Genomic DNA, 72,089 nt, shown 5'->3' with positions numbered 1-72,089 from the left:
AGTATTCTGTTCTTTACAGACTATGTCGATGACCTTATGAGCCTTCTGTTACATAAAGTCTTTGTGGACCCCAAGCCATATGCGGAAGAGCTGCATGCAATCCCCATTCCACCTCCTCTGTCATCACAGTATGAAAAACCTTCCAAAGAAGAGGTGATTGCCCAGCATGTGTCACGATTCAGTCGAGGGGTGGCCGGAACCCAACATACTGTCCCGCTGGATCAGGAAACTGTAGGCGGATCCGGTTAACAACACATGAGGGGATGACAACCCTCACACTACGTCCTAGGTAGCCCCAGCACCAGCTGACAAAGCTGCGATAGGCCAGATAACGGAAGCGCCTATGGCAGGAACACAAAACCTCAATATTGTGTATAAAACCAGTGGTATATTGGAAACCTGTATATGTGATGTGAAAATATGTTTGATAAAAATTGATATTTTGATTTAATTTTTGTCTTTGAATAACATGTCTTGTGTAAATATATATTTATATATATTTGTTTTTTATTTATATTATTTTACACAACATAATTTCATTAAATTTAATAAATACTTACTCCTCTTCATTTCTGCGTCTCACTGGTCCATAGTCGGCTCTAAATATCATTGATATTTTGCAAAGTATACGGATTTAAGCAGTTTGGTTCAAAACCTGGATGCTCAATCATATATTTAGGAGGGTCTGGAACCTCCATCATTCGTTTTACAACCTAAACAGTAATGTAAGACAATGAGAACATACTGTACAATTAACCTATGTTCATCTTTTAAATATGAAAAAAGGATTATACAGAACTATTAACACGTTATGCATAATTTTGGTACTAGCTTATTACACTACCTTCTGTATTTCTTTGCAGCGGATGTTTTCCTCTTCAGTTGGCATTTTTGCACAGTTATTACATGTACACCTAATAAAATATATATATTTTTTAAATAAAAAAGGTTCTTGAATACTTTTGTTAATAGACAAACACTTATTATTGTTATAAATTCAACATCAACTATTATAATTAGTACAATTAAATAACAGCGTATCTAAAAAAGTATTAGATCACAACAATAAAAAACATAACATTCTGAAACGTCATTTAACAGCCGTTCTTGAACAGGAAATGCTCGATCATCTTCATCAAAATTTTCTGGGTCCGATTCGGGCTCAAATTGGTATGGTTTTATTGACGCCATTGTTTCTAATACCCCCAAAGCACAGACTACTGGTAAAGGTAAGGGGCATGACGTTACCGAAAAACACACCCAGTGTGTTGTGATTCGCTAGTCGGTTAGCGAATCACAACACACTGGGGCAGCTAACCAATCTGAGCCCATTGCTATTTTTGTGGGACTGGCTTCATAGAACCCGGAAACCATCAGACCGTTTTACAAGGAGGGACAGAGCAGTGTAGAGTAAAGGTAAAATATATGAAAAATAATGCATTTTTTTAAAAAACGAAGCATGAGCATATGTTACAGTGCACCCCACAAACACAATCAAGCCTTCGAAAAACCGTGTTTTACCACCCCTTTAAGCTAAACCAGAATATAGTATTACTCTGGTTCCCTCAACAAAAAGCTAATAGCCATTGCATATTATATTATTGTAAAAATAAGCTCTGAGACCAACAAAAGTTCATGACTCTTAAAAGTACTGTTCATCAGGCATGTCTAAAATGGACTATAAAATTAAAGTATAACCATATACTTTAATTTTATAGTCCATTTTAGACATGCGGTACTGTGACTAAGTAACTTTACAACTAACTTAAACAAGACTTAGTAGAATATTAGGTTATACATAAAGTATTAGCAAATACTGTTAGTTGATGGGTGATATGTACAGTAGTTGCAAAGTTATAGTTAGTAGAATGCCTAAAGTGGACTATCAAATTAAAGTGCAACCTCAGTAATCTTTACATTGTGAAGCATAAATATAATTACCAGAGGTAAAATTCTATTCTATGTTTATGTAAAGAGTGACAAGTTAGAAAGTTTCAGATCGAAAAGTGCAACAGTGTGAGCATACACACATAAGGTTGTAAAAGCAGACTAGTTAGTAGATGAGTTTACCTGTTAAGTGATGATGTTTAATGTCATTGAAAACTTCTGTGGTTTTATTTAACCACTTGTTAGGAACCACTACTTTAGAGACATACAAATCTTAAAAAAATCATCACAAGCTGGGTGTTACTGATGCATTTTAAGTTGTAGAACAAAATATGGGTAATCCACAGCCTATATTTCATGCATTTAAACAAACAAAAAAATTGGCTTTGAGAAAATGAAAATTGAAGTTCAAAAATGCAAACTCATTTCTAAGTTTTAGGGTTCATTTCTGCAGCATTGTATGAACAAGTTTCTTTACTTGTTTATAGGGTGTCAAAAACATATATGTATGTATATATGTTTAACAGTAGATGTAGTATATTAAATCTGATGTAGACAATGGGTAACACAACAAAGTGTTTTTCATAGTTCACCCAGTATAACATTTAGAAGGGGCAACTAAAATAGGAGATTTACAAAATACTGTGGCACTTCATCAAAAACTGAAAGCAGCAACGAGGGGTCTTTTGAAAGCACTATTGCTTTATTTTTCTAGCAGTCCCGGATGTGTACCTGAAGAATGTCGCATGGGCTTGACAACAGGGGGAACAGGCAATTGGCAGCGGTAAACTGTGAAGGAAATGGGATGAAATTCTAAGAACAAAGGATGCAAAAATGGAACTTCCTGAAAATAAGCTTCATATAAATGCTAACAGACTCATATCAGAACTCACAGTGGACTTACAATGTTCCTTTTTTCCCAAGGAATCCATTATTTATTATTACTCTAGTCAGTTTCTGGTTACCAATCGACATTATAGTGGTTCAACAACTGCAATGGATTTTAACTTCATGCCTTGCAACTTTTCACCTTACACCTTACACATTCCCTGGAAGCTCATATTACTGTAACACTCCATCGTTGAGGTGTAATGTCTCATGTGTACTACACTAGATACCACGTGACCCAATGGCAATTTTTATGTCCGTTGCTCATTAGCATTTCAAACATAGTCCCTCGTGCCAACCCCTGGCTTGTTAGCAACCCCAAAAGAGCTACAGAGTTTATTCATTAGCAAAATGTGGCTTCATTGCAATACTGTATACTGTATGCATGCATATACTGTATATACCTTCCAGTACACAGCTATATTTAAGTTATGTCTAACATATCTCTGGTATCATTCCTGAAATTGATTTTTACATAGGTACTTCTAAAATAGCAAGCAAGCATTTGTTGATAAAAGCCTCGCTGAGTGTCACATCTAATCAAGAGTCAAGAATCACTGGAAATAGCTGGGAATGGAGGGAAGGGTCAGTCGTAATGGTAAAAAGGCAAAGTACTGCATCTCTTTACTTTAAGCAAGGGGAGAAATGAAGAGAGAAGCTTTTATCATAGCATTTTCAGTTTCAAGGCAATCAGCTTCAGACGGCCTCTTGAGTGACCCCACGGTGAGCTCCTGTCAACTGAGTCAGCAGAGGGTGGCTGTCACAGAAAGATGGAGAGTTGAAGAGGACCTTCTCCTCAGCTGATGGGACTAAATGTTGCTTCAAATGTGAGGAAAAAAATAAAATAAAGAGAAGGGTGAATAGAATGCAAGAGTGAAATCAACCTATAGAGAAAGAGTTCAATGGTTTATAAGGTCAAAATTGACATAAAACATGACTCACAGTCCATTTTAATCCCACATTTCAAAATCAAACATAGAAAGAAAAAAAAGAAGAATAAAAAAGAGGAGATAACCCAGGTTCATCAAAATATATGACTCTGCCTCTGCAAAAATGACCTATACATATACTTCACAGCAGTTTTCAGCTAAAATTAACACTAGAAGTAGTAAAAGGTAAGTGTTGAGTTTGTAAGCATTCATACAAAGCTGATTTTTTATTCCATTTTTACATCCTTTGTTCTTACAATTTCAGCCCATTTTCTTCACAGTTTAGTGCTGCCATTCACCTTTTCCCGCTGTTGTCACTTGTATTAGACCAAGCATCAACGTTCTTTAGATCCACAGCCAGAGCTGTTTTAAAAATCAAGAAGAAATAAAAGTAATAGTGCTTTTTGAAAGACTGATTGTTACTTTTAATGAAGTGCCACAACATTTTAAAGGTAATATCTGAAACCTAGGCTCATTGTAAAATGTAACATGCTTCTACCTACATTTTTACAAAACTGCAAAAAAAAAAAAAAAACAAAAAAAAAAAAACTGTACATACAATTTGTAATTGGCAGTAAAATATCAACAACTTGAATTCCTTTTCACAAAAAAATATAATTAAAGGGGTTATTAATTATCGATGAATAAAGATAATTTTTTTACATGACTTCACAAAACACTATTATTGTGGTGCATGACTTCTGCCATCTGCATCATATAACCATCTACATACTGCAGTGATGGGAATAACGGCGTTATAAATAACGGCGTTACTAACGGCATTACTTTTTCCAGTAACGAGTAATCTAATTGATTACTCTTCTCATCTTAATAACGCCGTTACCGTTACTGCCAAAAAATGCGGCGCGTTACTATAACTGATGATGAAGCTGTTTTTTTTTTTTCATCAGACCAACTAGATTTCTGAGCGAGAGGCAAATACTTTTTTTTACTGTTCTTCCTTGGTTAGTGGGCAGAGCACGAGACAAGCGCATAAATGCTGACGATTGGCTGAGGTAGAGTAAAATTTCATTGTAAGCCAATCAGAGGTAGAGTTGGGCGGGTTTTCGAAAGTACGCATAGTAGTGATGGGAATTCGGCTCTTTTGACTCAGCTCACTGAAAAGAGCCGGCTCTTTGGCTCACAAACGGCTCTTTAAATGACTTTGACTATAATATTTCAATTTTTATTACATAATTATTTAATTTCTATAGGCTTAATTTGAAAAAATAGAGTTGGCTCTTCAGATATGCGAGCCAGCTCTCGAAGTTCAACTAAAAAAGCCGGCTCTTAGAGTCGGCTTATTGGCGAATCGCGAACGACTCATCAAAAGCTCATTCGCGAACGAGTCGATCCATCATCACTAACGCTCATTCGCGAACGACCCATCATCGGACAGGACAGGACACACAACGAACAACACAAGCCAGTCAGTCAACCAGAGACAGGTATGGCGACGAGCCCAAATAATCCAAAAGTAGCCTTCTCTAAATGGAAGTATATACATTACTTTTTCCTTCAAGAAATTAAAGAAACAATAAAAGGAAATATCAAAAGTTTCCAAAAATCTATCGTGTTATTTGCATTGATCCACTATATAAACATAATATCTACATACATGCCATTTGATTGGAGGCTAGTCTCACTTTGTCCCACAGCAACTTTTTTTTTTAGATGTGTGTACAATGTTTCATGTTTCTGTTAATAATGTATTGTATTAAGTGTCCATTTCATTATAATATTCAGATTTATCATAAATAATTGAACATGCACATGTATTTTAAGTTCCTTTAAAGAGGGGTAGAGGTGGGGTCACGTTTGAGCATTTAAAATGTAATTTTACTTGAAAGTAACGCAATAGTTACTTTCTTAAGTAACTAGTTACTTTAAAAATTTGTAACTGAGTTACTAATTTAGTTACTTTTTGGAAGAAGTAACTAGTAACTGTAACTAATTACTTTTTAAAAGTAACTTGCCCAACACTGACATACTGTATGTACAGCTTTTCTGATTTAGTAAACTTGCTTGTTAGCTCACCCGGTATGGCATTGCTTGTGATATGGAACATCCCTGTGAAATGTGAAAAGTGAAAACTCACAACAAGAACTAAAAATGCTGTAGATGGGAGTTAAAATGTCATGGTTGGTTGGTGGTTAAGGTTTAAGGTAGGTTTTAGTGTAGATGATACATTAATTTTAATTAATTACATTGTATATATAACAATTTTAAGCAACTACAACTTAAATTCCAATAACAACAAACTGACCAGTCACATATTTTACTAGAATATCTGCTTAAAGTCTATAGCATTTCCAGAAGTGTGTGTGTTCTCGAGTCCGACCATCTGAAGGACAAAGAGACAGTAAGGACATCTCTCTGCATATGGCATTTGAGTGCCACTGAGGAGGGGTCTAACACTGAACATGTCTGACTGGCCGACATTTACTAAAGAGATGACAGACGACAACAAGGACTAGAGTCATGAAGCATACACACATTAGGACAAAAGCAAGCCACTGCTGAATAAATAAGAGAAGTGCTTTTATTATTTTCAACAAGGTCAGAGTTTAGTCTGGCTTAAGACAATTTTCTGAGGTTTCAAAGTGCCCTGTGAGACAATTTGACTTTGCATATGATTGGAACCTTCCTTCTATAACAAAAAATATTATGGTAATATATAATTATCATAAATCAGCTTTAGTGTGCGTATGCTGTGTATATTACATATCTGAGTGAAATAATAATAATAATAATAATAATAATAATAATAATAATAATAATAATAATGTCTGGAATACAGCACAAGAGACCCTTATGTTATAAACACACAACGTTTTGATTGGTGCAGTTTTGGTGAACATAAAAGACATCTTTCAAAAACATATATATATATAAACACACACACACACACACTCACACACACACACCATAAAAATTTGGGTTTGGTAACACTTTTTTAAAAATGTTTTGCTAATAATTCTCTTATGCTCATAAATGTTGAAAATAGTTGTGCTGCTTATTATTTTGTTGAAATTATGTATTTATTTGAAAAAAAAAAAAAAAAAAAATTTGTAACATTACATTGATTCGATTAAATGCATTCCTGCTGAATAAAAGTATATATATATATATATATATATATATATATATATTTTTTTTTTTTTTTTTTTCTTTAAAAACTTTTAAGCTGCAAACTTGTCTGTATCTCTGGAGAGCGGGACTTTTTCACTTAACATGGTACAACTAAAACATAATTATCAGAAAGGGTGAAAAATGTTCCTCTCTGGTCTGTCATGTTTTATGTTGCTCTCACTGGCACGGACATTTAGTCCTTCTTGGAGTTAAGGGCTTATGAAAGTTGAAGACGGAAACTACCAAAGTTGCTTATGCCGTTAGAAGTATGACACAAGTTCTCCACTCAAATCTTTTTTTTTTTCTTCAGGAGCATCCCTGAACTCAACCACTATTTAAGCTCATTAAATGTCTGAGTCTGACAGAAATGTATTATCCCAAGAGTCCAATATTTCTAACCCAGAGATTTACAATTCACTTATCACATTTTCTTCACTGGGTCTGGAACTTTCTGCTATTTTCAAAGCAGCCCCGTGGAATTCAATAAAGTCTCCTACACTTCCAGGAAGGACTGTATACTGGACCTGCATACTGAACTATCACTCTTAACAGAGGATGTCAAGCTGCAGTAAAGCAGAATTTAACAACAGGCTCTATTAAAGATTTATTTAACATGTCCATAGTAAGAGATTCTGACACGTTCGCTTGGATATCAGCAATTTTTCAATAGATTCTCTCAGTTTTTCTCTCAGACTACATTAGATTCAGTAGAAACATTCAAGAGCTGTCTGATCTATACTGTATAGTCCATAACAAGAGACACTTTGTTTAACTCCAATTTGGCAAATATGAAATCTATACTGATCCTGCAGATTTGCTTTATTCAACATCAAGAAGATTGGGCCCTTTCTTTCGGAACATGCTGCACAACTTTCTGCACACACATTTATGTCTTGAATGACCTGAGGGTGAGTAAATGTTCAGCACATTTAAAATTTTGGGAAAAACATTCCTTTGTATTTGTATATGCTGTATTTTCCATGAACAAAACCATTAAATTGAATGCTAAAGGCTGGGGAGTTTGTATTTATTTATTTATTTATTTATTTATTTATTTATTTTATGTATAATCCTTTTAAACATTTACTGTATATATTAAAATGTGATATGCAAACAGTATGTGCCATATGTTCATCATGCACTCAAGCCACGTGTTTTATTTGTGGTTTACACCCACGTGGCCTTTTAAGAGATATGGTTTATGCACAAGATATCGACCACATTAATGATAAATGACTTGCTATAATACTGGATCATGTAGAAAGTGCGAAAAAGCCAAACAAACATCCTCCCTGCTGAGTCTAACCAGATTCAGAAAAGCTCCATTCATTGAATTATTTGTGTGTGCAAGAGACTATATGGAAGGCTTGTTGCCTCGTGCAATTGACCGATTCACTATTACAATATTCCAGCCTGAGTGATCTTACTTATGTATGATTTTAAGCTGAATATAGCCACATTCACTAAAGGAGATCCGTCAGAACTCTGCCTGTAATTATGAGTTTGACAGCGCTCTCAGTCCCTGACATACACAGACGTTTCAGATGGGCTTTAGTAGTCTGGTGGCACTAGAGGGCTGGTAATTGGAACAACACTGCTGTGTATTAGCAATCACAACACAGTGGGATAGACCAGCTAAAATCTCCCACTGCTTAAAGCCTTGCTCATCTGAGCAATGGGCCGCCAGTGACAGGAACACCACGCGGTGCAGTCATTATTTACTTTGACTACTTCTTTATTGAGGTTCCTCTCATAGGATGGACTCTGGAGAGACTACAAGAGACGTTCAAACAGATAACCACAAGAAAAAAAAAAACATTTGTCTAGTTACGTCCATAGATTCCAATATGTTTTTCTAAATGCATGCATTAGTTTCACTTGAAATAAGTTATGTACTGTATGTGTTTTCTCATTATATCTGGCTGTTTGTAATGTTTTGCGTCAACACATCTTAACTGCAGAGTACACAATCTCCTAGCAGCTTCTGTCAATTTGTGTTAATTTAATTTCAAACTTCTCAGAAAATTAATGGCAAATAGCTTGTGATGTTCCCTATTTGTATGTTACTTTGGATCAAAGCATCTGCTAAGTGAATAAATGTCAGTGTAAATATGAGTTGTTGTGTATGCAACTTATTTTAACCAACGATTAATTGAACTTCCTTTTTTCCTTTTTCTCACTTTTTATTTATAGAATAATGAGCTTTTTAAAATTAAAGTCATTTTGACACAATATTTGCCCATTAATCTTAGTCATATTTGTATTTATATGTGGACATATTTTAAAAAAAGTATTTTAAGTGCATATAAATTATTATTATTATTATTATTATTATTATTATTATTATTATTATTATTATTATTATTATTATTATTATTATTATTACAGAATTACATTTAGCATGGGTATTGTCACAGACAGTAACACAAAACACTTAAGACATCACTGACTCAAAACGTTATAGTTACTGAGATACAGCCCATCTGACATCTTACTAGTGTCACAACTAACCCAGTGTTCTCAATGATTTCATTCAAGTTCTTAAATATTAATATTTACATATACTAACAACGTTTTGTCATGTTTCAGACAATAATACTCACCAACACACAATGGAAACACACACACGCACACACACACACACACACAAGTTTGTTTTTGTGGAAAGTGGGGACATTTCATAGGTGTAATGGTTTTTATACTGTACAAACTGTATATTCTATGGCCTTACACCAACCTTACACCTAACCCTAACCCTCACTGGAAACTTTGTGCATTTTTACTTTCTCAAAAAAACTCATTCTGTCTGATTGATAAGCATTTTGAATAATGGGGACATGGGTTATGTCCTCATAAGTCACACTCTCCTTGTAATAGCTGTGTCATACCCATGTCATTATACAGAGTTGCTGATATGTCACAAGAGCATACACACACACACACACACACACCCAGTGGATCAAAGTCCACCCCCAACTGTTCTCTCCCAAACCATAAGAAGAAGAATCGGTGCTGATCTCCAAACAGAAGACATGCAAGAAGACACACTTATGGATGCTTACTGTCTGTTAAGAACGGGCCTCCAGAGATTCCCAGGAGAACTGAGGGCAGTGAGGGAGGGTCTGCCCAGATATCTGTCAGCCTCTCCAGGACAGCTATTGGCTGACTGGCAAAGAGTCTCTATGTGACTTTGATGGAAGCCCTGTGGTGTATGGCTTTGGCTCACGGAACGTTGCAGAAAGGCACAGCTTCTCATTATCCAAACACATTAAGGCATAGTTCACCTGCCCAATATCAGACTATTAGGCTTGGCATCCGGTACCAGGGTGACGGCAATGTGGCACAACCCTGAATCTGCCGACCTTATGCTGTTTTCCGACGCCTTCTTGAGCAGTCGGAGGATCACGATTGCTTGTTAAGAGAATGAAGTCTACCCATTTAGCAGGAAGCCTCCTGAGGGGGAGACATGAAATTCCCCATGGATACATTCTGAGGATCTCAGAATTCAAAGATATAAATAGAAAGTAGCAGAAAGCAAACATATGTAAACAGGCATCTGTGGCTGCGCTGGAGCAAAACAATGTGCATAAACCACTCCACAAATAAACAATCATTTTACATAAAGTTAACCCAGAATAATAAATAGCTGGTTTAAAAACATCAAATATCTGATCTAATCAAAGTCAATATTTTATCTCTATTGCCAAAGTTATTATGAGGGAAAACTTATCTGACAATCTTTTTTTTTTTTTTTTTTTTTTTTTTTTTTTTTTTTGTAATATAAAAAAAATAATATGGTGATTGTATGCTAATTTATAATTAATTATAACAAAATATAATAATTGCAATAATTATAAATTCAATTATCAATTTTAATTTTGATAATTATATGAAGTATATACAGTATATAAATTATATAATTATTACACATTTTGGTAGCAGTATTAAAAAGTGTTTTTTTTTTTTTTTTTTTTTTTTTTTTTTAAGGAGTAGTTCACTTCCAGTACAAAAGAATTACAGATAATGTACTCACCCCCTTGTCATCCAAGATGTTCATCTCTTTCTTATTCAGTCGTAAATAAAAAAAAAAAATCACAAAAAGTTGTGGCCTAGTGTTTAGAGAGTTTAACTTTTAACCCTAAGGTTGTGGGTTTGAGTATCGGGCTGGCAATACCACAACTGAGGTGCCCTTGTGCAAGGCACTGAACCCCCAACTGCTCCTCGGGCACTGCATCATAAATGATGCCCACTGCTCCGGGTGTGTGTGTGTTCACCGCTGTGTGTGTGCATTTTGGATGGGTTAAATGCAGAGCACGAATTCTGAGTATGGGTCACCATACTTGGCTATATATCACGTCAATAAAAAAAAAAAATAATAATAATAATAATAATAATAAAATAAAATAGTTACGTTTTAATTAATGTTTAACTTTTTCTTATGGAAACTGATGCAAGATTTCACTGTTCAATTTAGCCCTTGCAGGCGTCATACAAGATTAGTTTATTAGTAAGTAGAAAGCTCATGCTTACAGCGTGCATCTGCTAAAATATGAAATATTGAACAGCTCAAGCATGTTTTATTCTGCCTGAGGAATTGTTTGTATGTGCGCTTGATTTGTGTTGCTTCCTCCCTGCTCCGTGTTTATCTCTCCTCAGCACCGGACTGCTTTCTCACAGAATAAGGAAAGGATCTAATTAGACACACGGAAATGTATAAATGCTCCCCATGTGATGCCAGAATGTTGCTGACGGATTTGGGGCCAAATCTGGCTCTTGTACAAGCCTTCATTAAAACACAACAGCATCGCCTTCAGTTGTCGGTCTCGTTTCCCATAATGCCACAGGGTTACCATGGAGATGAGGTTGATTGCGCTCCCTGCTCATGTCAAGTGTGTCACCCTTTGAAATGATGTTTAAGGTGTTCCAAGTTGTTTTGCTAATTGCAACCACATGCTTTCTTCTCAAACCCCACCATCCAAAAACATTCTGAAAACCACATTAGACCAACATACTGCAAGTGATTCAAATGAAAGTAATAGGAAAGACTAAAGAAAACCAATTTAGCATTGCAAGCTTATGTAGGATAAAATGAATTAAGATTTTTTTTTTATTTTTATAATTAATTTGTGCACACAAAGGCTGCATTTATTTGACCAAACCTATGGTAAAAAAAATAGTAATATTGTGAAATATGTATACAATTTTAATATTTTATATTTAATATTTTTAAATAAATTAATGTAAATGCAAAGTTGAAGGTTTTGCATTTTTAAATATATTTTTTTTTAGTCTTTATATATACACATTTAACTTAAATAATAATAATAATAATAATAATAATAATAATAATAACTTTTTTTAATTTATTCTGAATTCAATAATTTAACTGTTTTTAAATATATATATTTTTTATTTTAATTTTAAAATGATGCAAAACTCAGTTTTCAGTCAGATTTAACTTACAATCTTGAGCCCTAAGCATAGTCATGTTGTTGGTTTTATTGGTTGACCAATAAAGTCTTGCTTGGATAGGCTAGTTAAGAAATCTGGTGGGACATCAATACAGTATTAATACCAAAACATATTATATAGTGACCAGCATGTGTAAAATGATCTGCAGACAGGAAGCGTTTAGTTTTCTGAATGGCTAAAAGCACTATTTTCTGCCATTTTCAGAGCCTAGGGCTGTCACCGAGACAGACGATTTCTCAGGACTCCAATTTCAATGATATCTTTTAGGTAGAAGGGACATTTCTGCTTGCTTTTATTCGTGCTATTCCAAAAATCCCTTACAGCACCTTTAGAGGTACAATGTAAGGAATGAACTACCGCAAGCAATTAACTGGGTGTCACAGTTCCCCGCCAAGAAATAGACTGTAAATGCCAGAGAAAGCTATGCACGGAGGGTTGCTGGTGGCTTTTCTGCCAGGTTAAACTCTGTGAAAAAGTAATGGACACCTCCTTTCACTTCAAGAAAACACAGCTATTGAGAGTGCTGAGACTCACAAATGAAAACCTAAGTGATGTCTTCAAACGAGCTTCAGCAAATGAGACGGTAACAGCTATAGTGGATTTATATAACATAATGGAGTCATTTGACATGCTTTAGATGGATATCATAATAATGGTAACAAATGTCTTCATTTTATGTCATTTCAAATATTATATTACTACAAAACTTTTGTATACTGCAAGTGCATTAAGCAGCAGAAAAAAAAAAGATCTTAGGTTTTCAGAATACAATTTTTCATGTAGCACAGAGTGAACTACTATACTGGTATCAATATATATATATATATATATATATATATATATATATTCTTGGAAATATACTTAATAGTAACACATATTTCACTTTTGTGCAGATAAAGCATGTTCTTATCTAGCCTGATATTGTTTGCTGGTCTTACCCGGTCTTAACTGGTCTACTATTCTGTTAGGTTGGTTTGTTGGGATTTCATGCACTTTTTAGGTCACCTAAACCAGCTAAATACAAGCTAGGTCAGGCTGCAAAACCAGTGTACATTATGTACGGTAAAACCAACTTAAACCAGCTGAGACCGGAAAGCCATCTGTTTTTAAGTGTTTGCTTTCCCCTCAGCAGGGTTTGAGTTTGAGGGTTAAAAAGCATCTGCTAAATGAATAAATGCAGAGCATGTGAATCATGCATGCACAATTCAGTTAAAACAGCTGCTAGGCTAAAATAACAACAAGAATTCAACTGCTAAGAGAAAAATCAAACAGAATCTGATATTGTGTGATTTTTGCCCTTTATAAACATCCAGCACACTGATACAGCTAGCAATGTATGTATTCATGAAATCAAAGATCTCCCCATGATTGAATCTGATTGGTCACAGGAGACCCCTCTGAGAAGCATGTAAATAAATGCCAGGTGTAAACAGAAATCTGGGTCCAGACCACCTGAGAATATACAAACATGCCACGTTTCTGCTAAATCAAAACTATGTTCATCTAAGGTCATCTGAATCTCAATCAGCAGATTACTTATTCACCGTCTGACTATACAAGCCCTTTAGACAGATAAAAACTATTTCCTGAAGAGCAAAAACGTTCACACTTCCCACACTGGCAATATTTTCTGAGAGAGACACATCTCACCCACTCAGATAATTCAACACTAAAAGCTAACATTTTTATTGCTTTTGTGTTAGGTCAAGATTTATGTTTTATTCTCATTAGCTAAGTAAAGAGAAAAAATATACTAATAACATCTCAGATGCAGTCATGGTATGATCACTTTAAAGCTATTTGACCATGACGAGTAAATGATTGTGGTTATGAAGTAGCAGTGCTCAATTAAAGCAATTTTCGAAAGCATGCGAATATAATGAGCTTTTTGTAATATCACGTTTATTATACTTCACAATATGCATCTCGACTTGTCAAAGATAACGCAATAACTGACAGAAATGCAGAATTCCAATGTGCTCCTAAAAATAAATTATGACTGCTCAATAATTCTGCTCTGCAGCTATAAAACGATATTAGCTTTAATTGGGTTCACAAAGAGCGCAAACCGCGGCCCATGCTTGATGGTCTAAGTGAAAACTACTGCAAGACAATTTGAGCCTAATTTAATTAAAATGCCCTTAAGTACCACTGGAAATGAGAAGAATTGGAGAAGTGAGTGATTTAGAAATATTACTTCAGTCGGCAAAGGGACTCAAGTCCACAAGAAAAGCTCCAACGCCCCCGGTCAAGTGAAATCATATAGCCTCAGTGTCATTCATCTCATTGTGAAACGCAGGGTAAGAAACATTTGATAGAATGAGATATTAAGAGATACAGCGGAACACGGGGCTAGTTGTCACACAGTCTATAACAGAAATACATCTTTTCTCTTGCAGTCAGGCACGTGCACAGGTAGGGCTCAACCTGTGCAGAGCACATGCCCTTTTTGCCCTTACACTCCGAAGTGCCCTTTTTTTTGGTGTTATTTTTTTTTTTTTTTTTTTATCAATGCTATTGGTCACCCTTTACGTCTGTCTGTCTGTTTTACAAATATTTAGCAAATGAAAGTTCTTAAAACGAGCTTGTGTAAATCTTATTCGATCCTCAAGCTGTCAGTAAGCTGATAACTCCGCCCCCTCTATATTCATTAAATCAACTGAAGTTCCACAGCAGCCGCACGGTAGACACCAGCTGAGCTGAACAAAGTTTTGCGAAGGGTAAATAAATATCTTGTTGTTTGAATAAGTACTACTAAACACTATGTCTATAAAGGCTCATATTTTATTTATTCTGACTGACTCACTGACTGAGACATGTGGGACGTCGCCTGAGAGAGAGGGCTAGCATTTGCCATCTAGTCATAGCCAACACTTAAATAGCCTGTGCATACAGTTGCATTTCATCTTTTATAAAATGCTATTTTGGCCAAATGCATTTTACCACAGGAAAAACTGAGCGCTCCGTCTATATAGCTACAAAAACTAGTTTGTAACCTGTAACGTTAGATGAAAATGTAATGTGATGCCGGCAGCGGCAGGCGCCGTCGCCGTTTTAATGACGGACAAAAAAAAAAAAAATCACATTTGCTGGCCAAAAACAATATATTGATAAGTAATACAACAACATATAATTTGTTTTTACCATCCGGAAATCATAACAGGTGCGCAGCCGCGCTGTTTCGTACTGGAACTTACACAAAGCGACGAGTGATCCTCGTCACCTACATAACTATATTTCTAAGAAATTTCTTCTATGATTTATGATTGCTGATACACTTAATTTATTAACATTTAGGCTAATCATGTGATGGTATACTCTCCGCTCGTCCTCACATGAATAAAATGTTGTAAAAAATGGTTTTACTACAGTAATGTAGTAAGTTAGTAACTAAAAAAAAAAATTACAGAAGATCACTGTTAAATCTTTATATTTTATCATGCAGAATGTAATTCATGATTCATTCCAAGGGTTCATTTAGTTGATCCAAAATACAGCAAAATCAGTAATATTGTGTAATATTTTTACAATTTTAAATAACTGTTTTCTATTTGAATATATTTTAAAATTTTATTTTATTTTTTGTGATCAAAGCTGAATTTTCAGCATCGTTACTCCAGTTCAGTACTCTTCAGTGTCACGTGATCCTTCAGAAATGCTTTTCACTGCAACTGTACTTTTCACACTATTTTTATTTATTTTTTTTTATTGCTGGCTTATTTTAGGGAAAGTGTAGTGAATAAGAGACCTTCAAGAGACCAACATCCCTGGTCCACCACAGTGTCAAATTTTTGCCAGGTACATGGCTCACAGAAGGTTGCTGTTGTAATTAGGGTTAAAGAAGCCCTTAAAACCCTGTTTATCTATATTATCTAATTATCTAATATTATTATTATGGTTGTTATTAATCGGGAATAAATCTAAAGCTTTTGAGACTATTATTTTGTGTTATTGAATTTGTCATGAAGATGTGACCATTTCTTCCTTTTATGCAGGCTTACTAAATAATCTTGATATAAAAAAGGGAGGGGGTGCCCTTTTTCAGTTTCAGTACATGCCCCTCAAAAGGTCTGTGCACGACCCTGCTTGCAGTACTTCATTATGTTGGTTTCAAACACCAAGTAACAAGTAATTAATTACACTAATTAAATACACATTTTTTAATGAATTAATTATTATTATTTTTTTTAAATAATACTTTTATTTAACAAGAATCCTCCCAAAAAATGACAGTAATATTTTTTTTTTTTTTTTACTTTATATTTTGTTAAAATAAATTAAATGCAGCCTTGGTGACTTCTTTCAAAGACATTTTATAAATTTTACAGACCATACATTTTTAAACTGGCATGCACAGTATTTGTTTTTTAATTTGTTCTTTTACCTTTTAAAGCTTCATAAAATTTCATCAAAAAGGCTATACAAACTAAACGGCTGCTAAATGCGTTTCTATTTAACAGCCATTGTGACAACTTACACAGTATCAACTCACATGACTGGGGCATGTAACCACAAATGTCAGTGTGTGTTAAATGAACTTGTTCTTTAAACTTGCCGTACAGCTGCCATCGGGGCATGTTTTCACAAAAGGTCAATGTGTCTTCAGTGAACCTTGCAATAGCAATGGCTAGCTTTAAGGTCTGTGCCTAGAAATTCTCTGTCAAAAAAAAAAACAAAAAAAAAAAACACCCTATGCGAATTATTCACTGAAGTGAGCACCGTGCACCCCCCAAAACAAAAAAAACAAAAACAAAACAAAACAAACAAACAATAAAAATAACAATAAAATAATATAATTATAAATATATAAAAAAAAATAATAATAATAATAATAAACAGGAATAAAGAGAGTAATAAATGCAACTGTACTGATAAAAAGTAACAAATGGCTTGTAGACAGAAAGTGCATGGCACAGACCTTAATAGTGCAGTGAAGTTAGAGTTTAAAAATAGAGTCCGAGACAGTGTATGTGCATGAGGGGGGGCTCTGCAGAATGATTAGCTCAGACAGCTTGAGTAGGAGTTGTTGAGCAGTGTGACAGCCTGCAGGAAGAAAACGGTTACTTAGTCCGCTTGTTTTGGCCTGAAAGGCCCTTAACCTTTTTTTTTTTTTTTTTCAGTGGGTAATGGACAGATCATGTGGCAGGTAACTGCGATCTTTCCCGATGCTTCAGGCCCTTCAGACACACAGCACAGTGCAAACGTCCTTGATAGCGAGAAATTGGCCCCCGTGAACTGAGTCATGGTCACCGTTCACTGCAGTGATTTTCTGTTTCAGAGCAAATGCTGTACACAAACAATTATATGATACAGCTTTAAGATTCGTACATTCACAATGATATATAGTTCACAGAAAAACTAAAATCCTGTCATTATTCACTCACTGTCATGTTCATTCATTCATTTGTTCATCCGTTCGTTCATTCATTGCTAATGTTAATGCACAATGATGTTCAGAGAATGACTTTGAATGGTTAATATGAAATCCCAAAATGCATAAAAATGTTTTAAAAAATAGTACATATTTTAAATATGACATATTATAATTTTACATTGAAATTGTATTATTATTATTATTATTATTATTATTATTATTAATTATAAAGTTTTATTTAGAGAGAGGAAGGGGTGGGGGTGAGGGTTCACTCCAAAAAATATGAATACCCTGAACATCCACAAAACACATAATGCTGTTTTGTAAATATTCAATATTTTAATATTAAATATTAATATAATTTTCTATTAAAATTGTATTATTATTAATTACTTATATAATGTTTTTATAAAATTGTATACATTGAAGCTTACCTGTTCACACACAGTTTTTTTTTTTGTATGAAAGAGAGCAGAATAGTAATATATATATATATATATATATATATATACAGATGAGTTAATTACCCAGTTCATATGCATTGTGGTTTGTATAGAAAATTGTACAGAATAAATATTCTTAAAAAAATAAATAAAAATAAACTAATGTCAGATTAGAATGACACAGATTAATAATTTTAGAGAAAAATATTTTTTACAAAACAAAACAAAAACAAACACTAATGTTATAGATCAAATAGGCCATGCTGTTCAAGCCATCTTCAATTTAGATAATACGATTAAATTTTTAATACGCTGTTAAAATGTAACCATTGCTTGAGTCTGGTGTCACAAAACCTCATCCCTCCGCCGGCAATGAAATACACATGGATGGTTTTATCATTTGTTCTTAATCTTGTTCTTCAAGGTTAAAGAGGCCACTTTGAATTAACCATGAGCTTTGATTTAATTTCAGAAGTGTAATATACATTTAATGGGAAGCCAGAATAGATATAAAATATGAATGTCATAGCAACCGTGTACATTTATAAGCATGGCGCACAAATCCAAAAAGGATAGGCATATGTGAATGGCCAAACCTATCAGAGCCAAAGGGACAGAAGGACGAGGTGAAGGTGGAGGAGTGAAGTCCCAAGGTGTATGTAGGTGGACGACTGACCAAAGCGTAGCAAGACGGATGAGGGAGCCCGGTGGAGCTGGTGGGATGACAGGCGAAGGTGGAGACGATGGAGCTAGGAGCCAAAGCGAAGCTGATAGATCGAAGGACCAAGGTGGAGTCCAGGACATGGAGGCGGAAACGGGATCCTTACGCCAAAGTAGAACTGGAGACTGGAAGTCCTGAGGCCGATCAGAACACCCAGATGGCATTGACTGAGGGTGAGCTGAGGGACTTATGGGACATAGGACTGAGGAACTGGCTGGTTTTAAAGGAGGTGGGAGAGGGAGGCTGGGTGGGAGCTCAGGAGAAACAGGAAGGCTGGATGGAACCAGCAGAAACCCAGAAGACGTAGGAGAAATAGATAAAACCAGCGGAGATTCAGGAGGCATTGGGGAGAATGGAAGGTCAGGGGAACTGGGAACAACCTTTCTAAACCAGTCTATTAAATCCAATTGAAAAATGTCCAAAAGTTCCTCATAGTAATAATGTCCAGAGACCAGCTGCTGCTCACCCTCAGTGGCAGGAGTGTGGGCGATGCTTCCCTCCAAGCTGTCAGTCTCCACGAGGACTCCCACGATGTCACATGGTGTCGTCAGGTCATGCACCTGATCAGTCGCATCGTTGAGCTTGGGCTCTGTCACTCCTGTTGGCACAGACACTTTGCTCGTGGCGTGCACGAGACTCTGCGGCTGCAGTGGGCTCTGGCGAGTGCTTCATTCCGGAAGAGGTAGGAAAACTAAAGAAAACTAAAGAAAAATGGCACTATATTTTACTCACTTGTGGGTCTGCTATTCTGTAACATGTGAGCTGGCTGAAAAGGAAGTGCACGACAAAGGAACAGAGTAAAAAAGGTATTAAATCAGGAATCCAGGAGTAAATCCAAGATTCAGCAACGAATACAAATAGACATTAATAGCGGACCAAGGAGCAGGGGAGACCACAAGGCTTAAGTACAGAAAAGTAATTAAGAAGAACTGAAACAGGTGTGGAGCTAATTAATCAAAAACTATGGAAACTAATAGACGCAGGAACTCAGGGAAATGTGGAAACAGAAACTGAACCAAAACAGACCATAACATTACCAAAACCAAATATATCTGGTGTACGCTGTACGCTTTGTAGTTCAAAGTTTCAAATTGAATTCCATGCGTTTATTTGATTTGATTTGATTTTATTTTGAAAAAAATGTCTTCTGTTTTCCCAAGAAAATTAAACAGCACATGGGTTTGGGATGACATGAGAGATTTTGAAATGAGATGCATTTATTTTTTGTACTATTCCATTAATAGCATATAATAATTATATAACATAAAAACAACAATAATAATGATAATAATAATAATACTAATATATATATATATATATATATATATATATATATATATATATATATATATATATATATATATATATATATATATATATTCATAACAATTAAAATTAAATTCTAGAAATTCATTGAAAACTATGAGCTAAGACGTCTTGTAGAGGGGCGGAGGAATGTCATGACCTTCATTCAGTTTCATGCTACTGCCATCCCAATCTGTTCGTTCATGTTGCTACGGAAACACAGATAAGGTAGTTTGACAAGGTCATACTCATGGTCTCATCCATTCATCATCATAAGCTCCAAATATAAATAATTCATGATTTTTGCTCTTGAGGAAATCTGTTCTTCCAAAAGGCACAATTAAAACCATAATCCCAGGGCTCCTCTGGGGCATATCAAGGCAATGGTGTATCTTTTGAGTGTCGCCTGAAAAACGACCATATTTTAAACCGGTGTCATTAAATAACCTTGCTGCTATCTTTGAGTCAGTGGGCTTATTCACCTAGAAATCATGCTGATGCAAAAGTGCTCAGACCAATCATTCCCTCAAATACATTCATGAAATCCTAAAGATAGATTACCCCAAAAAGTCATTACTGACTCACCATCATGGACGGATATGAAAAAAATAAGAGCTGAATAAGTATGCATTTATTTGATTAAAATACAGTAAAAACATTTAAATTGTAAAATATTACAACATTAAAAAGCTGTTTAATATTTTATTTTATTTCAAATTGTCAGTTAATCTGTTTATTTTATTGATTAAATTGTAGTTCAATCCTATGATGAAAAGCTTCATTTTCAGCATCATTACTCCAGTCTTCACTGTCACATGATCCTTCCGAAATAATTATAGATAGTTATACAGTAGTACACTGATTTGAAATGTCTATACAGGCATTTCTGTAATCATTTTAATGCATTCAAGTAAAAAAAAAAAAAAAAAAAAAACTATATATATATATATATACAGTACAGACCAAAAGTTTGGACACACCTTCTCATTCAAAGAGTTTTCTTTATTTTAATGACTATGAAAATTGTAGAGTCACACTGAAGGCATCAAGGGCTATTTGACCAAGAAGGAGAGTGATGGGGTGCTGCGCCAGATGACCTGACCTCCACAGTCACCGGACCTGAACCCAATCCAGATGGTTTAGGGGTGAGCTGGACCACAGACAGAAGGCAAAAGGGCCAACAAGTGCTAAGCATCTCTCGGTGAACTCCTTCAAGACTGTTGGAAGACCATTTCAGGTGACTACCTCTTGAAGCTCATCAAGAGAATGCCAAGAGTGTGCAAAGCAGTAATCAAAGCAAAAGATGGCTACTTTGAAGAACCTAGAATATGACATATTTTCAGTTGTTTCACACTTTTTTGTTATGTAAATAATTCCATATATAATTCCACATGTGTTAATTCATAGTTTTGATGCCTTCAGTGTGACTCTACAACTTTCATAGTCATGAAAATAAAGAAAACTCTTTGAATGAACTCTTTGAAGGTGTGTCCAAACTTTTGGTCTGTACTGTATATATTTTAGACACTTTTTTTTATTTTTAAACAATAAAAGCATATAGGTTTGAAGGAACATTATGGTGAGTAAATGACAAAATTTCACTTTTCCCAAACTATTCCTTTCCAGTCTTTGCTGGTGTGACATCAAGGCCAGAAACAGTTTGAATTCTGCAGTGGCAGTGCTGTGATGTCTATGACATGACTTGTGACAGACGGTCCCACGGACGCATCAACACAATCATGTCACCCAACTACATGAAAATCGGCTTCTGTGTTTCTCGTCATCATGCTGGGGTTTTTCCTCAAGCATTGACAAGGTAATGACAGCATACTCACAAATAGATGTGCTACGACAAAGTGCACAGTTTGAGAATCGACAACACAACTTTCCACTGACTCTCAGCACGCAAGCATTTCAAAACATGCTTTGCTTTCTTAAAGCTATTCAGGCTCCAGAGCTATTGTACTCACAGGTACCATTTCATCCGGCTAGAAGTGGGAAGAAAATAAAGCTTTGACGCCCACCTCTCAAACTGATAGGCATGTTAGGGACAGGACAGGACCTCCTCTTCTGATATTGCAGGCATGTCAGCTTTCCAGAGGCACGGGAACCCCTTTTAAGCCATCAGTCAAGACAGATTTAGTGACTTACAGCAGGTGTTGTTTGCGTGTTCTTTCACCCTGTCCTTTCTACTAATTGTCTCTCTCTCTTCATCGCTTTCTTTTCTCTCTACCCATGTGCTACAGAAAAAAAAAAGGGTTTTGGCCTGCCGATGAAAATGTTTCTTTTGAGCATTCATCCCCTACTGTTTCTGTCTGTGAGCCATTGTGTTGTAATTATAGAGCTGTATCTGATATCTTCATGATAAACCACAAGCGCTCCTCATGCAACATTCAACATTAAACTGTGTTATCCATTAGTAGGATTTCAGCCGCTGTGAAATGTGACAAATGCTGTGGGAGAATTGTTTTAACATCCTCTTAGAAAGAAAAATTACGATCTGAATTATCAGGGATGGATATGTTAACGACTAGACAGATCCGTTTCTCGAAAATACAATTATGTGTAGGATGATGTAAAGGCATCTGGCAAGTTATTCTCCTTCTTACAGCTTCTTTTATGTGTAAATAAATGCATAAATGCATGATAAATGCAGTTGTTTATAATGTATAATAACACTAGCTACAGCTGTACAGTGTTATTATACCGGAGGGGTGTTGGCACAGTGGATAAGACACATGCCATTGGTGTGAGAGACCCGGGTTCGAAACCACTGTGAGACACCAATGTGTCCCTGAGCAAGACACTTAACCCCTAGTTGCTCCAGAGGCTTGTGACCTCTTACATACATACATATATATATATACTTACAATTAGCAATTGTAAGTCGCTTTGGATAAAAGTGTCAGCTAAATGTAAAATGTAGCTACTGTGAGCAGCATCTACAGGACTAGGGGGTTGTTCCGACCCATGCAAAGAAGTGAAAAAGCAATGCTACTTACAAACAGTAGTTAGAAAATATAGCTAGCAAACAAATATATCAATACATAGGCTTCATTTTAAAGTAAGAGGAGAGTTATCAGGGTTAACAGCTCCCATTTATTTGGTTGATGTTAAAGGTTGGTGTCAGCTAGTCATTTCATTGAATTTGATATTTTAATAATAAACTGTCTTTAATTTAATTATGAATTGACTGTACTCCGTATATCCATGCTATTGTAACAGTTATGCACTATGAGTTGTGTTTTCACTTTGTTTATTCATCTGGTCTGTTTAGTTATTTTCCACCCTCGTTTAGTTCATTGATTCCTTTCCTGTTTTTCATCAGCTGCGTGTCTTATTTAAGCTCACTCTTCTGTTCTGGTTTTACGTTTGAGGTAGTGTGTGTCAGCTCCTCGTCTATGTGGATTATCTTGCTCCTGGATACTTTTAAACTACTGTACTTGATGAATTTATCTTCGTCTTTGTGTGCCTTCCTTGCCTGCATTACTGTCATATTAAATGTCTCAATTTGAGTAAAAGTCATAGCACTTTCAGTGTTACTTCACCTAGAAACTACAGTGATTTATACCTGAGATGACGTAAATTGATATTGCAAAAATGTGTGCATATTTGACGGCGAACCAGGTAAAATCTGATCCTAATCTGCTATGATAGACTATTAACATAAGGAATGTATATTGTTCTGATCTGTGCAGGAAGCATAACATAACATCTAATGTATGTCTGCAGACACATTCGGAAATGTCAGTAAGCTCTTATCTGTGCCATATGAATTAATTCAAACTTCCAAGTACATTATCCAGGTTGGTGGCCAATTCACCAAAAATATTTGATGGAGAATGTGATATCCTCTCTCTCTCTTCCCCCTCCATCACTGTCAACACAGAGTCACATATGGAGGCAGTTAATAACCTTTAATATTTTCCTTCTTGTCATTTTCAGACCACATGCCAACACAACATTATGAAACACATTTGCTGACAGCAAGACTACGCTGCTTCATTCATGCCGGTCCCATTAAATCCCACGCGCACACACTCTGCACCTGCACTCTCATGCTTCCAAACTCAAAAAATGACAGCCTCATCAACAATGCACATTCCATCGGCAAAAAAAAAATAAATACAAAATAGGTCCTCCCAAAATGACCATTTTGTAATCATTTACTCAAGCCTCAACCTTGAATAATTTATTTCTTCTGTGAAACACAAATGTGATTTTAGGCTGAATAACCGAGTCTGCTTTCCAAGTAAAGTGGATGAAGATTTATTCAAAGACAATTCTCTGGATCTACAGGGTGGCAAAGGGCAGCTGCCACCCCTGGGATACAGTCTTTCCACTCCTGTTTCCACCCCATTTATAAATCAGATAATATTTTTACAATATAATTTTATGTTCATAGCCTACACATTGAAGGCCAAGGAGACCCGCACCAAACTCATCTCAAAATCCGCAATACTTTGTTGTCTCATGTCTAATTTTTCTATGATCGTCAGGTCAGATAAGGGTCTTACGTTAGTCTAGCTCTCTGTGTGTGTTTGTACTGCTGTCACAAAATTGGGATGCATCCACTTTCCAAGCATCTATGACTATCTAGAAAAATTTAGACAATTTAGAAAAATTATTGATACTATATGGTTTAGTTTCTAATGTTCTATGTCTGTTTCTAAAACAGATTGTGTCCTATAAATGTAAAAATTTGAATGAAAATTAGATACAATTGCACTATGACAAATATGGCTTTAAAAGAAATGCAATGATTTTATTGACATTTGAAGGCGTTTTTTTAGCATGGGTATATAAATCATAATTTTATTTTGTTGCACAGAAAACATGAGCGAGTTAAAGGAACTGTTCACTCAAAAAGAAACCATATTGTATGTAAATGTATGTAGGCCTCAGGTCTTTCAAGAATAGTTTCTTCATCAGAACAGATTCAGAGAAACGTAGCATTACATTTCTCGTTTGCCAATAGATCCTCTGTAGTGAATGGGTGCCGTGAGAATGAGAAAAAAAAAAAAAAAAAAAACACTAATCCACAAGCAGAGGTCCCGTTCACTGAAAATTCTTTATCATTGACGGGAATTTTCAGCATAGATGCAAAAAACTGAAGGTTGTCCATCACTTACACTGAGGGTGATTTATTCTAATTTGTATGTGTTATTCCAACACCGTCCACTTGGTAGCGAGTGCACTAGAGAGTGGCAGCAGAGCACGGGATCCTCAGCTCCAGAAAAGAGCATTGTCTTTTGAGCATTGCATTTGATTACACACACTCGAACAGGCGAGTATCTATTATAGTAAAGCAAGAAAGATAATCAGTGCATGTGCGCTGCCACTTTGCTTGATTTGAGACGCTACAGCGATCTATCACGGCACATTAAAGAGTGCCAAAATGGTATTTATTGCTTGAATTTCCTAATAAAATGGACATAATTTGAAATTTGAGACTGTTTCACACCAAAACTAACAAAGCACAAAGCTTAGCCTATTGTGATTTATTGAATGGAAGGAGTACTATATGTACGGTACATTCCTCACATGAAAACAGCATTGATTGGGATTTAAAGGGATAGTTCACCTAAAAATGAAAATGTGATGTTTATCTGCTTACCCCAAGGGCATCCAATATGTTGGTGACTTTGTTTCTTCAGTAGAACACAAAGTGCATCCTGTTGTGCACGTTCTCAGCAGCAGCAGTCTTCTTCTTCTTGTTGCTTTATGGCAGATCACAGACTTATAAGTGCAATACTGCCACCTATCTCTCAAATGGACAATTGAAACTTTATCTATAATCTCAATTAGGAGTGCCAATGGTCATCTTGAGAGATAGGTAGCTGTAATGCACTTATAAATCTTCTCTAAACATCAAATCATATTTGTGTGAACTATCCCTCTAACCAATTTTTGTTCACATAAATGAGAATCTGATATATATATATATATATATATATATATATATATATATATATATATATATATATATACATATATATATATATATATATATATATATCTGTTCATCTGTTCTCATCATAAATAAGTAAAAGCATAAGCCTATATGCTCATCCTTTAGGTTAATTATTAAAAATGAAAACATGAACAAAAATGAAAGCAATTTAGAAATGAGAGGTGAGTAGACGATGCCAACATTTGAATTTGAGTGTAAATGTCTTACTGTCTCTGAGTTATCTGCACTATCCAAATGGGCATTGTTTGCTCATACAGCATCATTTGGCCACTGGGCTCTTCTAATCTCTTCATCTAAATGTCCCTCGACTTTCCTCCACAGCTGTCTCAAATTAGTATGACTGTTGTTTTGAGCTATTAACCAGTCTGTCTCTTACATATGTGGATTAAAAGATAAACTATACAACTACACCTATGAATAAAGACTGTGCTGATAATTAGATAGAAGAGACAGTTGATTAGCCATCTGTGCAGAGGGTTTGGGAACTTTTGAGGGTCACGTTGGGTATTTTTTGTTTTCAAAATTACACAGTGCTCAGCATGAGCAAAAAAGACAAGGATGTCAGTTTGAATGTTATTTGTGGATCAGGTGTTTTAGATGTTGTCACTTTGCCTGTGTCATTGTGTCACACTATTGTTCCATTCCTTAAAGCCACTGAAAAAAAACAACAACAAAAAAAAAAAACAAACAAACAATATTGCCATTCCTCCTATTTGCATTGACAAAACTGTTTGCTTCTCTATTAAATGACTCAGATTTAAAACCTCCTGTTATTGATTATTTATCACTTCATAAGTATGAGTAAGCAGTATGACTATCTTTCTTCTGTGGGACATAAAATAATATATATATATATATATATATATATATATATATATATATATATATATATATATATATATATATATATATATATATATATACATATATATATATATATATATATATATATATATATATATATATATATATATATATATATATATATGTTTATTTATTTATTTATTTATTTTCTGTACAAGCCAAAGAACATATTCTCCATCCAAACTCTTACGCTGCTTATTTTGTTCTCTCAGCAGTTCCTCTCTCTCTCTCTCTCTCAAAAAAAAAAAAAAAAGTTCCTTGAGATTTCTGACTGTCAGCAAGTCCAAAAGCCTCTCACAAATCTGCTGTTGGTCTGGAGGTAGAAAACACCAGAGAGATGTGCAAGATGTCACGGCAGTGAGAGGTCATTATTTGGTCACTTTTTCTCAGACAGAGCGTTGACCCCAGATAAATGCCTCACAGTTATGTTAGAGTGACCAGCAGGTGTTTACCCTTCTGTCGCCTGTCGTCATGGACCATCTATCCATACCACGTATCAGATGATGTGCGGTAGCAGTTCCCACAACAAGAGCAGGATCTGTCACCGCTGCTATGAGGAGGTGCAAGTGGGAAAGACCATCTATGAGAAATAACAGAGGAAAAACGAAAGGAGAGGAAAACTTATGTAAATCTATCAAAACATCTTCAGACATTATAATAATACAGTGCTCATGTAAAATAAGCCTTTATTATGAGGTAGTTTTATTGTGTTTTTGGAACACAGATGTCATGGTCACTATGAGCTCACAATTCAAAATAATAATAAGGAGAATTATCATTATTATTATAATTATATATAAAAAATAAAAAAAAGTACAGGTTTTAAATAACGACAAGTGAATTGAAGCTTGGTTCCACCACTGAATAACAAAACAAAACAAACAAAATATGTATTTAAACCTCACAATTCTGAGGGAACAAAATGTATTATAATTAGTGAGTCAAAAAAAGTAAAAATAAAAAACGATTTCTCAGAGAAAGAGAAACAAAATCAGAGATATAAACTCTGAATTGCAGGAAGAAAAAAGTGAGATATTAATTCAGAACTGAAAAAATAAAAATAAAAAAAATAAATAATAATAATAATAATAATAATAATAATAATAATAAATAATAAATTGTGAATTCAAAATTCACAACACATTACATTCATTCATTCATTCATTCATTCATTCATTTATATGGTGGATATGGGCTTCCATGAGTGAGAAGTTTCATTTTTAGGGAAAAGACTGGCAGTTCACAGTAGAAAAGTAAAGAATAAGGAAAAGCTCATTCCTTCAAAAATGACGTGGCAGTGAGACAGGTTCTCTGCCAGAGCGCTCTGCTATCTGATTTAATGTGCAGTGTGAACAGAGGTGTTATAGCTGGATCTTATATACTGACCAGTCCTGTCAAGCATTTTAAATCACTGCATTTGTTAAAAAGACCATTTCTGCTAGTCCTGACATTGATATAAGAAATATCTCCAGACCAGACCAGACTAAATCTGTGAAGACATTTCAGACCACGCTTTTGCTCTAAAATCTAGCGAGCTGACTCACTACCTATGAGCCTTCTCTAAAGCAGTTTTCTGTCAGAAAAGAAACCTTAGAAGTGGCTGATTTCGAAGAAGGAATCAACTAATGTGCGTCATACAAAAAGCACATGCTACTTTTTTATCAACAGTGTCCTGTCCCTTTTCCTTAATTAAACACAAAATCACATTGCACACACATATTAAGTAAAATATCTGTAGTCAGTCAGCAGTCAGCATTGTATTGAATTGTTTTACTAAAGTGAAACAAATTGCAATGCTTGGGTTCTCCTTGAAAGGTTTATTTCAAGTTTTTTTTTTTTTTTTTTTTTTTTTTATATTAATAGATAATAGTTCATGTTTGTTCATGTCACCTTCCTACAGGGTTAACTTAAAATTCTGATCAAATTTCATTAAAGACTGGAGTAATAATTCTATATATATATATATATATATATATATATATATATATATATATATATATATATATATATATATATATATATATATATATATTTTTTTTTTTTTTTTTTTTTTTTTTTTCACGGCAGGAATAAATTACATCTTATAATAGTTTGAAATATAATATAGCTGTTTTATATATTATGTAACACGCACACACTTACAGAATATAATATTACAATTTTTACTACTGTATATATATAGTAGTAGAAAGACTTAATTTAAAATAAGACAACAATTAAATAATAATAATAATAATAATAATAATAATAATAATAATAATAATAATAATAATAATAATAATAAACTCTTGACTTCAAACTTTTTAACTGTAGTATTATTTTGGTTAATACAGTTTGAGTTTCTACTTTTATTATTTCAGAAAGAAACCATTAGTCTTGGAGTCCAGCAGTTCATAAATTGTGAGCTATGGAGCTTATGTGGGTTACACAAGTTAAAATGTGGCCTACGATGTGTCTCATTTCCAACCTCCCTTCCACTCTGATCATTTTCTGTCCTCTTTCCAAGGTCAAAGGCTCAAAAAACTAAATAAGCACACTAGTCCGGTGACCAGAATAGCATGTTACATAATTCTAGTCGATACAGTAGCTGCATCTATATCGGATGCCCTCTGACATAATTGTACGAGGGCATTTTTAACAACAGAAATGGAAACACTAATGGTTTGACAGCTTTCATGACACTCTACCATCAAAGGTGATGATAAAGTAACAATTAGCCCCAATACTAGCCGCCAGCTCCGTTTGAACCTTTGGTTGAAGATAAAAAGGCTTGAAAGTGCAGCAGCAAAGGTAAACAAAGGAGAAATTACACAGGAGCAGAGCTTCTAATTGAGAGAGATTTCCTTTTGATGTAACTCCAGAGATCTGAGAGACACTGCTTGTGTACTAATTACAGAGTCATGGCAGCAAGCTAATTAGCGCCATGCTAATGATACTTGTTTACCACTATCTGATGTCAAAATGCCATGGATGAAAATCTAAAAGAAAAGCTTGGGTGCGAAAACTTGCCAAATGTGATAAAGACCTGTGAGACTACGATCTTTTTATTTATACTGTCAGGTGCATAAACAATAATACATATTCATGTACACTTCAATGTATAAGAAAATGTTCTTTTTAATATCATGGGCCATAAACACTATTGCAGGGACATACTTTGGAATATCTTAAACATAAAGGGCAAAGCTAAATTGTTCTTAAAATGAATAATAGACGCATGCAAATATTAGGATGTGCTCTGCTCCTGTCAATGCAATATCAAGAGGAAGAACAGAGAGCAGAAAGAAACAATGGGGAAACAAAGTCGATTTGGCTACAATACAATAGTGATGCCCTACGGAGCTTCTCAGAGCCAAATTGCATTCCTGACATTTTCTTTTATATTAGATTATCAGCCATTTAAACTGGATGTCTGGGGTCTCAGAAGACTTTAGTCTCTCCAGGGTACCATCCTCCATTCAAAACCCATCAGAATGTGGAGCAGTTTCTCCTCTGGGGGAATTTTTTTGACATGAAAATCGCTTCAAGGTCTTTCAGAGTGTCTCAAAAACCACAACCTGAAGTGTTAGCTTGTTGTTTCGAAATCAACTCGCAAACATTTATTTTCTTCTGTTGTCTCCTCCACTGTCATTCGTTTGAAGCTACCAGACTCTTAAACCACCCACACAGTTTACCACCTTGTAATTCCAGTAATCTTTCTTTTCCACGATTCCAATGAACAATAGGATGGATTTAGGTCTAAATGCACCAGAGACTGAGCAGAGCATGAAAAGGAGGAGTGAGTTGAGAGGAACAAAATACATGAAGAAAAAGCTGCTTCCCCCATGAGGGATGAACTGAGCCGGACATCAATAACAATGGCAGAAACCATCCCTTGGATCTCACCGAGATGTTTATCGGCCTCCTTCCTCCAGTGTGGGATACAAAGTGAATGAGTAAAGGAAGAAAAGATGAGTGTACCACGGGTTAGGTGAAGTGAGGTTTAAAACGTGAAGTAAAAAACTACTATATGGAACTAAAGCCTCAATGTCTCGGTGGACTGCGAATATATCAACAAACATGTAACATAACATAGCATAGCATAACATAACATAACATAACATAACATAACAACATAACATCATGTGTAGTAACATTTTAAATGTTACATGTTATTAAATGTTATTTTGATCTATTTTATGCATCCTTGCTGAATAAAAGTATAATTATTATTTTAATAATCCACTATATTACAATTTTAATGAACAAAATAGAATTTTGATGAGAACCCTGATTTGAAATGATTTACCTTCTTTGAGCTATAAATACACGTGTAGTAGTGGAAGATATTTGCTCTCTTTTTATGTAACCACGACACCTTGTAAGTACGGCGTGCTTCCTAAGAATACAAGAATTTATGATAGTTAAAGAAGAATGCAATAATATTTCTTTGAGGCTGACAGAAATGACAGATGATGGTGGTAAAAATAAGAATGAGGAGGAAAAATGCAGGCTCCCATTGGGCGAGGGATCGCATTATAAAATAATCGAATGATTACTGTGAATAATGACGAAGCTGATGGGATGATATGAAAACCATTTTTGGGGTCTATATTTGGAACTGAAAAATCCTGAAATCTCATGGGGATATAAGAGCAATGTTATAGAGCTAAACAGCATTTGAATCAATGAGGCTTAATAGATTTTGTGATCAAAATATCTTTTTTCAGCTTTCGGTCTTTAGACATTCAACAGACTCGGTTGGTGGCTTGTTACCTTCTATCTTTAGCCAAGCATCAATACTAATTCTAAAACACCTTGTTTAAAGTGCTGTCTGTCATTTCTGTAAGTGTCAGGTCATTAGTTCTGCAGCAATTAGAATGTTCAAGTAATTACAACAATCCCATATGTCTCCATGGCAACTGCCTTTATATTAATCAACACAAAGTTGATTCCTGAAAGTACCTAAATGTATGCTCTTGCAGTATGCATTGCCTAGGACTTTCAACTTCATCTTACAGAGGAATGTTTGTTCCGTCGCCACATATTTCAAGGCTCTTTTTTTTTTTTTTTTTTTTTTTTCAATAAAACATAATTGATACGCCGGTTACGTCTGACCATAATAACAGATATAGCAGATACTACAGTAGCAATATACATTTTTATGGTAGAAAGCAGCTTTGGGAAGAGCAGACCTAATTTACTGTAACATATCTGCCATTCATCAATAAAATTACAATAATCTATTAAAAATAATATATGCCTCATATCAGGCTTTGTCAAACATTTTTAAACCAGTGATTACTTTCATGACTCTAAATGTTCCACAGCACACTTACTAAGCCCACAGTGGTTACTGGGTGCCAGCTTTAAAAACAGTAAACAAACAAACAAATAAACAAACAAACAATAAATGAATAAATAAATAAATACAAATTGGGTGTCAGCGAGATAAAAAAAAAAAAAAGCTTGATAAAAAAAAAAAAAAAAAATACTTAAAATCACAAATTCTAATGCTTATTGAAAACCACATTTTGGAGCATTTCTTATCTATGTTTTAATACATTGAAATATTCTTTGGGGAACCAAAACTGGTTATTCTATGGTATCGCTTCTTTTGGAACTTTTATTTTTACAATGACATATTCTTCATCTTGGAGCAGGCTTGTTTGGTCCACATGGTCTTTACTGAAGGATTTGTTGAACTTTTTATGTCGAAAAAGTATGAGAAATGTTCTATACTTGTAGAAATACGATCACTGAAAAAATAAAAATAGTGATATTTTTCTTCACAATTAAAGGGACAGTCCACACAAAAACAACAGTTTCTTCCATTATTTACTCACTATATTGCTGTTTTAGAACCTGTATGCCTTTCTTCTGAAGGAAACTTTCTTTTGAAGTAAACTGAGGTTCAAACATCACAAGATCCAATTTACATTTATTGTATGGACATACTGATATCTTATGTTCCACATGAACCACAAAAATAAGAAAGGCATACTGGTTCAGAATGACATGCAGTTGGGTTAGTGATGACAGTTTTTGGTAACACTTTAGAATAGTTAACACTTTTAAACTATTAACTATGACTTTTCTCTCAATAAATTCTTAATGTGCTTCTTATTAAATGCAAGTAAGATAGTTGTTAATTTTTGGTATTGGGTAGGATTAGGGATGTTGAATAAGGTCATGTATAATAAGGCATTATTAGTTAGCACTAATACATGGCTAATATTCTAAGAATATGCATGCTAATAAGCAGCTAATAGATGCAAGCATAAAATAAAGTGTTGCGAATATTAGAACAGTGTTATTAGTTATCAGACTGGAGGAGATGTCATCAGAACATTTAATTGCAGTTATATATTTATTTAATTGCAATTGAGTTTCTGCTGTGTTGGTTCAAACAGTCAAATATGAATTATGTTTGTCAGATCCGAGAGCCTAGCTGATTACAAACTGGCATGCAATTGTATCCCATCTCTGTACCCTAAAACACAGCAGTACTTAATAGGGAGATGTTGAATGAGTGGACCTGGAATGAGAGTCAAGGGCACCTGACAAAACTGTTACTGTCTGCATGTATTGATGTGACACTGTACTCTTCCTTCCATCCTTGTGATTTTGCCCTTGAAAGTTTTCTGGCATCCAAAACCAAATGTCAGGGGAAAAAAGGCCTGCCAAGATCTGAATTAATATATCTTGAACAACAAATCCATTGCTCAGAAAAAGTCTACGCTCCCCTGATACACGCAATTCAATTATGAGAGGACAGAACGCATTAATAAGATCCAAGGATCGTTGAGAAAGAGGGTGAAAAATGGAAAGGCAAATCATGTCATCACATCTGCCAGCTTGAATCTCTCTCCGTGGCCTTCTCACATAGCCTGTTAAATTTTATGGACGTTGTTTCATGGTCGTTGGCCACCCAACATGACTATATGCTATAACTATGCCAAATAGCCAACGGGTCGCATAATTCATTTTCTGTTTAATATGGCAACCCCCATCGAGGGGCAAAACGTCAACATGCTAATCGCCAGGAAACCTGAAGTTGTCGGAAGTGAAGACTTCAAAAGTCCTCAAAGTCTTTGGGGACATCGAGCAGCGCACCTCGTTCAGGTATTACGGCCAAGACAGATAAAAAGCTTTCGAGGATTAGGCGGTCTAATTTGGCATTGTCCTTGTAGTTAGTCCAGAAGCCAATAAAATGTCAGCACTCTGGTGTGAGCTGGAAGTCTAATGGGAAGGAGGATGGAACAATTTTGAGTTTCCTCAGCCCCGCCAACAGACATATATGGGACATGGCTAACATCATACTGTGACACAGGACAGTCATCCCTGTCCTCGGGACAAACATAGCGTCATTTATCATCCGCACCCGGCGTAGTGGCAGACGGCCCTTAGTGAACTCAATGAAATGAAATACCGGTGATCTACTGTCGGATGAAATGTGTGTAGTTGCATTTGTGGACGTGTGTGTTAGAAGCTGCAAGGATTTCAACAACCTTGACCTCCTCAGAACCTGATTTTCTCAGTTTTAAAAAGTGAGGGGGAAAAATAACAGAAAAAAAGCATGTAAGACTGATGAAGCTGCTAGGAACTCAAATGACCTGTTTGGTGTGCCCTAATGGTGAGAAGACTGTAAAACTAAAGTTGCTGACTTGTGCACATTCATAGATTCAAGGTTTCTCATTTTCTCTTGTGTCAACACCCATGTAAACTGCAAGATTTTGGTCTCTTACACTGAAAGCTGAGAGTCTCGTCAATGTTAACAAATAACATGGAGGAATGGCCTTAGGTCAGAAAGAGGAGAGAAATAAAATAAAATAAAATAAAATAAAATAAAATAAAATGATCAACATTACATCACAGTAACCAGGACTATATATATATATATATATATATATATATATATATATATATATATATATATATATATATATATATATATATATACATTTCAACAACTTATATATATTGTTATTGATATAAACCAACTCAAATTGAATGAAAACTAAGTCAGTGGTTTGGAAATACATTGGTACGTATTTTTGGAACAAACTACAATAAGTTTTAATCCGTTGACATTACTTATGAGGTTTGAGGTACAACGAAGAAGCAATGAATTGTATGTTTTAAGAGCACAATACGATTGCGAGTGTGGGTGTTGCTTTTATGCAGTTCAAAATACAAGAAGGAAATGTCGAGTAATGTACAATTTCAAAAAGAATAAACATTAAATCATTCACTTGTTTTTAATGGATCAGTTTACTCAAAGTTAGTTCCTTGATTTATTCAGAAAATAAAATAATAAAATATAAAATACAACTAAAAAAAATATACAAATAGGTTATGTAAAAAAAAATGGCTACAAGTACCATGTATTATGTCACGCAATACATTATAATGTGTTTACTGTAATAACCTTCATAAAACTCTGTAAACAGCTATAAGCACATTTGGTTGAATGACAATAAAAAGTGTCTTAACTTGACATGCAGTAGCCTTTGTGTTGTTTTTTTCCCAGCATGCCATGCCTTAATGGGACTTATTTTCAATGTAATGAATCACCTGATTGGTGGCCGTAACCTGACTTTGACCAAGCACCAAGACAAAGCTCTCAAGGCCCCTTATTGGGTCCTGATATATATAATGACACTGCAGCACCATCTATCACAGCCTTATACTAACTAGATCCCTTAAGCAGTATTTTCTAGAAAGCCGTGTCAAGAAATGACTCACGCCATATAACTCATACATGATCTAAATCATCCCACTATCCATGACCGGATTCAGAACCACATTACATGAACCATTTCCTGCATCCAGGCTCAATGGCCGCTCATCCCATAGTGCAATTAGAGCCATGTTCAGCCCACATTCATTACCACTTTACCCGGGCATATCCTTGAAGACTTCCCACTAAATGATGTGTCAACTAGAACATAAAGGAGACCCCATGAATGTAACATGATTTGGTATGAAGCCATTGGCACATGCTGCCATCCCAGCAGATTGATGCATGCACGGTTTCACATCTGACCCGGGCCTATTGTGAGTTTGGAGACACGAGGACAGAACGTGGCAGTCGACATTAATCAGGACGTCCCTGCAGATTAACAGCAAAAAGCAATTTAAAAAAAAGCAACTTAAAGCAATATTGCAAAAACCCTGGGATTACAAAACCGCATGCGTGTAATCATTGTTCGGAGATAAACGAAGCCGTGCCTTCAAAAGCTCCCCAATTAGAGCAGATATACTGCCTGTCAGCCATCCGTTTATGTTTATCGTACTCATTATGTGGGATTGCGAGGTGAAAGCAATCCAGAAAAAAAGATCAGTTTAAAAGGAGGATTATTTGGATGAATTAGGCTGTAAATTAATGACGCTTCAAAACATTTGTTCAAACTAATCACAATGAAGGTATTTGATGCTTTTTCATTAATTGCAAGCCTCAATTTAACCCCACGTGCAATTTAAATGCTTTCCCGTAGAATGTGAATCTTAAAATGATCATCGCTGAAACATTTCTCAAATTATTTATGGTGATAAACGGATATAAATGATTAGGAATGAGGGGGAAAATATTACAAATGTGTTTTACGGGTTGTGTAATGACGGTGACAATCAGAATTGCTAATGTCTGAAAATAAATTGGGAAAATGTCAACAGTAAAAAAAACTACAGATTAAATTTATAAAGTAGCTTATCCTGTTTGTAAGTAACATATTAAATATGCTGTTAAAAACGTCTTTAACACAGAAGCGCAACATTCTCTGGATTGTAATTTGCATACTGGGCCACTAATGATGATCACAGTAAAATTATTTATTTGCAAACACATGCATTCCCAAAGTCCCTTCTCTGTCAACAAGCTTTACACACACACACACACACACACACACATGTTGGTATCTGTGGTTTATGGGGACTCTCCATGGGGACTCTCCAAACTAAAATAGGAAACTAAAATATATATTAATATAAAGCATTGACTGCCAATATCGAGTTTTCAGTCATTATTTACTCACGCTGACGCAATTCCAAACCCATATGGTCATTTGAATAGCTTCCAAGTGGAAAAGAGTGTGTAAAGATTCTTTCTCCTTTTGTGTTTTATGAAAAAATAACAGAGAACTGGTTTGAAATGACAGCAGGGTGAATAAATAATGACAGAAATTCATTTTGGGGGGGATTTTATTTCATTAAAAAAACATGCATAAGTGTTATGACAGCAGGAAAGCTGCTCTTATTTGCGGCATATTTGATTCACATTCATATTTGAAGGAAACGGCTTATCTTTGTAGGGGGTGAGTAGGGAAAAGAGAGGAAAAAAGCCAAACACAATGGTTTATTTTGAAGCGTAAAACTACATACTGTGCCAGTGCTGACTAGTCTACTCGATATGGCTGGTGTGGGATCTCAGCAAGTGATTAGTCCTACATATATCAGAAAAAAAAAAAAACAAAACAATGCATCAGTCACTCACCCACAGAGCATAAACAAAAGAATAGCCTTTTTTATATTCTCAAGAATCTGAAAACAACCTTAAACCACAGCACTAACCTAAACTAAACGGTAAATAGTGCAGATGATTAATGTTAGGTCAGTTTGACAATTTAGGTTAATTGTAGGTCTGACAAGAAAACAATGGAATGTGTGTGAATGTCACACTAATCAAAAACTGGCCAGTGTGCTGCTTTAATGGCGCTCTGGAGTACAGAATGGAGTCTCAAAAGGGAAACAATTTTATCTTTGACCACCAAATCATCAACCTCAGTTTGGCTTCAGCACTAAACTGGGTGGACAGCAAATCAATCAATTGACTGCAAATTGTTCAATTGAACATAGAATACAGAAATTTCTAATTGAAACATATAATAATGCAATAATACATAACAGTTAATAACATTAGCATCAATCTTGTCAACTGCTTTGCTCCACTGATCATGTAGGTTTTCAAAACAAAGTGTTTTTGAAGCAATGAGCACTGTAGCCAATCACAGACATATCTGTGGATTTCATTAATGCAATGGTCCAATCAGACACATTTAAGTAAATCGGTATCAACTCAACACTACAATAATTTTGCTTGTGCATCCTTTCATTATAACTTACAAAGTTTAGATACAATGTAACTAAGATAAGTGACAGCTTTTGGTTACTTTTTTTTATTTTATTTTATTTATTTTTTACAGTGCATCACATTGATTGTCAAAGACGAGTTTTAAGGGATAAAATTAATGACCACATTTAAAGTTCCACATCTTAGACATTCTGGGGGAAATATGTAACCTACACGTTTTGAACTATATGAGGGTGATTAAATTAAACCATAAATTTGAAATCTTGTGTAAGAGGTTTTTTTTTTTTTTTTTTTTACTAAATTGACTATATAAAAGACACTCGAGTGGTGTTTCCACTTGAGAACATGTTGCTAGAGATGTTGAACGTGGAGTGTTTGTTGACTGCAAAGTTCATAGCTTTCCTTTCCCAATGAGACCCTGTGTCCTCTGAAGCAAACACTGTGGATATGCAAAAAAGATGATGAATAAGCATATAATCAAATCAAAAAACTAAGCTCTCTATGGAATATAACTTTGTGATGTCTGACCAGCTTGTTCACAGCTTGAGAAACTGGTGCATATCTGTTTGAATCTGAAAATACTATGGTACAGTAAGGGAACAGGTATAATTTGGCAGAATTTAAGCTGTGAGAGGAAGCTCACCTGCAGTGAAGCTGAAGAGCTGCGTCTTACAGTATGTCTGACAGATGGTATTCGGGATCTTCTCATTTACATTTCACACATCATACAGTATCTCAAAACTAGAATCAAAAAGAGAGAAGCAAGGTGTGATTAACATCATTTGATTCATGGATGTTGACTTGCATCACAAACACAACACGTGCAAATCCACCACAAATCATTCCGAAAAAGCAGGATGTGTTATGTTTTGGCATGCAATTAAGTGGTAAACTATTCCTTTTCAAATATTACACAATTGCTTATGTTTTCCCTCACCCAAAAGACAAATTGTAAAAGCCCAGAATGTGCTTGTTCTGCACAGTCATGCCTGTAAGCATTTGCATTCCATTAACCTTATTACCCAAAAATCCCTCCGCGTATGACATTTCATTTCAGAAGACTGAAATTGCATTCTAAATTATGCCTGGCACAAAAGTTTTCACCCGTTTCTTGTTGACAGGTTTCGGGGGCATTCTCCATCAATGACATGTGTTTTAGCTTCCACGCTTTTCCATTTGACAGATAAATTTCTTTTAGAGCAATTAACTGTGCGTGTTTATTTGTTGGGCTCAGTGAAAGATAATATGTTCCTTGCCTTGAACGCAATTAAATGGCTCAACCAATTCAGCAGAATAAATTTCATTTAGCAGCACAAGGTGTTTACAGAAACCGTCTCTTCATAAATTCCCCATTTGTTTTCTACCTCACCAGAACATTTATTATTACAGTACCTCATAAAGAAGATGATAATGGCCGACTATGAAGGTACAATTTCATGCTAACTATAATGAAGAGGTGAACTGACAATTGAATGGGAGTATTTCAGTCTCAAGGCCTGTGGGAAATCATAGCCTTTACAATAAAGCAATTTGAGGACAAACAGACAATAATTTAGAGATGAAAGCACTCAATTTATGACCACAATCCATTATGACCCTAGCGATGCTCTAATAAAAGCTTTTACTTATGTTGTGGCAGGTTTAACCACAGACTTTCTTGGAATATTGAAACAAATGTCCTGGTGTGAGTTATTTCTTTTTCTTTTTTTTAGGGATGCACCGAAATGAAAATTCTTGGCCGAAACCGAAAACCGAAAAAGAGAAAACCAAGGCCGAAAACCGAAACCGAAACACCGAAAGAAAATATGCAAATTATTAGTACCGTTGCATTTATTGCTATGACCGTGTACTAACTTTACTAAAATTAAGACATTGCAATTGCATAAATTAATATTAAAGTTTCAAAAATAATTACAATTACATAACTTATTTAAAAAAATAAACATAAAAATACATAATTACAAATGATGCAAATATTTATTAAGCACATTGCAACAATGCACAGTAGAAAATAAAATTCAAACTAAAAATGTATCCCACTCGTGTATATTTAATATTAATGTACAGGCCTACTGGCCTGCAGAAAGGTTTTAAAATGAACTGTTCTCTCATAAAAACAAAGTACATTTAGGTGAAGTGCATTTGAAATTTTTCTATGTAGGACTAGAAAGTGCATTACTTCTCCAGTAGGTAAGACTGTTATCACTTCTGGGGATGGGGACTTCAGACAGATAACCATCTAGCTGTTGAGCAGTTGAGCTTGTCATCTGCCTGACATTTGAGAAATATTTGAGAGAGTGTATTTAAATAGGGCCAGGGCATAAATAAACATTTTTATCAAATTAAAGCAGAAATCTAGCAGAAAATCTAGCATAAATATGGCTACAATCTGATATTATGTATGTATATGTGTGTGTGTGTGTGTGTGTGTGTGTGTGTGTGTGTGTGTGTGTGTGTATAGTAGCCTAAGAACAAAATAGCCAACGTATTATTATTATTTGAGGCACTTTCTTGCAGAATTCCACTGAACATATCAGACAACGATGGTGCATGCCACTCATCTGGTGCAGAGACCAGTCTTTTCTGCGCTCTGATCTGTCTCCTGTGCTTGGCGCTTCTCCGTCTCCACGCGGGTTCTCCGCATCCAGCGCGTCCTGGATCATTTCTCGTGCGCGCTGCCTTATTTCCGCATCCAAGTAATGGTCTTTATAACGCGGATCAAGCACATTCGCGATGAAGTGCAGAGGATCCGAAAAGATCTCAGTGAGACGTGTGCTCACAGACTTTATAAGACTGTACTTTTCTTTGTTTTTACTTCGTGGTCCGTCTTAATCTCTTTGTTAGGAGACGCTTTAGTGCTGCGAATAAAGGAATAAGAAGAGAATGTTCTCACTGGTGTTAAGTGAATGTCGCGTGGAGCTCGTGGTCTGCGCTATGCTGGTGCACGTGCAGGTCGCGGTTTCTGTTTGCGTCATCACAACATTTCGGCCGTGCTGTTTCGGTGATAAAAGTCTATCGGCCGAAAACCGAAAAGGCCATTTTCGGCCGATAATTTTCTGTGGCCGAAATTTCGGTGCATCCCTACTTTTTTTTCCTTTCACTTTAAAAAATGAAATGTTTTTGTGAGTACATAAAAAAAAAAAAAATGCTTAATAAACCCGAGAGAGCAACGATTTTTCAATAACAATCAAATAAGTTAAAATAATAATAATAATAATAATGATGGTGAAAAATAGCACCAGAAACCAAATGATAAATACCAATTCAATATAGTCCATATTATATACTAAAGCGATCACTTTGATTATTTTTGAGCTAATATCTTGCTATATGAAAAGTAAAAATGCATCGCAACTGCTCCTACGTGATTTATTTTAAATTTGCATACTTCAAAACAAACATTTTACATTTCAAACATTTCTAAATAAATAAATAAATAATAATAATAATAACTATTATTATTATTATTATTATTATTATTATTATTATTATTATTATTATTATTATAGTTATAGTTATTGTTATTATTTATTTATTTATTTATTTATTTATTTATTTATTTATTTTTAAGTTAGGACCAGAGAAAGGGAGATATTTTACCCAGCTGTATTTTACATTAGATTTTTACTACCACTTTTTTACTATCACTGAACCACCTTTGGTAAATGAGCTACCATCTCACACAAAGGGGAAAGAACAAAAACAGACAGAAAAGAAAAAGAAAAAATGCCTTCCACCAAAAATAAAGTAAATGGAGAATGTGAGGGGAGCGAGAAAGTCAGCAGGGGTTGATGAATTCCTGCTCTCTCTGTTGACATTGTGTTAGAGAGACGTCTTCCAATCTGCAACAGAGTTTATGGACGTAATGGTATTTCTTACCCTTCGCCCTCTGGTCAGTGAAAAAAGTTTTTAGTCCCAACCTCCATTTTTTAAGCTTAGTTACACACCATCAGCTGCAGAGGCTGATATTTTTCTCCCTCTAATCTGGTTCCAGACTAGCATACTGTATCATAGCTCATGTAATGCTTCTCCCGATAAGAGTGACCAATTTTCTCCAGGTGTGGAAATGTGAGAAGAATTCAAATTGTGCTTTGTATTTTCTGGTGATACATATACCACATATCCTGTACATAGAATGCAGGTAAGAACAGCTCACCCAAAATGAAAAAAAAAAAAAAAAAATGCATAGCTTTTTAGCATGTAAACAAGATGAGAACTAATCACCGAATTTACTCGGATTAAGCTCATTAAATCATGGAAAGATACTCGGAAGTGTTGTCTGAAGCACGCAGTAGCAGGTAAACAACACCCACAAGCACGGCTACAGTTTTGTTTTGTTTCTAAGATATGTCTGTGGAATACTGTAGTCTATAATTATAACTTCTGAATCGACGGAAATTCTAACCACAAAGTCTAGACATATCATTATGTGTATTATTTAGAGACCACAGTGCAAGTCTGACTCTAAATTGCCCTACAATGAAAACATCAGGTGGATTTTATACCACAAAAAGCTGCAATGAAGGCCAGACTTTCTGTTTCAGGTTAAAAAAAAAGTCAGACTAAATGAGACTACATAGAGAAGTGAAGTGAATAAAAAGAAAACATGATGTACAACTGAACATCAGAGAAGAGAATAAAGAAGGCTAGTCTGTTCTGGACTGCAGATGATATTTATTTATTTATTTACTGTTCCTTTACTCATTTAAAGTATATATATATATATATATATATATATATATATATATATATAGTTCACAATTTTGTATTCAGCATCCATCTGATAGCCATATCTACCCATCTTTGTGCTAGTTCTTGACATTTCATTTTCACAAAATGTTACATCAGCATTTTACATTTTTATTTTATTTGATTAACTACAGGAATTGGACACATTTTTCACAGAGCTGAGAGAAGAATGACAGCTGATGCTGGATACTCGCTGAGAGAGTAAAAAAAATAAATAAATGAAAGAAAGACCGATGAATTTTGAGAGGATATGAGAACTGACAGTAGATATGCTTTTTCCTCCAGCCTCGGGGAAGGGAGTCAAGCTAAGGTAAGGCTATTCTTAAATATGATGTGATTTTTCAAAGTGTCATTCCTTAGGCATCATGAATGGTGATGTATGACTATACCAGGTTTTGCTCTATTTACTCACAAAACTTATTGGGAAGGCAAGCCTGGCCACAAAGACTTTCTACATAGGGGGGAAAATAACAGACAAACAAAAACTTAGATTATAATACTTTCAAAACCGGTATTGGTTTAGTACAATTATAAATGAATTAATGAATAAATGAGTGAAAACAAATAAATAAATACATTAAAAACTAAATTTTTAAGGATTACATAATTTTGAACAAGGCTTTACTTTAAAACATTAAAGAAATTGATAAAAAAATAGAAACGAAAAAAAAAAAAAAGTTTGTGAAAATGTAATGAAGCCATCCAAAATGTAGATGAGTTTGTTTCTTCACTAGAACATATTTGCTGAAATATAGCTTTACATTACTTGCTCCTCAGTTGATCCTCTACAGTGAATGGGTGCCGTCAGAATGAGAGTCCCAACAGCTGATAAGCACATCACAATCATCTATAAGTAATCTACACGACTCCAGTCCATCAATTAATTTGTGAAGTGAAGAGCTGCAATGTTTGTAAGAAACAAATCCATCATCAAGGCCAAAACAAGAGTCCATAAACCATTAAAAAAAAGTAATCAGGAGAGAAATATGCACAGATCAAGCACCATTTACATGTGAAAACCATCCAAATCATTCTTAAGAAAAGTGATAGTGAATTTTGATGTGAGAGCACAACAGGAGATGGAATTTCTAATTATGAAGTGTTTTTATAGTTAATGGAGATTTTCTGGACAGATTAAACACTATAACGGATTTGTTTCTTACAAACACTGCTTTCAACTTCACAAAATGTTAATTGATGAATTGGAGTTGTATGGATTACTTTTGGATTATTGTGATGTTTTTTTTTTTTTTTTTGTCAACTGTTTGGCTTGTCATTCTGACGGCACCCATTCACTGCTGATTATCCACCGGTGAGCAAATGATCTCATGAATCAATAAATAAATGTTTAGATGAAACAAATTACTGTAATCTATATCATGGATGGCCTGAGTGATTAAATGTTTTAGCAAACTTTCATTTTCAGATTATCTATTCCTTGTACAGTGAAAAATTTCTGCAATTATTTAACCATTGCTTATTGTAAGTAATGATCATTTTATTTGCCATGGGACAAAAAGGTTTTCTGACAAACAAACAAACTAATAAACCTGAGAGATGTTAGTTGTCAGCCAACTCACAGTGTACAGAAAAGCACAGGCTAACTTATTCCAATAATACACTTTCACAGCTGGACCATTGTTGGAATGCCGGTCCATATCAGCCATAAAAAAAATAAAAAAAAAAAAAAATCTGAAATGATAAAGTCATTCATTTTTAATGACACACTAACTTAATGGACAATCCACAGGCCAAATGGGCACTGTCTGCCATGACTGGAGACACATCTTAAATAGTGCTTTACTGATGTAAGAACACATCAGACCAGAAATGAATCCATTCATTTTTAATGGGCTCCTCTGTCTCTCTGACTCAGTTTATCTCGATCTCTCTCACTTTCCCACCGTCTTTGAATATTTATGCATCATTCATTGTCATTATGCTCCAGTTCTACTGGTTGGTCGGTCAGACAGGGCCGAAGGGGCCATAGGCAAAAGCAGCGAGGGGTCTGCAGGGTGGGCCAGCAGCTGCCTGTAAGCCACCTCTGCTCCCATAAGAAACCACTGCCACAAACCCGGTCCCCGTCCTCAGCTCTCTCCACAGCAGGTGCCCACAGTGAAGTAGGATAATTGAGGTAACCCTGCAAGGCTAATGGAAGCAAACTAATGTTCTCCCTGTAAGCTTGCATTAACATCATCATCATCATTGGGAAAAACATGTTGGTGCACTGTTTGTTGTCTCTAAGTGAAAAGCAAGAGGGGAAAAGTCAAATAGCGTTTTCTTAGAATGAAAACCCATTCAGGCGATATGAAATCATGTTATGGATTTGATGTTGATTAAGTTTGAGCAGCCTTGAAACAAATGTACATTCATTATTCATCACAAATAGAGGCAATGAAAGTTGAAAATATAGGATGTTTTTTTTTATTATTATTAAATCCTGGAAATGTGGGGTTTTGGGGCATTTTAAAACCAAGAAAAGGTTTATAAGAAGCAGTTTTCAAGACTGCGCAATGTTCAAAGTACATTGAAAAATTAGCATTCATTTTAGAATTTCTTTATTTTGCTTTAGCAGCATTAAAGCTGACAGTAACAAATCTGATGTTCATATATATATATATATATATATAATAAAAGAAAAAAAAAAAAAAAAACTTCCATCTCATATTCTAGACCCCATAGGAAAATCAGTGCACATTCAATGTGAACAACATAGATACTTTCATGGTTTACTGTATCTTGTCAATCTGTTACACCCAAAAATGAAGATGGATTTGCAGTGATAAACTCTTAAGAGCATCTTCTGTTGAATTTACTAAGAGACACCACCATAACAGCTCTTTGAATCAAAAAACCTTTTAAAACATCTTTTATTTATATCTACAATAAATGAATGGATTCTTTACGACTCTGGGCCCCAATCTAATGGCGCCAAAACACAACCACACACACAAACAGAAAACTGTCGATATCATACTGTATCAGCACAGCCCAATATGTATCACAGATTTCTGAGACTCATTGATGTATCTATGCATGTGTGTTTGAGAGAGTTTTTTGTGTGATCTTAAGGGTCTGGGGTATGGCCAGACTCTCAGAGGAGCCATTTAGATATTATGGATATAAATAAAAGATGTTTTAAGAGGAGCAGATGGCTAAAAAGCCTTATAAATGGTGAGGAAAATTAAATGCACACCTCTAATACACTTAGCAAATTGCATTATATTGACTGTCAGAGCAGTGCAATCCCAAGAGACACAGAAAAGGTGGGATGGTACGCTTTTACTCCGGAGAAAGAAAACAGTCTCATTAGATAATCATTGAATCGAAAGAAGCCCCCAAGACAATACACTGCTCTAACACACAACCTCCTACACATCAGCACACAAAACACACACTCACACATCAGTCCAAATAATGCTCTCGTGATGTATCCTCACCAGCAACCTTAAAGCCATTAAACGCTTCCCTTTACTTTCATACATCTCATTTCTGTCCCCAGACACAGGCCTACAACCCAGAGTAAATGCAGCCGCTTTCTTCAAAAGCCCATGTGTCCTTGATTGAAATCAAATCGACAGAGTGTATGCCAGCCTTTATGTTGTAGCTCTTGTCACTACTCTAACGGGTGACGGGGACTTTTCCAAACGCATACGGTGAAGCTACAAAGTAATGTAAAGCCAATACATTTAGCATTTATTTATGACTGTGATCTGACAGAATGAGGCACGGTTGCAAAGAAAAGTGTCCTTTTGCATATGCTTATCCCTTGAAATGGCACTCTAGCAACATCTTAAGAGATTAATCACATGTTTGAATGACAAAAAATACTCAAGTGCCTTCAACAGAAAGGTTTTGAGGCCATAATCATACTTGGCCTTCAGGTACTTTAGCAAAGGCACCGTTCTCTAATATATAGATATATTTATTTAAAGTACTGCATGGCTTATATACTGTATGTTAGGGCCTGTCCACGCGAATGCAGTTATTTTTAAAACCACAGCTTTTTCTACACACGCAAATGCAGCACAAGGTCACTGAAACCGAACATTTTTGAAAACGCCTGCCAGGGTGAGTATTTTCAAAAACGCCAGTTGCGGTGTTGTCGTGTAGACAGCAAAACCAGCGTTTCTGGCTTGTGATGTCAGAGCCAGAGCTGTTATCCCCATTGACAGTGAAAGAAATGGACACAGCGACCCCATTGGATTCAACGGAGAAAAATTAAGTCGATTACAAGCACAAACTTCCTGGGGGTCGAGCGTACTGTGCAGACTCAAACTGAGCTTGATGTCATAGAGGTCACGTGAGCAACCTGTACAGTAAGTCTTCTAATCGCTGTACCAAGAGAAATCTGAATCATCCACCGAATCTTGCAGAGAAGGCGAGGGTGAACAGGAGCAAATTTTGTTAAGTATTCTGATTAATTCTCTCCCTTGACTTTATGTCTCCACGTCCCCCCGTTTCCCTCATAGACAGTAAAAGATTGCCTGCGGGCTTCTCCGTCTAGTGTGCGACAGAGAGTCGCAGGATATGACGCAAACGTTAGCCTATTTTTACAACTGCTTCCATGGGACCATAACATAAGATACAAGGTAATGGAGCCTTTTATACATTTTTGTGTTTCTTTAGAAATAATTAATGGATAAATGGAGTCTTTAAATGCCTCAGATATAAAGTTATTTGCTGTCAAAGTGACGCCAAAATGAATAGGAGTCAATGGAATGCAAAAAGCAGGTGGGTGTCCGCTAGCCAATGGCGGCGCCCAGGGCTGCTTCATTATAATATGAAAGCCTACCCCCCTGGTTATCCCCACCTACTGGAAACTTTTTTCAGGCTTCTGATTGGCCAACATCAATTTACGGTTGAGATTATATCGCCACCTGTTGGTTGGCATGCTCTTGACAGTGCTTCTTGGCCTGCGTTTGTGTTTTCACGTGAACAGAGATTTGTTTTTAAAAACGGAAGAAAGGAAAACTCTGTTTTTAAAAATACCTGTGTACGTGTGGACAGGGCCTAATAGTTATTGCTGTTAGGAGTCGGTGATAATTAGAGTTTTTGATTAATCATGATCTCCATTTGAATGTTCTCTATGTTCATTCTTAAAATAAAACAAAAATATCTATGATGGATGGATGGATGGATAGATAGATTTAAATCACTTATTTCATTATCCTTGCACCTGAACTCTTGTTAAATCCTGTGAAGTTAAATTCTCCTTAATGATAAGCAGTCTACAAGCTGGTTTGGGAAACTGGTGCTATTCCATCATAAAATACTGCATGCTGTTATTTAAGATGATCTTAATAGCATGATTTTCAACATTACTGGGAAACCCAGGCCTCATTATTCTCTTTGGAAAACACCTCTCTCTGCAAACCTTCACTATCACTTCTTCTCTCTAACAAGGACATTTGGGAGACAATTTTACAACTTCCTCTTCAAACAGCATGTGAGGAGCAGGAAATTTGGGATTCATGTAAATGAACGGTGGGGAAACTCTCAAGAGCATCCATTATCGTTCACATTTGTGGAGAAACAAAGATGTGTCATTTCCCCTCTCAGAATCCAGAGATAAATACAAGAGCAGGTGAATGACCCAAACAGATTTTTAAGAGCAAAAGAGCGTTTTTACTGTATATCTAAAAGGTATAATTACACAAAACCAGCCCAGTGATGTTGTAGTTTTGGCATCTGGGGTTAATATAGAGCTCTGAAGTTGTGTGTAAATTATTAATCAAGGCATAACCTAGACTCGGCCTAAACTAGAGAACAAAAGACCAGCTTGTTCTTTACACCACTAAACCTTAAGAAAGAAAGAAAAATAGAAAATATTAGCCATTTCATCCCTCCCTTTCTCCCCAGTCAAAATCAATCAGTTATTTTTATTTCAATGGAGCTGAATTATTCATTTGTAAGACAAATTAATAATTAATGCCATTTTTGTATTGTGTTTCCAGTTCTGTTTAAGGTTAAAAATAAAAGTGTGCAGACTGCATATTTACAGGTGTACGAGGCATCGGCCACATACAGCGGAACATCCATAATGGTATAGAAGCGTTAACCTTGGCTTCACACAACAAGGAGAGAGTTTTGTGATAGGAATACCAAACAAGCACGAAGACAACTTCAACACAGCGGGACGCCAACACACCCCATAACCTCCCACTAGTCACTGCTTTTCTTTAAAAATAAAGAATAAAGAAGGGGGAAAACACCTTAAGAGCAAAGAAGTGTCCATTTTTCTTCATTGATTGTTATCTTACTTTGCTGGCATTTCGTAAACACTTTTAAATTATTGATGTAACTGTGATCAGCGACTAGATAACTGTCAGGTTTTTATTAAAAACAACAACAAAAACACATAAATTGATCTCTTTGGGATAAATTTGAGCTTTTTTTTTTTTTTTTTTTTAGGACTTCAACTTAAATAATAAACTTAAATCTGGCCTTTGAACTTTGAAATTATTATGAGTTTTGCTTTTACCATCATTGTTCAAACTGATCCCGAAAATAGGTGGAGCTGGCCCAAAATCTATCTTAAGCAACTGAAATAAGATATTTTTTAACTTAAACAACAACAACAAACAAGACAGACAAACAAACAAATAAATAAATAAATAAATAAATAAATAAATAAATACAATTAGAAAGACATATTTTAAAAGTTTTGGTAAAATATTTGTGATTTTAATTTTAGTTAAATTATAAATTAAATGACAAATATATTAATTAATAATTAAAAACAATAAAAAACTATTATTTTACAATTACATTTCAAAATTATTATTATTATTATTATTATTATTATTATTATTATTATTATTATTATTATTATTAAAACATCATAAAATAACACCTCACCTCATAAACAAACAAAACAAATAAATAAATAAATAAATAAATACTCTGAATTTTATATTGCAGCAAGTTTCCTTGGTATGAATCATTTATATTGTATTCCACGTTCCACGTATTCCATAGGGCTTTCACATTAACAGGCAGGCATTGTACCTTTATAACACTGTTTCCACAGCTCACATATGCGTTGATGAAAGGATGACCGTGATGTAAATTTATTCTCTGACATACTATTCCATAAGCTTCAAATATCTCCTTGTATGGACCCTATTTAAAGCCCTTAACAACAGACACCCCTCAAATATAATGCTTTGGAAAGGCACAATGTCCTTTTGCCAATCTGTGATTGCACTGTTTTGATTAGCTGAGAATACTAGAAGGGTCTGGCACAAATCAAAACAAACACTCTTAATTAGAAATTTTAAATTCAATTAGTTTAAAGTCGGTCGTGATTTATTATTCTTTTTTGAAAACATTTGTAATCCCGGGGAGGAGTTGAAAACACACATTTTTATAGAGAACGCAGCATTGTGACTTCAAGTTGTTTTTATCGGTAAATATGACAAATAAAATAAGGAAACCAGTGACTGTCTTTGTTTGCAAAATAAATTATTATGCAGTGAATGGCATTCTGTTTAAATAGGATCTTTGCGTCTATCTAGTCAACCGTGGAGTCTTTTTGAACCCAAATGGGCACCAGGCTGTCTGTCAGTTGCAGGTCCCTAAAGTAATGTGCTAAAGTACTTAACCTCTCTGTGGGGGGGCCAGTGGGCGGACGGCACCTGAACACCCAATCTGTCACGCACAGGGGCCCCCATCAGGGACCGGACACAAAGGACACGCAGCATGCAACGGTGAACGCAATCTGTCCAGCACAGCATTTACTGAGACGCATTAGACACACATGCACAAATGCATTATGATGGTTTTCTGAAACAGCTGTACACACACCGACATCTCCACAATGTTCTTTTGCTGAACTCGCTCTCGCTCACACACACACTGGGCCCGTCAAGTCTACTTCTAAACCAAGCGACAAGATTGGCTGCTTGACTCACTCACACAAACCAACCCACACAAACATGTCAACAGCCATTCAGAATAAGCCACACGCACACATTTTTCAACCTGAAAAGACACGCACATGCACCCGACTCGAGGAAACAGTGTCAAGATCATGTCAGGTTAGACAGATATTCATAGACACACGTTGCAACTGGACTGACTTTATGGGCAGGCGGATACACATTTGAAAACATGCTTGCATTCACTCAAGCAAACCATCTGAGAGAGCAACACCACACGCTGCCCACAACACACCACTTCACAGGCTCACACTGCTTTCATCACATCTGCCAATCTTGCTCGCATTCGACCGCACTTTGAGCGATGGCCGAGGAGTGGCACAATGAGTCTTCCTTCACTCGTGGGCTTCTGTAGATCTCTTAGCTCTGGCGAATCTCAGGAGAACACCAAAGCTGAAACTCACTAGAGTAGATGCTATGCTAACACAGACTCAGACGGGGAGGGATAGAGAGAGATTTACATGAAGTATTAATACAAAGCGAGAATTTGATTGAAGAATAAATCCTGAAGGTCTATAGGTCTGAATAATTACATTTATCCTATATTGATCAAATAAAAAAAGGGATAAGAGAGACATATTGGCACACTTTTTATTGCTAATATTTGTTTCAATAGCACAAATTTGCTTGCATAAATTTACTGTCAAATTAAACAGTATACAGTAGCAAAATTCTCTCTCTCTCTCTCTCTCTCTCTCTCTATATATATATATATATATATATATATATGTTTAAGCATATATTGATATTCTAGGGAATCGTGTGCTTCTGATTTCATAGCAACAGTTTGGGCAGGAGTATGAGTAAAATGCAAGGTTCAAAAATAAATGATTGATTCAGTCAGTGTGGAAGAACTTGACTTGTCTGCAGAAACCCAGCTGAGCACCTCTGGTGTGACTTTAAATATAGACCTTGAGCCACAAACTCATCACCAAACACTAGTGACTTGTAAATAAACTATATGGACAAACAGATTGGGTCAACTCCTCTCCTTTAGAACAGAAAAAGGCACTTCCAAAACTGTGGCAACAAAGATGGAAACATAATTCATGTATTTAAATTTTTTTATTTCCAGCTCTGGTGCAACAGTTTTGGAAGTGTCTAAAATGACTAGTAATTAGTATTTGGTAATGAGTTATTCTCTTTTCTGACTGCCGTTATCAGTATCTCTCTATTCTTTTTTCCCCTTATAGCGGAAACACTATAGAAAGATAGTTTTCTTTTGCAATTTGAGTAAATGTGAATGAAAAAATAATAATAATAATAAAATAAAATAAAATAAAATAAAATAAAATAAAATAAAATAAAATAAATAATAATAATAATAATAATAATAATAATAATAATAATAATAATAATAAATAAACTGCAGATGTGTTAAATTAGAATTTATTTTTGTACTTTTGTAAAAAAAAAAATAATAATAATAATAAAAAAAAAATATGTGGGGTGTAAATAATTTAAAACGGGAGAATATAAATACAAAATATTAAGTGTTCAACAGTTTTATTATTAGGAAAATTAAACAAATTGAGTTATATCCAACAGCATTAAGACATACACTTTGATTATCTTCCAATAAGAGGTGCTTTTGGAATGGTTTCCCTCGTAACAGCTGTAAGCTGTGTGGCTCTCATAAATGCTAATTTGTCAGGCAGAATACAGGCATTATAATTAAGATGAGATGAAAATGACATTGAACGTTTTAGAAACGCCCCCTTTGTGGCCCGCAGAGAGCCATACTTGGATTTGTCATTGTGTTTTCTGACTTGGTATTTTGTTTTCAGATTTGTTGTTGTGTTTTATTACTTGTTCTAATGTTTTCGGAATTGTTGTTGTGTTTTCAGAATTGTGATTTGTTTTGCACTTCTCGGCCACCATAATTTGACTTGTTTCAAAATGCCCTTCATTTAGATCCCCCCCCCCCCCCCCCCAACAAGGTAACAAGACCAAATATCTTGTCATGTTTTTACTCATCTTGTAAATGCATCTTGATTTACGATTGATATTTGCTATATTTTAACTACAAACAAGACAAAATACTAAGTAAGATCAGCTATTTATTTATTTATTTTTATTTTTTGCAATGGGTCTTTTAATGCTTTTTACACCAATAATGCAAGTGTCTAGCTTGAACTATGAATTTATAAACTGAGTATTTGTAATTAAAGGACACAGGAAACATGCAGTGGCACTTTCTTATTGTAGAATCTACATTCTACCACTAGATTCTCTGCGTAAGCATGCTCAGAGTTCCGCTTATATTTACACACATTCCTATGTGTAAGTTTAAGTTTGGTAGATTCCACACTTTTCTTGAAACTGTTCTTACGCACTCATTACGCACATATCTGTGCGTATGCACTGTTGATAAATGAGGCCCAGAATTTCTAGATTATAGGGGTAAATTGTAATTTACCCCAGTTGTTACATACAAAAATCTTTTCTGCATATTAATCTTACATTTCTATCCATCTTAATTGTAGTCCTCTATGAGAAAATGGCCCACTGGTCATTTCAAACTATTAGAGAATAATCAAAAGGCCTTCGGTTTCACCCACACTGCGTGTCCAAATACCCTGATTACAGGTTGTCTGTCACCCACCGCTCCATTCAGATGCCCCTTTCAATAAACCATATCAACCAAAGAGACTTGAAAAGAACCAGCGGGCTGCCACAAGCTCAAATACTTTGTCCAGGCATTCATTACCCTGTGTTATAACCATAATTGATTCATTTACTTTTCATTCCCTTCAGTTTTTTCAGCTCACAGTGCAATTACAAAGGTATGACAAGTTCAGAAAAAAAAAAATAAAAAAATTGAAATCAGTCATTACCTCTAAAATACAGGATGCATATGCATCAGGGTGTTCTGTCAGTATAAGATGCAAATGCTCTACATAGTTTGCTAATTGGCTAATTAATATAAACATTATTATACATTGATCCATTGTCATTTGGAATGTAACTTAAAGCTGACATAATAAAAAGTATGTAAAATTATTTAGTTCGTTGTCTATAAATCTGTGCCAGTTACAGAAGTGCCCAGACATGTGGATTCAGAGCAGCATTTATTGTTGGAATTTTGTAGTAGAATGTACACGATTTGAAAGCTGAGTCTTTATTTCATATCAGAAGTAACGAAGCACAAAGCTTTTTGTGATAATTGGATTGGAGGTGTATTGCAAACAGTGATTTCTGACTGGAAAACTGTGGACCTGGCAATCCTGGCTTGAACCAGAACTAGAACCAATATTAATGGCGCTGATTTATTTAACTTTAACAGTGCTAAATTCCATAAAGAAACATTTTTGTCATGCAAAGTTGCTGTCTGGCACGTTTCTCCACCCCCTTTTGATTGCAAACAATTGTTTTCCTTGGCCAACACACATTTTATCTTCTTACATGTTTATCATGGACAATGCATGGTATGCTACATTATTAGCATGCCTATTGTTAACATATTGGCTGTTCATTAGTACTTATACATCACATATTCTACATGACCATAATGTACATACTTAATCCTACCAAATAGCAAAATTTAACAGCTACATTAACTATTAATTTGCAGCAAATTAGGAGTATATTGAGGGAAAAGACATAGTTAATTGTGAAGTGAAGTGAAGTGAAGTGAAGTGACATTCAGCCAAGTATGGTGACCCATACTCAGAATTGTTTGTTGATAGTGAAAACTGTACCTTAAAATAAACTGTGACCAATATATATATATATATATATATATATATATATATATATATATATATATATATATATATATATATACAGTATTGTTCAAAATAATAGCAGTACAATGTTACTAACCAGAATAATCAAGGTTTTTCGTATATTTTTTTTATTGCTACGTGGCAAACAAGTTACCAGTAGGTTCAGTAGATTCTCAGAAAACAAATGAGACCCAGCATTCATGATATGCACGCTCTTAAGGCTGTGCAATTGGGCAATTAGTTGAATTAGTTGAAAGGGATGTGTTCAAAAAAATAGCAGTGTGGCATTCAATCACTGAGGTCATCAATTTTGTGAAGAAACAGGTGTGAATCAGGTGGCCCCTATTTAAGGATGAAGCCAACACTTGTTGAACATGCATTTGAAAGCTGAGGAAAATGGGTCGTTCAAGACATTGTTCAGAAGAACAGCGTACTTTGATTAAAAAGTTGATTAGAGAGGGGAAAACCTATAAAGAGGTGCAAAAAATGATAGGCTGTTCAGCTAAAATGATCTCCAATGCCTTAAAATGGAGAGCAAAACCAGAGAGACGTGGAAGAAAACGGAAGACAACCATCAAAATGGATAGAAGAATAACCAGAATGGCAAAGGCTGAGCCAATGATCACCTCCAGGATGATCAAAGACAGTCTGGAGTTACCTGTAAGTACTGTGACAGTTAGAAGACGTCTGTGTGAAGCTAATCTATTTTCAAGAATCCCCCGCAAAGTCCCTATGTTAAAAAAAAGGCATATGCAGAAGAGGTTACAATTTGCCAAAGAACACATCAACTGGCCTAAAGAGAAATGGAGGAACATTTTGTGGACTGATGAGAGTAAAATTGTTCTTTTTGGGTCCAAGGGCCACAGGCAGTTTGTGAGACGACCCCCAAACTCTGAATTCAAGCCACAGTACACAGTGAAGACAGTGAAGCATGGAGGTGCAAGCATCATGATATGGGCATGTTTCTCCTACTATGGTGTTGGGCCTATTTATCGCATACCAGGGATCATGGATCAGTTTGCATATGTTAAAATACTTGAAGAGGTCATGTTGCCCTATGCTGAAGAGGACATGCCCTTGAAATGGTTGTTTCAACAAGACAATGACCCAAAACACACTAGTAAACGGGCAAAGTCTTGGTTCCAAACCAACAAAATTAATGTTATGGAGTGGCCAGCCCAATCTCCAGACCTTAATCCAATTGAGAATTTGTGGGGTGATATCAAAAATGCTGTTTCTGAAGCAAAACCAAGAAATGTGAATGAATTGTGGAATGTTGTTAAAGAATCATGGAGTGGAATAACAGCTGAGAGGTGCCACAAGTTGGTTGACTCCATGCCACACAGATGTCAAGCAGTTTTAAAAAACTGTGGTCATACAACTAAATATTAGTTTAGTGATTCACAGGATTGCTAAATCCCAGAAAAAAAAAATGTTTGTACAAAATAGTTTTGAGTTTGTACAGTCAAAGGTAGACACTGCTATTTTTTTGAACACACCCCTTTCAACTAATTGCCCAATTGCACAGCCTTAAGAGCGTGCATATCATGAATGCTGGGTCTTGTTTGTTTTCTGACAATCTACTGAACCTACTGGTAACTTGTTTGCCACGTAGCAATAAAAAATATACTAAAAACCTTGATTATTCTGGTTAGTCACATTGTACTGCTATTATTTTGAACAATACTGTATATATATATATATATATATATATATATATATATATATATATATATATATATATATATATATTAGGGATGCACGATATTGGATTTTGGCCGATATTCGATATGCCGATATTTTCTAAATAATTTTGGCCGATGCCGATATCGATATATATACAAATATATACTGATATATTTAAACTTTAATTTTACTGAAGAGAAATCCATGTATCTCTTCTGTACTGATTCTACCATCAATTTATTATTTTACAAATGTAGACAGACATTCACATCTGAAAAACAGGTCAATTATTTCACTTGGAGAATATCGGTTTGGCTCATCGGCAGAAATATTCATATCGGCCGATACGATAATTGTCATTTTAAGCTTTTATCGGCCGATACCGATGTTGTGCCGATATTATCGTGCATCCCTAATATATATATATATATATATATATATATATATATATATATATATATATATATATATATATATATATATATATATATATATGTATATATATATATATATATATATATATATATATATATATATATATATATATAACCCAAAAGAGAATGTGGAATTTTCGATTTTGGAAAGGGAATGACGAGTGCAGAAATTAGAGCAAAAGAAAGCTGTCTGACTGTGGGTTATAAGAACTAAACCCAGATTCAGAAGTTTTGATATGAGGGGGAATTTACACAGGAGATCTGGAACCTCAACCGTATATTATTGCTTTACATGGTGGTCATATTATTACCTACATTTATATTTTTGCTGTCAGGACAGTCTCATAAAGCAGATGTCACTGTAGAGACGTTTATTCTACATCACCAAAACTCAAAAACTCAGTTTGGAGGATTCTCTCCAGCCTTGGCCTGGTATTGTATTTTAATAATGCAGGGAGTATGATCCTGATGATGGACAATAGTGGCTTCAACTGAATAATGCAGATATATATATTTTTTTTTTGTTTTTTTTTGAGGAACATCTTTCTAGTGCTACACTCAAATCTTATTATAAAGATACACCGACACATGGTGGATAACAACTGGCCACATGAAAGCCAATGAAATGAAATAATTTTCATGGTACTTATCTCAATATCTCAAAATGTCTCAACTTTCATTGCATAGAAAAGAGTAGGATGGAGATTCACATAATGCAATGGTTGCTTCAAATACTGCCAGTGCTGCTTTTTACTGCTTTGAATGTGTTTGAAGGTCGTAGAATATTGTTGAACTAGCTGTTTTCAACTCTCCAAAAGTAGAAAACTTTAAATTTAGCAGGGCTTCAGGGAGATATTTAATAACCTCTCTCAATGTGTGACCCAGTAAACACCTCTTAGATTATATAAAGGGCAAGATGGCCTCTGCAATTTCAACAAGAGTCAAAAGAGCCAACTTACAAATTTTTACAAATGACTGTGCAGATGTCACAAACAGAAGCAGCACCAGTAATCTAAATGATATTGTTGTAAATAATTTACACTGTTAAATATTAATGCAGAGATCTATTTCCCACATTAAAGCAATTCCTAAGATACAGTACATTCTTCAAGCGTTGATCTGAGTAATTACATTTACTTTGAGTATGATATGTACAGTCTGGCACAACCTCAGCTCTCCAGACGACAAATCAAGATCAATTTAAGCGAAAGTGAAAAAAACATTGAACGGAAAATGAGAAGGCTAAGATAAGGATACAGGGAGAATAAACTCTCTGTGGTCATATATCGCTGTGTTGTGACATATTACTAATACAAGCAAAAAAAAAAAAAAAAAACTAAATGTCTGCTGCATGGTTTAGTCTTCAAATGCAGGTCATTGAGAGCAATACATACTGCAGGACAGCCAAAGGTGGGAGAGGAAAATAAGGGACACTTTTTCTTTTTTATAGAAAATGACAATGACAAAATGTCCATTTCTCTATTTATATACTTGCGTCTTGAGCATTGGTGTCAGGTGAATGAATGAACGAATGAATGAATGAATGAATAGAGAATGAATGAACAAATCAATAGATTAATTAATTAAGGGATAGATGAATTGATAGATGAACAAATGAATGATGATAAAATGCTACTGCAGCAATACATTTGTAAAGAAAGAAAAAAAAAAGTACAATGCATTTAAGATGAAATCACTTTGATGTAAAAGTACCGACAAGTGATACATACATATATATATATATATATATATATATATATATACACACACACACACACACGCACACACACACACACACACACATACGCACACACACACACAGATTGTCTTAAAAATGGCAGTCCCCCTCAGCAGCTTGGATTCCGAGCCCCTACTTGTTTTGGTGTGCACTCGCCACCACAGCACTTCCTAAAATGGACTTCCTGACCCGAAAAACTTCCTTCCAGGTGCCCCCCTTCCTTCTCTGCTTATTAAACAGATTATTGAGTGAAACCAGACCAATGACGCCACATCACCCTTTCTAAATGGGTCATTCTAGAAGGTTTCTTCATCAAATGAGTGCCATATTTCTGCATACAGGATTGATTACACAACTCCGAAATAGCACAAACCACTCAGACAGACAAGAATAAAGTCAAAATGACAAGTCTAAATTGGCTCCATAATTCACTTAAAATTACAAATCAGATATTGGCCCACATTTGATTTAAGAACAATCAAATACATTTTCAAAGTTGTATACCAGTTGAAAAAAATTAAATTAAATGGGCTGCTTTTAAAGTCATTAAAATGGAGACTGCTGTATCAGGTAAATGTGTGGAAGAGGACAGCGATCATTATTAATTTTAAACGGGACGCCATAGGATACTTTACATTTAGTCTACAGGCTTAATCCTTTGAGACAATTTTAGCAATTTCCAGGCAGTAATAGCAGAACCGATTTGAGTCGGAGCCCTTTTCACTCAGTAATTTGTGTATGTCAGGTATGATCATTGAAAAAGAGAATCCAATTAGTCTGCAAATTGAACTCTGACAGAGAAACCTACTCCGGGTTGCCCTGCCATCTCCACAGGATGTGACTGTTCGTAGATGGAGACACTTCCTTCAGTCGCTACCCATTCATTTGACACACGGGACTTCCAGGGGAGAGAAGGAGTGTTTGTGCTTCAACACAAACCTGACCAGAATGAACAATAAACTATTGAGTAAAGAGCACACAAACACACACGAAAAGAAGCAGGCAGGACATTCCACTCCAGTTTCACTACTGCACCATAAATAAACCCAAGAGAAATGGAAACCTTTTGATTGTATCTTACAAAAACCATCATGAGAGCACTACAAACATCTCTAAATGTTTTATATGCACTTTAACTGTCACATTGATTGGCTTCAGATGGTGCATAGTATCTCACACAGTCTGTGTAAGAAAATGAACATTATTTTCAACATTACCTGTAATCCATAGCCTGAGGCAAAACATCTGGAGTGATGTCCTATTCCTGAACGCATCATTTTGAACCTGTTCTCTTTGTGAAAGTGAAAGTGACGTGACATACAGCCAAGTATGGTGACCCACACTCAGAATTCGTGCTCTGCAATTAACCCGTTCAAAGTGCACACACACATGAACACCGTGAACACACACCAGAAGCAGTGGGCAGCCATTTATGCTGTGGTGCCTGGGGAGCAGTTCAGTGCCTTGCTCAAGGGCACCTAAGTCATGGTGTTGCCAGCCCGGGACTCAAACCCACAACCTTAGGGTTAGGAGTCAAACTCTCTAACCATTAGGCCACGACTTCCCCCTTCCCCCACGACTTCAGCCAGTTCACCAAATCAGACTGAACAATATTAAACAGTTTGCTACTTGAGCAGCACAGATCTACAAATTAACGAAGCAAAACTCACTTCAGGATAAACCTGACAGTAACTGTGACTTGAAATGAGATTCAAAATCAGAATAACCGTGTATAAGTGATTGCGGGTTTGCAACTCATTCAGCGCTCTAGTCTAGGTTCAGTTCGATTTGGTGAACTGGGGTGCGTTTCCCAAAATCATAGTTGCTAACCTGTTGGATGGCAATGGGAAATTGTATTGCAACCAACAAAGTTGCTAACTTAGTTCTTAGGTTTTGGGAAATGCTCCCCTGTTTGGTTCACACCAATAATGATAACATTAAAGATAACGATATCGGTATCCATAGCAACAAACAATATCTTCTGTCGCTTTAAATTCTCAAACTTGTTATAGCAGGGTTGATTCTGATTGGCTGTAAATATTTTCATCTATGTTTTTGTTCAGCTATCATTGATGTTATTGTTCAAAATAATTCTGAAAGTGATTCCAACGATATAGTTTATCTGTGCCTTTATCGTTATAGCTGTGGTGTGGACACTGCTATTCAATAATGTAGAGAATGATTTTTAGAACTATATCTTTATCATTATCTTTATAGTTATCGTGAAACAAGAAACAAACAAGTTGAAACAAGTCAGTTTGAGGAAAATAATGTTCATTTTTTTTTAACAGTCCTGTTGTTTTGAGTCATGATGAAATCTTAATATACTGTAAGTGAAAGGAGACCCCTTTTTTAACTCTTACTGTAGATTTAAGTACATTTTACTTTTTGGTTTTCATTTGAAAAAGTATAAGTAATAGCCAATATATATATATATATATATATATATATATATATATATATATATATATATATATATATATATATATTAGAGGTGGGCATAGATTATTTTTTTTTTAATCTAGATTAATCTCACTGTGATCTTGAAATTAATCTAGATTAATCTAGATTAAAATGGCTCATTCGAATTCTGCCGACGGCATTCAGAATATGTGTGTTACCCAAATAAAATTGACAAACAGTAAGTCTTTGAGAAGGGATTTATCAAGCTAGATGATGCATTAGAAATGTACATCTCCTGTCTCCAAAATGCATCACAAACTGCTTGAAAAAGCTGTAAACTAATTCCACAAGCAAGGTTGTACCAGTGGGCCCTGTTTGAAATTGTCTAATTTGTATGTTTGTTTATTTTTATTTATTTGTGCTATTTACACAATGTTTAAGGTTTTTTGAAGTTTGTAGGTTTCAAGGTACAGAAACTAAATAATTAAATGTAAAAAAGCACTGGATAGTCTTCAATGTAAAAATGAAATATACAATGAAACCTACATTTATTCAGACACCTTCAACATTTCTCACATTATTACAGTTTTGCTATATATATCAAAAAAAAATATATCTGGTGTCTGAATAATTTTGACTGATAAAACTACAAAGTAATTCAGTCAAGAGCAGTGATTTTCATTTTCATTTCCTTGGATTAACATTACAACAGCCAGTAGCTAAATTAGGCGCGGTCACTTTAAGAGACGATCATCAAAAGTTTTGATCAAAACACTTGAAAACGCTTATTTTTGTGTCTCGAGATGCCTTTCTCTGCGTGACCCCTGAACCCCAACCCAACTTTAAGAATAGATTAACTAACGGCAATATTTTTTTTTTTATCACCCGATAAGAGTCTTGCGTTAACGCAGCACGTTAACAGCGATAACGGCCCACCACTAATATATATATATATACATATACATATATATATATATATATATATAAAATATTTTTTTTTTTTTTTTGGAAAAAGACTGTTTATGGACCTGAGAAGCAAAATAGCTTTGCTTCATTGAAAAATAAATTAATACATAACTAGACAATATGTCTTCCAGGAGAATGCTTTCTTGGGACTACTGAGAATGTGTCTTCGAGTGTGAAAATGGAGGTTGTACTGTACCTACGAAAAGATGTGAGCCATAATTAAAGCCCACATACCGAAGACATTCTTCTTTGTGGGATTCACAGCTGCTGAGGTGCAGGTTCCCACTCAGCAAAGAAGATTGAATTTAGCCCACATCTCTGCATGGGAGCACATCTGATTTATCAGCAACAGCAAAATGCTACATATGTAGAAACCGTTATAAAGATATTCACTGCAGTTACTCAGAGCCTTGTGCAATGGCTCTACAAAAGAAAAAAGAAAAAAAGAAAAAAACAAACAAACAAAAAAAGGACCAAGTGTTGCGTCCTAAGACTTATTTTATTTGTAATCATTTAATGTGCTTTGTGGTCTGTTTTTGTTTCTCCTCATGTCTACTGCCACCATGCTCATGCTGGTGATTGGGATCACCTGTCGTTGATTTGCTGCCCATTAACCTCAGCTCCATTGATTGGCTGCAGTCGGGAGAATGTCAGCATATAAAGCCAGCACCATCTCACAACAACGAGAGAGGGAGAGAGAGGGTTGCAGATGCCAACTTGCCACATGGACTTCTTTTCTCCTTGTTCCAGATAGCGTCATCTTATGTTGTGGAAATCTGTTAACTATTGGGGCAATTGTAGATATAGTTTGAGATGTATGGTTTTGTTTAGAACTTAAGGTTTTCTTTTAAGGAAACTTGTAGGGAGGTGGGTGCCATTTTTGTTTGAATCTGCTTTTCTCCTGGTTCTGGGTAGTTAGGGAGAAAGGGAAATTTATTTGTTATTTATTTACTCTTTGTTTCAATGTTTAGGTAAGTTATGGTTAAAACTGAGTTAGAAACCTTTTTGTTTGTTTTGTTGGCCTTTGCCCCCTCCTGAAGTTTGTTTCCTCTTATCCTTTTTCTTTAGATTCAATAAATACTTTTTCTAAGTTTACTAGTTTTGGGATGTGTTACTGGGACTAGAGATAAGAAGGACCTGTGCTCTTTCTCTCTCTCCAAAACTTTGTTACTGCTATGCCTAGTTCCCCTAGACGAGCTTAAAGATAATAAAGCTAGCATGTAACAAGTGGGGGCTCGTCCTTTCATGTGAGAGTACCGCGTTGTACTGTAAGTATCTGCTCGTTTTTTTTTTTTTCTCCCCCTTCTGTTTGGCTGTTTTCTTTTTGGTGAGGAAAGGCTCCTGTGGTAGTGAGAATTATGGAATTTGATTTGTTGTCATTTACTCTTTCTCCTACCATAGACGTTTTTGAGGGCTGCAGAAGGGCAGATTTGCTGTTGATTGCAGACTTCTTTAATGTTGAGGTTCCAAGGCAGGGTACAAAAAAAGTAATTAAAGATTGCTTGCGGGCAAAGTTGGTTGATGATGGAGTTTTACCAGATTACTCTGCTGTCAGTACTGAGGAACAACCTGGGAACACTGCAGAGGCTGTGTCAGGTGAGGTTTTTCCTCAGCTGGCAGCTGAGTCTCTGAGTGAAGCTATGTTAGCTGTCAAGTTGAAGGAGTTAGATCTTGAGATAAAAAGGCAGGATTGTGAAGAGCAAAAGATCAGGCTTCGTACTATAGAGGCACAAGCAGAAAGGGACATTAAGATGCGTCAATTAGATTTGCGTGCTCAGGAGTTAAATCAAAAACCGATTCCTATGCCTCGCTCTAGACTCCCTTCTGCTGTATCGCCTGTCGCTTCACCTGCTGTTTTTGTACCTCAAGTTACGGATAATGCGACTTCTGAGACAGATTTTGATGTTGGCAGGTATCTTAAACTTGTACCACCATTTAGAGAAGCGGAAGTGGATTCGTATTTTGTTGCTTTTGAACGGATTGCTACAAAATTGCGGTGGCCGAAAGATGTGTGGGCTCTGCTATTGCAGTGCAGTCTTTCTGGTAAAGCGCAAGAGGTTTGCTCTGCTTTACCAATAGATCAGTCCCTTGATTATGATATAGTGAAATCTGCTGTTCTACGAGCGTTCGAGTTAGTGCCTGAGGCATACCGTCAAAAATTTAGGTCACATTTGAAAACAGCCAAACAGACGTTTGTTGAGTTCGCAAGGGAGAAGAAAACCCTTTTCGAGAAATGGTGTCTTTCCAGTGGGATCATGACTCTTGATCAGCTTCAAGAGCTGCTCTTGCTGGAGGACTTCAAACGTTCTATTCCAGAGAATGTTGTTGTCCATTTAAATGAGCAGAAAGTTGCAAACCTTTTCGATGCCGCGGTTTTTGCCGATGAGTTTGTGTTGACCCATCGGACTGTGTTTTCCCCCGCACGTCGTGTTAATGTGCCCCCATCCACTTATGAAGTATCTGATAGGGAAGCAACACGTGTTTTCTCACGCATTGGCAAAGGTGAGACTCAATCAAGTGCGCGCCGTAGGAATCCTTCAAATGATAAACGAGTTTGTTTTTACTGTCTCGACAGCAGTCATTTAATTTCTGACTGTAAGGCGTGGAAGCAAAAGAACTCCGCTTCCAAATCTAAAAGTGTTGCACTCGTACACCCCATATGTGAGGAAAGCCATATGACCGCTCTGTTCTATCAACCTTTCTTACTGACTGGTTCAGTGTCTGTCTCAGTTGACTCTGAGTGTAAACCCGTCACCATTTTGCGAGACACTGGGTCAGTTCAGTCATTTATCTTAGAAGAATTATTGCCCCGGTCTACCGAGACTTATTCTGGTACAGACGTGCTTATACGTGGAATTGGAATGCAGTGTATAAATGTTCCTCTTCACAATGTCTACTTGAAATCAGACCTTGTAACCGGTACTGTAAAACTTGGTGTACGTTCTCAGTTACCTGTCGAGGGAGTGGGTGTGATTCTAGGAAATGACTTAGCTGGCGGCGAAGTTTTTCCCCGACCAATTGTGGTCCATACCCCTAAAATGTGTGATCAACCTGACCTAGCCCGTCAATTTCCTGCAGCTTTCCCTGCATGCGCTGTGACACGTGCCCAGTCGGTTAAATTCAGAGACATGGTGGATCTCTCTGAATCGTTTTTGGTGTCGCATGATGAACTTGTGGAGGATAACAAGGTAGTAGAGGCAGAAGTTTGCCCTATTTCCGAGAACGCAGTTACAGTTCCTTTAAAAGTTGGTAGGGAACAATTGGCTGTTGCACAGAAGTTAGACCTTTCATTAGTGAAATGCATTGAAGCTGCTGTCCCCCTGAGCCAAGTGGCTAATGCTAAGGTAGCTTATTTTTTTGAAGATACAGTGCTCATGCGTAAGTGGAGGCATGAAACTCACAAGGATTCACATGAATCGAACCAAATTGTATTGCCAGCTGATTATCGAGAGCAGGTGTTAAAACTGGGTCATGAACATGTGCTATCAGGGCATTTGGGTGTCACAAAAACCTTTCGTCGAGTTTCCCGGTACTTTTATTGGCCTGGATTAAAATCAGATGTGTCTAAGTTTTGTAGATCATGTCCTGTATGCCAATTGGCTGGGAAGCCCAATATAAATATACCAGTTGCCCCTTTGCAGCCGATACCAGTTATGAGAGAACCTTTTGAGCGACTCCTTGTCGATTGTGTTGGTCCTGTACCAAAATCCAAGTCAGGACATGAATACATTTTGACCATCATGTGTACCGCGACACGTTTCCCAGAAGCGATACCTTTACGTTCAATTAGAGCCCAAGTGGTAATTAAAGAGTTGGTGAAGTTTTGCACTACCTTTGGTTTGCCTCGTGTTGTGCAAACTGATCAAGGGTCTAACTTTACATCAAAGGCATTCACTCAGACCCTTGCTGAATTAGGGATTAAACATCAGCTCTCAAGTGCGTACCACCCTGAGTCGCAGGGCGCACTTGAAAGATTTCATCAAACCCTTAAATCCATGTTGCGCTCTTATTGCTTAGCCAGTGGGAAGGATTGGGCTGAGGGTCTTCCATACCTTCTGTTTGCTGTCCGTGAAGCAGAGCAAGAGAGTATTGGGTTTAGCCCCGCTGACCTTGTTTTTGGGCACACTGTGCGTGGTCCTTTGAAGTTGCTAAGTGAGCAATTATTAGCTAAAGCTTCATCTCCTGTGACTGTACTTGACTATGTCAGCACTGTTTGTGAGCGATTGCATAAGGCCTGCGAACTTGCTCGAGAACACTTGGTTATAGCCCAGTCAAAAATGAAGACCCGCTATGATAAGAGAAGCATGAGTCGTAGTTTTCAACCGGGTGATAGTGTTCTTGTTCTCTTGCCTGATCCGGGTTCTGTGTTCCAAGCTAAATTCTCGGGTCCTTATGAAGTCAAAGAGAAGCTCAGTGACACCAATTATGTCATTCACACTCCTGACCGCAGGCGAAAGACCCGTGTATGCCATATAAATATGTTGAAGCAGTTTATTGTGCGTGGTGAGAAATGTGTTTCTTCCCTTGTTCCATCTGTGGCTGTTGCTTCTGCTGGTGTGATTCCAGAGGATGAACCTGTTGGGAAGGATGTGCAAGTTGTAGCTAAACGGCTTCAAAACTCTGCCATATTGAGTGACCTGCAGAGCTTTCTTGTACACCTGACAAAAGAACAGAGTGGGCAGATTATTCGAATGGTTCAGGACTATCCTTCAATCTTTTCTGACGTGCCCGGTAGAACAACCATGTTAAAACATGATATTGTGTGTGAATCTCTTCCAGTTAAGCAACATCCTTATAGAGTAAACCCTAAAAAGCGTGACATAATGAGATCTGAGGTGGAGTACATGCTGCAGCATAGAATAGCAGTGCACAGTCAAAGTCCATGGAGTTCGCCCTGTTTGTTAGTGCCCAAATCTGACGGCTCTTATCGTTTCTGTACCGACTATCGTAAGGTTAATTCCTTAACGAAACCCGATTCTTTCCCTCTGCCTAGACTGGAAGACTGTGTTGACAGGGTAGGCTCTGCTAGGTTTGTCACTAAACTAGACCTGTTAAAGGGTTATTGGCAAGTCCCCCTAACTTCAAGGGCATCTGAGATCTCTGCATTTGTCACGCCTGAACACTTCCTGCAATATGAGGTGTTAGCTTTCGGTATGAGAAATGCTCCTGCCACCTTCCAGCGCCTTATGCAGGTGGTTTTGACAGGAGTGCCAAATTGCGACGCGTACTTAGATGACTTGGTCATCTATTCAAAAACTTGGGAAGATCACATCAAAACTTTGAAGTTAGTATTCAGTCGCCTGGCGGCTGCCTCCTTAACCTTGAATCTTGCCAAATGTGAGATCGGAAAAGCTGTGGTAACCTATCTGGGGAAACAAGTTGGCCAGGGTTGTGTCAAGCCTGTTGAGGCCAAGGTTGCTGCCATACTTGAGTTTCCGACACCCCGTAACAAGCGTGAGTTACGCCGGTTCTTGGGTATGAGTGGGTACTATCGGGGATTTTGTTGTAATTTCTCCACTGTCGTGTCACCCCTCACAGACCTTCTCAGTACTACAAAGAGTTTTAAGTGGAACCCTGAGTGTGATCATGCTTTTAAGGCCGCAAAAGATCTTCTTTGTTATGCTCCAGTGTTGTCTGCCCCTAATTTTGATCTGCCTTTCAAACTCCAAGTGGATGCCAGTGGTACTGGTGCTGGGGGAGTTCTGCTGCAGGAGGACTCCCATGGAATTGACCACCCTATCTGCTACTTCTCCAAAAAGTTCTCGAAATGCCAGCAACGCTATAGTACAATTGAAAAAGAGGCCCTTGCTTTGCTTCTAGCTCTTCAGCATTTCGAGGTTTATTTGGGAAGTAGTGCCATACCTATTGACGTGTACACTGACCATAACCCACTGATTTTTCTCTCCCGCATGTCCAACTCCAATCAGCGTTTGATGCGCTGGGCCTTAATTATCCAGGAGTATAACCTTAACCTCCAACACATCCGTGGAAAAGACAATGTGGTGGCGGATGCACTTTCTAGAACTGCAGATGTGGAGACTTAAGTGGGTTGGTTAACCAAGTCAGGTTTGAATTACACTCCTATGGGTGTTCTAGGAGTAGTTTATTTTACAATCTGTGGGTTGTAAAAATTTAATGTTGGGGGTGTTGCGTCCTAAGACTTATTTTATTTGTAATCATTTAATGTGCTTTGTGGTCTGTTTTTGTTTCTCCTCATGTCTACTGCCACCATGCTCATGCTGGTGATTGGGATCACCTGTCGTTGATTTGCTGCCCATTAACCTCAGCTCCATTGATTGGCTGCAGTCGGGAGAATGTCAGCATATAAAGCCAGCACCATCTCACAACAACGAGAGAGGGAGAGAGAGGGTTGCAGATGCCAACTTGCCACATGGACTTCTTTTCTCCTTGTTCCAGATAGCGTCATCTTATGTTGTGGAAATCTGTTAACTATTGGGGCAATTGTAGATATAGTTTGAGATGTATGGTTTTGTTTAGAACTTAAGGTTTTCTTTTAAGGAAACTTGTAGGGAGGTGGGTGCCATTTTTGTTTGAATCTGCTTTTCTCCTGGTTCTGGGTAGTTAGGGAGAAAGGGAAATTTATTTGTTATTTATTTACTCTTTGTTTCAATGTTTAGGTAAGTTATGGTTAAAACTGAGTTAGAAACCTTTTTGTTTGTTTTGTTGGCCTTTGCCCCCTCCTGAAGTTTGTTTCCTCTTATCCTTTTTCTTTAGATTCAATAAATACTTTTTCTAAGTTTACTAGTTTTGGGATGTGTTACTGGGACTAGAGATAAGAAGGACCTGTGCTCTTTCTCTCTCTCCAAAACTTTGTTACTGCTATGCCTAGTTCCCCTAGACGAGCTTAAAGATAATAAAGCTAGCACGTAACACCAAGAAATAGAAAATGAGGGTAATTGTTTCCTGTACCAATTAGGCAGAAAAATTGTCAATACTTTTTAGTGCTTGTTAATGAACAGGGGGTATAGAGTCATGCACCGGGTATGTTTACCTTGCACAAAGTCCCAAGGTATTCATTAGAGGTCACAAGAATATTAGGCTGATGTTGCTTAGCAATAGAGAGACACAATGGCTGTTTCTATTCAGAAGTTTTGTGATGTGATGCCACAGCTAACAACACCCACGTCTCGATTTTCTGTCGCCACCTCTCCTGTTCCCCTTCATAACGAGCTTGAAAAGCCTCACACCCACTTCTGAAATCATTACAGATGAAAAATCCACATCTACTATAATCTGCACTTTAAAATAAAGCATCAGTTCAGACAGCAACTGGAGCTAACGTCAACGTAATTCCCCCTGACGCGTGATTCTGCCTCTAGTGTGAACATTTATGGGAAAAACAATAATGTGCTCGTAGGAGCATGTGATCTGCAGCCTGAGCACCTGAATAATGGCGAGTCGGGCCGTGAGGGTGCCATAACGCGGCAAGCCCTCGTCTCAAGCACCTGGTCATTAGAGGGGGAAAAGCCCAGAGGAACTTGTTAAAGGATGAAGGGAAATAGTGGTAAATAAGGTTAATTGGGGCGATCTGTCAGAATGAGGACGATGCATTCGCTGACACGACATATAACACGACTCCCTCCATCGCTGTTCATTAGGGTTATAGAGGGAAGAGAGAAATGGAGGAAGAGACAGGGAGAGAGAGAGAGAGAGAGCAAATTGACACTTATTGCGGGCAGTGTGGGAAACAGTGACAGAATAAAAGGACAACAGAGAGACTGGGAGAAAAAAATGAGTATTGGAAAAACTGTGAGTGGCAAAGAGAGAGTGTGTGTAGAATGACAGAGAGAAAGTGGAATATCAGAGGAAAAATGAGTGAAAGGAAATTGCTTTCAGATACACCATGCTCTACAACAACACAATGTCTGTCAGTGTTTGTGCACTTGTTTAAAGGGGTCATGCACGAGGAATCAAGTTTTCCTTGATCTTCTGACATAAAAGTGCTCAACATGGTGTGAACTCAAAACCTCTTCCAGTCCTCAATCCCCTGTTGAAACCGAGCTCATTTCACAATTCTTGGGTTTCTAATCAATGGTGGTCCATAAAAGGAAGATGAGAAGTCTCAAAAATGAATGCAACAAAATAATTATAAAATCAGTTGTTGTTTAAACTAGTTTTCTAAAAACAGATGCACATTATTATTTTTATTTTTTTTCTTTCATTTAAAATTGGCCAGACAAACTTTAATGACTGCATGAATGTCAAATGAGGCTCCACTCATTGGTAAACTGACAAACCAAAATAAATATTCAAATCATTAAAGTCCATTGAAATTATCTCAAAGATGGATAAGAAATTAAACTTGCCTTATTATTCATTAAACAGTAATTATTTTCAGATGTTGCCTTTTAAATTGGTTAGCCCTGCAGTTACAACAAGTCTAGGCTACGTAACAATTTTTCCAATTTTGGTTGAAAACATTGTTGTGTAAACAGCCCTTTAAATGAGCCTAGTTTTGGTTTCAGGTATATTTACACAACAATGATGTGCTAAAATCAAAATAAGTTTTAGATTATTTTAAGCATACCATAGACAACAATGCTGTATTAAACGTAACAGGCCAGTAGTTGGCTTGTCACTTTGTAAAGAAAGTTTGTGTTTTCAGTTCCCCCAAACAAAGTTGTTATGTAAATCAACAGCCAAAAAAAAAAAAAAAAACCTTGGATGAAAATGCCTCCTTAATGTGAGATACAGGTTTTTTTAAATTACATTTTTGAAATGTGAAAAATGTATTATAAACCTAAATCATGCTTACTAAAAATTGTATTATAATTAACAGTTGGCATTGTGTAGAAAATAAAATGCAATAGCAATAACAACACCATGATATGAGATAGTAAGGGGACTATATATACACAGTACAGACCAAAAGTTTGGACACACCTTCTCATTCAAAGAGTTTTCTTTATTTTCATGACTATGGAAATTGTAGATTCACACTGAAGGCATCAAAACTATGAATTAACACATGTGGAATTATATATGGAATTATATACATAACAAAAAAGTCTGAAACAACTGAAAATCTGTCATATTCTAGGTTCTTCAAAGTAGCCATCTTTTGCTTTGATTACTGCTTTGCACACTCTTGGCATTCTCTTGATGAGCTTCAAGAGGTAGTCACCTGAAATGGTCTTCCAACAGTCTTGAAGGAGTTCCCCGAGAGATGCTTAGCACTTGTTGGCCCTTTTGTTTTCTGTCTGCGGTCCAGCTCACCCCTAAACCATCTGGATTGGGTTCAGGTCCGGTGACTGTTGAGGCCAGGTCATCTGGCGCAGCACACCATCACTCTCCTTCTTGCTCAAATAGCCCTTGATGCTTTTAGTGTGACTCTACAATTTACATAGTCATGAAAATAAAGAAAACTCTTTGAATGTGAAGGTGTGTCCAAACTTTTGGTCTGTACTGTATAAAAAGGATTACTTTAGCTGCAAAACAGGAAGTACCATGGAAAGAAAAACACAGCTACAGAGAAACGAATGCTAAACTCCTGCTGACTCACTGATGAAGTGAGAAGAGAGGCAAAAGCAGGCCAAAGATGTCAGCAGTGAGGTACAGGAAGGAAAGAGAGAAACAAAAAAGAAAGTCATGAATTGCCAACAACATTGTTTAAGGAAAAAAACTATTGGTAATTTCTGGAAACAACCATTACATCACACATGTGAATATGATGTCTGAAAATGTTGCATTGTTTTGATGCAGAACTACAGCAAAAAGAAGTTTGATTTAGAAGGAAGGGCTGGGTGTGTAATTACAGTGTCACCAGATCATTCATATCCATACTCATCAACTTCACAGAGCCTCCGGTCCACACCTCAGACCCCCCTCACCATCCGTCATCAAACCGGAGTCAAATCACATGAGCAGCTCTCCTGGTGCAACAGAATCAGTGAGTTAAAGCACTCAGAACAAAGAGACCCAGTGTTAATGAGAACGATAACACAATCACTTCCGCTGCCGGCTCATTAGCTGAGATTGAAACGGGAGAAAGAGATGATAAGAGGAGCAAAGGAGGAGGAGGAGACGGTTAAATATGTATGACATCACTGTTTCTCCTAGCACATGCTCAATTAACAGACCACTTCTACCCCCCCAACCACATCACCAGCAGGGAGGGGACTGTAAAAATACTTAATTGGTGAGTGGAAGCTAATTACATTACCGTATCTTTCATATCTGTCTGACGTCAGGAAAAGTGCACTCCAGGCACAGCTAAGGCTGAACTGCAGCATGATTTCCCATTGAATTAAAAAAGTAATGTGTGTAATTGAGAAAAGAGTTGAAAAACTGTATTCTCTCAGTTAAATATGCAGAGACAACTGTATATTTGCAAGCTGATTTTCCTGAAAAGTGTAAATACA

The 72,089-nt window shown here is 36.1% G+C and overlaps 1 protein-coding gene and 1 long non-coding RNA gene across 2 annotated transcripts in view; one reads left to right on the top strand and one right to left on the bottom strand.

Annotated features, from left to right (window-relative positions):
- The window catches only part of LOC127969285 (uncharacterized), a 4,580-nt gene extending 4,011 nt beyond the window's left edge, over window positions 1-569 (top strand). The window contains exon 11 of the mRNA XM_052571136.1: window positions 20-569. Coding sequence (XP_052427096.1) covers window positions 20-249 — 230 coding nt within the window. The 3' untranslated portion in view covers window positions 250-569. The remainder of the gene's footprint in view (window positions 1-19) is intronic.
- A 37,576-nt stretch (window positions 570-38,145) lies between these two features.
- On the bottom strand, window positions 38,146-59,252 carry LOC127968943 (uncharacterized). Its single transcript, XR_008156174.1, has 3 exons — window positions 59,147-59,252; window positions 38,704-38,801; window positions 38,146-38,499 (listed from the first exon to the last, which is right to left on the bottom strand). It is a non-coding gene; the product is annotated as an uncharacterized LOC127968943 (long non-coding RNA).
- Window positions 59,253-72,089: the final 12,837 nt, after the last annotated feature.

This window comes from Carassius gibelio, chromosome B12 (genome assembly GCF_023724105.1).
Source record: "Carassius gibelio isolate Cgi1373 ecotype wild population from Czech Republic chromosome B12, carGib1.2-hapl.c, whole genome shotgun sequence".
In the NCBI taxonomy this organism is placed as follows: Eukaryota; Metazoa; Chordata; class Actinopteri; order Cypriniformes; family Cyprinidae; genus Carassius; species Carassius gibelio.
The sequence above is the reverse complement of the archived record's forward strand: the minus strand, read 5'-3'. Positions and strand labels throughout refer to the sequence as shown.